Source organism: Patiria miniata, unplaced genomic scaffold (genome assembly GCF_015706575.1).
Source record: "Patiria miniata isolate m_02_andy unplaced genomic scaffold, ASM1570657v1 HiC_scaffold_1, whole genome shotgun sequence".
In the NCBI taxonomy this organism is placed as follows: Eukaryota; Metazoa; Echinodermata; class Asteroidea; order Valvatida; family Asterinidae; genus Patiria; species Patiria miniata.
Window position 1 is genome coordinate 4,982,441 of NW_024037047.1, and position 72,089 is coordinate 5,054,529.

Sequence of the window (72,089 nt, forward strand, 5' to 3'; positions counted from 1 at the left end):
TCCTGCAATACCTGTGCAGAACAACAAAAATCGGGAACAATAAAGTAAACTATCAGCATGTACATTAAACAGAGGCTGTGTTGAGGAATTGAACACAATCTTGCTATCATTTTGTAAACATGGCTCGTGTCCTATTCCTAAACATCAGTGCTCAATTGCTAAAAGCTGTCCATCAATGCTGTAAACATGTTTATTGTTGAAACACGCTTACAAACTGAGAGCAAGAAAGTGTTTCGAAAACATAATGTTATTACTAAAAAAACGTCCCTGTGTTTTAAAGTTCATGTCGTATCTAAGCACATGCTCAATTCAGCCTTCATCATTTCCACATAAAACATACTAACTTGAGAGTGAAACAAATGCTTAATCAGTGACGTACACATATGAGATCCTCAGTGTGAAGGCGACCATAAGCACGTTCTCCTTGTACACTATTGTTTAAAGATGCGTTCTCCGAACCACTTACACGTTTTACATGGAAACAAAAAGAAATTACTTTTTTTTCAATTGCTATTTTTCGAGCAGTGCAAAGGTATTTCTTTAATGAAACTTCCAAAAAAAAAATTAAAAATCCACCGACCATTAAATTTTTGAAATATGTCTTCACAATACTATTTGTGTCTACCACACAATCATAAGGAGGGGCAACAGTACCAGCTAGGGGGCACACCATAGGAAAAATTCCACAAGTGTGGTAGATTTTTACGCTCATACATTTTTGCCAACTCCCCCCCCCCCCCCTTAGCAACGGGCCCGCAGGCAATAATTTGGGTCTACTAATAAGGGTTTCCTCGTGTACAAAATATGAAAAAACTTTTCGGAGGGTTGTAGATGCTTAAGGTAAAACTAAAAAAACGTACAAATTGAAAACTTTGTTTGAAAAGCACCGGAGCACCATCTTTAAATCGAGCTAACGGGATCGGCTGGCTGGTTCGAATCTGATGTACATAGCATCTGGTACCGCATAAACTATTCATAAGGTGGAATTTTTGTGTCGGGGTAATGTAAATCAAATTAGGTTTTACCCTTCAGTTTATGCGGTACCTGCTGCTATGTACATCAGATTCGAACCAGCCAACCGATCCCGTTATCTCGGAGGTTGAGTGGTAAGTCGTCTGCACTAGAAAGTAGGAGGTAGTGGGATCGAGTCCCACCCGAGTGATTTTCCCCAACTTTCACTCGGGAGGTAACACACCGAGTGTGCAGTGTTTATACGTCGGAGAAAGTGCAAAACCTAGTTTGGTTTACATTACCCAGACGCAAAAATACCACCTTATGAAAAGCTTACCTTGACCAATAAAGAGTAAGTTGACCTTTCCAATTAGTTTTCATACCTGGAACTTGTGATGCTAAGTCAACACGGCCCATATCTTTCAGAGCGTCTCTCAGCTTTTCAGGAGCGTCTGCGGGGTTGTCCTGCTTTTTCCACCAGGCATCCAGCATTTGGAAGATTTGTTCATGTAAGTTTCCCCTGTTGTCTTCTTCGAATGGGTGGAGTTGTCCTTCCTTGAATCCCAATCTTCGGGCCAGCTTCTTCCAGCCTCGTCCAAGCTCGTCTGACAATTTTGAGAAGCAATCGCTTCTCGACTGCTCTTCGTCTGGAGTACAAAACCATATAAACAGTTTACATCAATCATCTCAGCCAGGCTCTGGGGGCTCCAAGCGAAAATGAGCTACTCTTCACTCAGGGATGAGGTTACAGAAGATCAGAAGCCCATCGTACTGACTAATAAACCATTTATGATGCTTTCAGCTAATTCATGCAAATGCTCCTAAATCAAAGTACACTCTGTCATTTCCAAGGTCGCCGTTTCTGCAGTTTTTTTTAAACATGTTGTAATGTGACATTTGCAAAGGGATGAAGCCGAAATTGGGGAGGAATTTCCCTCTCCATTTTGAAAGGTGGATTTTGAATAAACACTCAATTTAACTGATTAGACAGGTTCATGCCCCGATATAGTTACCTAATGATCCACCGCCTAACAAGCCGCCAACGCGAAGTTTGATGTTCTGGTCTTGCTGTATCCCATGGTCGCGAATGGAGAGTAGGTCACAAAGCTGCAAAGCAATTTTGATAATATTTCAAATTTGACTCCTGGCGAAAAACTGTTGCACACTGCTTCATTTGACTGACATAACATTTGCAAATCGTAACAGTACCATACAAGAGGACCAGACGGTCTTGCGGAATACCTTGCAAGAAATTTACCATTTTTTTTTACAAACTCCTTTCCCGAGAAAAAAAAACTCCATAAAGATCAACGATGCTTTCATCGCGCCTTCCACCAACATTTTACAAACTTAAGGAATGCAGTTAGAAAAAAAAGGAAACCAATAATTTCCCACTTGAACAAACAAAGCTGTTTTGGCTGTTTGAAATGACTGTTACTAGTGTTAATTCATGTTCAACACATAACACTATCACACATTACACCAAATCGGACCTTAGTTTACTAGATATAGGTCGCACAATAATGTCTCTTTAATGTGACGTCACATGACTTGTGATGACGTAATCATGATGGCACTTTAATTTTCATATCTAGCACATTCGTCACAAAGCTCTGAAAAAGGACAGAGAAATAACAGGATTTTTTTAAAAAGGAAAACAATAGCTGTTTCTGCGTCTGCCAAAACAGCCATTCACAATTGATTTGGTATGTATACGCTCAGATGATATTATTTAAAACAAAAATTAATGGATTAATTTTCTTTGATGGTTATTAAATATGGTAATGTAAAAAGCAGCACCTGAAAGTTTCTCCCGATGTAAAGATGTTGATTTTCAGGCTTGATGCCACTCTCACTTTCAACCAGTGCCTTTAAGTCACAAACGGATGTCCCCGGATCCAGTTGCAGGCAAAGTGTCTTTGGTAAGAGGAGACCTCGGACAAAAACCTGCAATTTCTGTCTGACTTCAACGGGACTGCAAGTTGGAAATACAATAAAATCTCCTGAATGAGATGGACAACAAAACTCTGACAATCGTTTTTTTTTGTCAATTTACCTAACCTTTGTTAGGTTTCTATTAGGCCTGTATACACTCTTTTCTTCCACCATTTGTATACAAGGAAAATATGTCAGATACTCACATCTGATTCCAAAGGTCGCTTACTAATACATGTAGTTGATTGGGATGGGGGAAATAACGATCAATTCTTAAGAATTCTGACAAATAGTCATATTCGCTATACAGTATTATGAGTTTGCATTTGGTCAATTGAAATTTCCAGAGTAATTTCCCCGGTCATACCTTTTCACTTCAGAGTTCCTGGTTGTTTCTTCTGTTGTCGCAGTTTTGCTGTGCTCAAGATGATTTATTGAAGCCCCTATCGATGACAGGACCGGTGCTCCTGCTTCAACAAGATGGAGTCTGGGCGAGGCTTTGACTGGAAAGGCGGCCATGAATGCCGACTTACGACTTGGCTTAACCCTTTTCTTTGTGCTGACGAGTTTGCCGAGTGAGTGGTTGTACTCCTCGGCTATGATCCTAGGTTTACCTCGCCGAACTAATCTTTCTTGCTGCATCTTTGTGATTTAAGTCGGACGTCAGCCAAAGAGGATCACCGTATCTAGAATGACAATTAAATAGAAGTATTAAATGTGTCCTCTGTACGTGATGGCCCGAGGATCAGAAAATGGAGGATATGAACTATGATCGCAGTTTAAGAAATACGAAGAACACAACCGATTGCGTGCGGTGGCCAACATCGAAGCCTGCACTCTTCTATTCGAGAGCACAATTTCTAAAGAAAGCTTTTAATACTCCTCTTTTTCAATTATTATTGACTAACCTGAGTGATTTGTAAGTTTGTCATTCAGTGCAATACACGGAGGTAGATCCGAGGGTCTGAGTATTCCCAAATAGGAGGAAATAATAAGGGAGAAGGGTACACCAATATAAGGGAAACGTAAGGGACAAAGGTAAACCTATATCTAATGTTAAAGGGTCCATGCAATATATTTTGATGCAATCCGCATTGAAATGCAGTTTGTGTATGTCCCATATTACCTTTTTTTATTTTGAATTGTTTTTTTTGCCATTTTAAAGGTTATTTTAAGTTTTTTTTTTGTTTTTATACTGGCTGATTGTTACCCCTGCATGTTTTGATTACCTGACTAATGAAGTTAAAGACTTTATATCCCGAGTCGGTAATTGGCTACAACATTGACCGAATATCCCATTCCCCGAGGGGTCAAAATGTATTTTCTGGAGTGAGCAGTTTCGAACCATCGTGCACATTAATTTTTCTGAAAACAATAATTTGGCATACTATATTTTCTAATTTATTATTATTATACCACTGAGCTTAAAGTTCTAATGAAAATCTCACCACGAAATAAGAGAGAACGTACACTGATCAAGAAAAAGATATATAGTATGAAGGCAATAAACACTTTGCACAGACCACCCTGAGAGTGGACAATGTTTGGTTTTGAATTCACTGGCAACAACACTACAACATGTCTACCCACGCTTATCAAAGAGGACATGCCCTCAGCGAGGGGGCTAACATATTTCCAAGTGAAAGAAAGAGTGTCAAGTCTAGCTAATCCAAAGTTTGGCCACACTACTCCAGTCCGTCCTCTTACAAAAAAACCCAGAGAAATCAAAGAATCCACAAAGCTTTTTGTTAAAATTGTAAAACCTTGTTCCATTTTCTTGTAACGTATGACCATAGAAAAACGCCAGTTGAATATATATCTTCATTTTATATTGCACTAATAAGTGGCTTGTTCAACACATTGTTTTGCTTGGTTTTCGTGTTTGTTGTTTTGTTGAGTAAGTCAAAAGGCAGAGAAACCACGCTGTCAAAATATATGGTTTCAATGTTCGTCGATTATCGCATTTTTTCCCGGGGACTGGAAAGTGTAGGGATATTGACATTGATTGCATTATAAAGAGATACAAAGAACACAATCGTTTGCGTGCGACGACCAACATCGAGGTTTGTTCTGTTTAAGAGAATATTTCTACAGCGGAACTTTACAATTTTTTTCTCAATATTATTGACTGCCCACGATGGGTGATTTGGAAGGTTCTGTATTCATTGTTGAAGGATTAAATGAGATTTGCTTACTGAATGGTTTGGGGAACACCCAGAGCCTGAACACACGCAGGCACACGGCATCACATGCACAGGCCCCTCCTCCGACGCGCTCGGTGGAGTGATTTCATTCGTTGCCCGACAAAAGTTTTCACAATTTGATTATCAATAGCATTTTGCCCTTATATGAGCTTGAAATCGGGCAACAAGTTGCAAAGAAACGGCGTTTGGAAACATGCCAAATGGGACACAGCATGCGGCGGGACAATGGAGCCTGAAAGCTCACCCATTGCGAGGCGCTTCTAGAACCCTCAAGAATATTTACGTGCAAACAATTATGTAATGTTCAATTGCTAGCATCTCAATTTGTGAAAACAGAAAAATCGCCTAACGTGGAAGATAAATATCGTCCAAAAAAATTGACCTCTCACTTTCAAAAATCTAAAATACATGTGGACTGGTGGAACTTGATAGGCCGTTACTCGTACCAATGAACATTTTTGGAGAAAAATGGTTTTGTTGAGTGAATTAGAAAGCATAGAGGATTAAGAACAGTACGACTGATGTATCGACAGGGTACGACATATTTATGTTGAGTACCGACAGGGTACGACATAATATGTCGACAGGGTATGACATATCAAACATAATTATGACATAATGTCGACAGGTGCCGGTACGGCATATATGTCGCGCGTACGATCTTAAATGTCGAGTCGACAGGGTACGATATATGTCGCATACGACTTTGTCGTATATAAGTACGACTTAATATCTCGTGTGTACAATATATGAATTTTAACTCGTACGTTCGACTTGTTTGTCGATTATGTCCTACGTACGACATATCTTGTGAATACGACTTGTATCTCGTACGTACGACATATTTTTGTAACTCTTATGTATGACTTGTATGTCATACGACATATAGGTAAGATTTATATGTTTTACTTACGACTTAAATGTCGTACGTATGTCGTAGGTATGACATACAATTCGTAAGTACGTGAGCGTTAAAATACATGTACTGTGTCGCACGTATTATGTTGCACATGGTACGAATTGAGGGAGAGATTTTATTCACCAAGTCCCTATGACAGTGTCGTCAGTATATATCCATCCAAAAGTCAATAGCTCGTTTCTTACAGTTCATACGGCTGCGACATAGATCGAGTTACCTGCATTCGATAAAATGTGTACGATTTGACCTGGGTCCGAGTTGACCTGTTCCCTACATTCGCTACGGTCAGAATGTCACGGGCAGGTACGGGTACGCGGGTAGCGGCGTGATGTACGCTGTTGCACTGGGCAATAAACGTCGGCGAATATGAACTGTCTTGAACTGTTCATTTCGCAATACATTGGAATTAGTATCATTATTTTGAACAAGTGTTCGTTCATATAGCGGCATATTTCATTTGTTTGGAATAAAACTGGAGAAATGGTTTAAAATGGGATTGAAATACCTGGGCATTTATTTTTGAGTGACCATACGTGGTGTTTACGGTAATATGCGGGCTGCATGGAAATGTATATCGCGTATCAAAGTTTACGGGCTTTGATTGGCTATCGTGTAATACTGCGCATCAAACATTCTCGGCCAAGTTCGGCCAAAAATATAAAGAAACACATAAGGAATTCGCCACGGTTGCGTCAAGGCTATCCTCCGCCTGGACTTACTGTACCCACATTCTGGAATTTGTATTCCTGTGGAGACATTTCTTTGTTCTCGTGTAGTAAAGTTTTCGTGTTTGCAATTAAAGTTTCAAAATGCTCTTATTTTAACCAGAATTAATTTCCTGGGCTGAAATTTGGACTAAATATCCCTTTTCAAAAACTCTTCCATTTGCGACGGATCAACCTACCTTGGAAATTCCTAGTTTTTGAGTAAAATCCATATATGTTTTTCGTGAAATTCTTGTGGAGACGTATTAATCTATAGAAATGTTCTTGCGGAGACGTATACAATCTTTGGTTTCCTATTGTGTGCATGTCTCCTTAAGGTAGTAAATTCCAGCACGGCTATTCGCGGAAGTGTGTGTGGGGTGTACGTACATGCACACAAAGCACACGCAAGGGTCGTTGAGGCTTAAGCCCCTGACACACCTTTGCGTATCCTAATTCCTTATGAGTTCCTTATCAACAATGTTTAATACGCAGCCGTACGCTCAATTAACGTCGAAATGTTTTGATCACTTTGACTTATGAGCGACGCACATCTAGCGAACAAGTAACGAATTCAGCGCATTCATTGCGTATGGGATGCGTATGAGTTGCGTATGCAGTGCACATGATTATTTTGCGGGCTGCGAATAGGTCAGTATGCAGTGCGCATGCCGAGCGTATTCCGGACGCACCCGACTTATGCCGACCGCATGCTTGACGCACTTCTGAGCGTATTCCCGCCGCATTTCCGCCGCTCGCCGTTCAGCGTACGTTGCATCTGCGCTGCAAGTACGCTGTGTATACGTCCAATACAGACGGCTTATATGCTGACGGGGTGCGTCACGAACACATAGCGTACTGGTAACGCACTCGACCGATGCGGGACCGATGCGCTGCGTATTTATAACTTATGACCATGCGTAACATTGTACGCAGCGTTGTTTTGTGCATGCCCAAAACTATCCTGCGTACTGGGTCGTACCATGCGTATATCTGCGTACATAAAACCTACACAAAACGATAGAGACGCATATGAGGTGAGTATTGTCAGACGACTGCGTATGAAGAAAATGTCAATGCGCAACTCATAAGGAATTAGGATACGCAGAAGTGTGACAGGGCCCTAATGGCCCTAAGGGCCCTGTCACAATTCTGCGTATCCTAATTCCTTATGAATTGCACATTGACATTTTTTTTCATACGCAATCGTACGCACAATACGCACCTCATATGCATGCTCTATCGTTTTGTGTAGGTTTTATGTACGCAGATATACGCATGGTACGACCCAGTAGGCCTACGCAGGATAGTTTTGGGCATGCACAAAACTACGCTGCGTACGCTGTTACGCAGGTCATAAGTTATAATTACGCAGCGCATCGGTCCCGCATCGGTTGAGTGCGTTACGAGTACGCTATGTGTTCGTGACGCACCCCGTCAGCATATAAGCCGTCTGTATTGGACGTATACATAGCGTACTTGCAGCGCAGATGCAATGTGCGCTGAACGGCGAGTGGCGGAAATGCGGCGGGAATACGCTCAGAAGTGCGTCAAGCATGCGGTCGGCATAAGTCGGGTGCGTCCGGAATACGCTCGGCATGCGCACTGCATACTGACCTATTCGCGGCCCGAAAAATAATGTTGTGCACTGCATACGCAACTCATACGCAATGGATGCGCTGAATTCGTTACTTGTACGCTAGATGTGAGTCGCACATAAATTAAAGTGATCAAAACATTTCGACGTTAATTGAGCGTACGGCTGCGTATTAAACATTTTTGATAAGGAACTCATAAGGAATTAGGATACGCAAAGGTGTGACAGGGGCCTTACGGATGTGTCGCGGCGCACGCTGTGTGCGGTAGCAGTAACAAGCTCGTATGGGAACAAGCTGATAGCCTTAGTCAAGGCTAAAGCCGGGTTGTTAATGAAGATATTGTATACTACAGTTGTTGACAGTTGTTGAAACAAGTATTCTGTGTCATTTTCTTTGTTGTTTCAAACATTCAGAATACACAATATACTGCTTTTATTTTGGAAGAAACAGGTTTTAGGGTCATCGCGTTTAAATGGTGATATTCTCTGAACGGATTGAGCAATATCAGTATTTTTATCATCTAAAAGAAGATTATGAAATTGTCTTTACAGTCATTATTATTTTCGTTGCTATATATTTGGTGCCTCTCTAAGAAATGAAGTATACAAACATATTGTACATGACTGTTCAAGTTTCAATTTGACTATTTAAGGGGATGGGATTTTTAACGTGTTTGCCTAAATAATCGTTCTGTTATTTTAAATGAGTTCAATAATGTTAAATTTATTGAAAGCGGTAACTCAGCCCTCAATAAATAAACATGTTGAAAAACATTTGGAATTACAAAACAACATACTATTTCGACCTATTATTTATTTTACTGTCGGTTCCTTTTATCATTGCATTATACTGAGCATACCAAAAACAACTTCTGAATGCAACTTAAAATAACTTAGAAGTCAGTGACTTAAGACTTCACAGATTGCCAGAGTCAGTGCATTAAAAGATGAAAAATCCAACTTGATTGACATGGCATAATATTTCCACACCGTAATCTAAACACCGTGTTTCTGCAACACTGAAACAAATAATTCAGGTTGAAATCTTTCGCAAACAACATTTATAATTTTTTGCTAGATTTCTCTCTCGTAAATAAGTGATTTTTAAGTGATTTTTTTGATAAGTGATTTTTTTTTCACATCGGGATCAACGGCACTGGCCCTCAACCAAATTGACCAAGTTAACTCGCAGTGACGTCATGTGGCGGAAAGTGTTTAGTTGTGACGTCATACCATAGCACTAGCGCTTAATCACTTGTGTGCAGTGACCGGTTGGCCGACCAGCGTTGGAAAAAACTGGCTTTTTTCAAATACTGGCCCCAATTGACCATCGCACTTGTTTGTAATCGATTACACACCTATGAACGGGTACAAGCCAGCTAAACTGGTTGCCTGGCCTTACAATTCCCCGATGTATGTAAACTGCTCTGTTTCTTCTTATATGGAGTCAGGGAACCAGACTACTGGAAAATGATTTTTTTCTTGGTTTTTATAGCATTTTCGAACCCAAAACCTCAAAAAAGTCAGTGTAACTATATTTGCTATATATTTCCAACCCCCCAATTCCATCCATTTCTAAAAATTACAGCAAAAGCAAATGATGTATATTCCCTTTAATGCTGTGTGCGTTGTTGCATAGGCGAGCAACGGGCTATCTCCTGTAATTAAAGAAAGACCCTGTCAATAAAACAACCCGCCGAATCACATGCTAATTAATGTACCTGATTGTTGTTGAATAAATTACGATTATTGTTGTTTGAGATTACCGACAAGTCTGCTTCCGGTGTTTATGTTTACAGGTTTATTGCGCAATTAATTAACAGAGATAAATAATCAACACTCATTCATAATTGGGCGGTAGATTTCCACCAAAACGGACCTGCACCCTTAGCCTTAAAGGTCGCTCTGAGAGATATCTCGTCTAGGGAAGAGCCTTGGTTTGGGAGGATTGTTTTCACCCCACTAGGAGTCAGACTTATTCAGCCATTTTACGCCATTTGAAGTTATTTAAAGTGTATTAATCATTTCCGACGTAAAGCTATATGTATTTTAGTCTACATTGAAACGCAAACTAGAGTTATATAGACCTAATCCAAGTAAGGTAACTTAGTAAGTACTCTTATTCTCTTATCTACAATGAATGTTGGGCAAACCTCTGAAATCGTGTTGTTGACAAAAACAAATTGGTCTCAATTGTAGCTGGGTGTGCAGAGTGGATCAGGGCAACGGGCTAGAAGTTTTACAAGGAAAAAGGGACGCTGATAGAAGCAAAAACGGGACAAATAGCAGGGGAAAATATCAACAAAATGAATTATTGGGACAGACATTCTATTCTGCACTTGACAAACAAAATCGTGCAGGTTCTGCGTTTCCAGACGAGACATGAGAAAAGCAGCCTCCCCTGAACATTTGTTCTGAACGTTCTCAAAAATATTTGCAATCATCTTTCTTTGTAAATATACAGCGATTGTACCACATATCAATACGAAACTAACATCTTCGAAATTCAGGAGGTGGTAAAATACAAAGATATTTTTCGAATCGCTTGGCCGTGAAAAATCGGCAGCCCTTGTTACATTCCAGAACTGCAGCTATAATGTTTGACTTCATGTTTCTCTCAGATTTTCGATAAATGCCGTATATCACCGAGAAAGTATGTTACTCTTATAGTTTCATACTGCTACTTACTAAGTGTAAGACCATAATACAGGAGTAAAAAAAACCAAAAAAATAAATGTTGGGACCATTGTTTTAGTGAAATTCTGCATGAAGCACTTTCAAATATAGGATATAAAACCCATTTCATAAACTTTCTTTAAGTACAAGAATAATTTAGATCACATACGTACGTTTCAAGTTACATAATTTTAAACACAACCACCGTTTTAAGGTTCTGTTCACGAATTACAAAAAAGTTCAGTATTCTTTCAGCAAAACGAAAACAAATCACATAGGGAATGTGTGTGAATTGTTCTCGTTTTGCTAAAGGAATGCACACCTTTTTTTTGGTTCCGTGGACAGAACTTTAAAACGGGTGGTTGTGTTTAAAATTCCGTAACTTGAAAAGTACATAAGTGATTTGAAAGATTTTTGTACTGAAAAGAAAGCTCATGAATTGGGCTTTTATGTCCTAGATTTTAAAAATGCTTCAATTCATCATAGAACTTCAATAAAACAATAGTCCCGACATTTGGGTTTCGGATTTTTTTTTACTCACCCTGCACATTAATGGTATTCAAGATACTTGAAGGAAATTAATGTATTATTGTCTTACACTTAGTAAGAGGAAGTATGAACTATGAAACTATGAGTCACATATACTCAACCAAAAAAAAAAGAAAGTCCCCCCTTCCAATACTTTTTTGTTTAACTCAAAAACTACTAAGCACCTCTCACTAAAATGAGGACTAATCAGTACAGACATTCCTTAGCAATCCAGCCATACTCTTTTTTTTTGGCCATAAACAGTGATAATGTGTACGAATTTATGCAATTTATTACAAATGATACCGAAAACAGTTGCACTTTTGTATACGTGCAAGTTGTGGTTTACACTCACCTTGCAGGTGCACAAAAGTGCAACTTTTTTTCGGTACTATTTGTCATAAATAGCATAATTTTGTACCCATTATCACCGTTTTGGACCAAACAAAGAGTACGGTTGGATTGCTAAGGGATTTCGACACTGATCAGTTGTGATTTAAGCAAGATGTAACCAGTAGTTTTTGAGTCAGACAAAAAAATAGGGGGGGGCTTTCTTTTTTGGTTGAGTGTACTTTATTGATGGTATATGGCATTATTTTGAAGTTTGATGCGTCACGTACCTTGTATTTGCGCGTTGTCAGCCCTCCTCAACGAGTCCAGAATCCTTTAGAAGTTGGTCCCAATCAACGTTGAATTTATCCTGAAACAACTTTTAACGTATGTGTCTCTCCTTTCCTTTGAAATTTGGAACACCGGTGGGTCTTGCAGATCCTACGCATTCATGGCCAGCTTCCCCGGGCGAGAGAATCTCCAATGTGATTTGCTAAATGGTTCTACGAGCTCAAATCTATTTTTCGAAAAGACACAAATGCCTGATTTCATTCGCTGTCTGATGGGTGTTTACATATATTTGAATATCAATAGCAGTTTTCCCTAATAAGGACATGAAATTGGGCCACAAGTTGCAAATATACGTTTCTTGGAGCCTTGCCAAACATGAACTGCGCATGCGTCGGGGCTCTGCTACCTTGCCCGTTTGGTAGAAGCTGCACACAAAACTGAACCTTTGAAACTTGGTTCATTTGCCACATGCTTCAAACTACCGCGTAGACTGATCTGTTAACCCCTACCCCATAAATTCCGTCCAATCGCCGTGATTCGTGTTCGACCGAAGTCCAACCCCTATCCGTGCGCTTGTAGATGATGCATTTGGCTGGAAGATTAGGTGTTTGTTCGAGTTTACGTGACACGGTGGGACTTGGGGGGGGGGGGCTCATTTCATAATTATTTTCAATAGCTACTATTTTAGAACTTTTGACAAGATTGTGACCGACTGGTCCAAAGTATCAAACTTGGCAGACATTTTTGTATAGTCGTGGAAAAGATTTTTTGGAAGGGGTGACGAGTGAAATTTAAGGAAGGGTATCTTATTTTGCATAAATCTTAGGTAGCCGTCGTGAAATACATTTGTTTCCACATATTTATGTACATACTGTGATTTTATATTTTGAAATATAATTCGGACATTTACTTACATATTATTACTTTAATAACAATTTCTAAAGCGTATAAGCATAGAGGTGACTGGATAATATGAGGACATTATGGAAGATCCAAATGTCTAGCAGTATACCCTGAAGTTGCGCCTACTCACCTTTTCCACAGACATCATTAAGTAGTCCTGCTAAACCTTAATATTGATCAGCTTCAAATTAACCAAGGTGTTTATGCACAGTTACCCCAAAACGATTATGTGGAAAGTCATTTAAAATGAAAGCATCATGATATTTATGCCGCCCCACCCCCCCCCCCGACTGAGCATCCTGTATAACGTCTGATATATCAAAGCATGCAGATTTTTTTCGATCTTGCGCCTCAGCAAATCGGAGTCTACTTTACTTAATCGTGACGTCGTTTCATTCCCAAATCAGGACTAACGTTCGATCGGTCAATTTGAATGCAGTGTTTTGTAATACAACAACAGCCGGGCGCGTATCGCGTAACATAATACAGAGCACGTGACCACAGCCTTCGTTGCAGCCTTTCTAGGGTATTTTTGTATCCATGTCTTTGACGCGACAACGGTGAAAGACCGAAGATCCGACGTGGAAAGCGCCCGCTGATTGGTCAAAATCTAGAGGTCAAAATGCGGTTGTCTTACATAGGCAATCAGCGAATCTGCTCAAATGTGATAGACCATGGACTCCGCCAAGGTCAGTTACATGGACTACCCCCCCCCCTATCGCCAAAAAAAATAGAGTGCCCGTAAATTGGACTAACATTAGGCGAATGGTTGCGAATTGCCAAACTTACAAGCCGCCGTTCTGTTACAAACTTGTTCACATTAGCTTATTGAATAATATTATTGTGTAGATTTTGCTTATGCGCTCGTAATACAAGAATACGTAGTTCTGGCTCTTGAATACGATCGAATACAATTAATGGATTCCATAATAAAGCCATAGTATCCGATATTGATTCTTGGTTGCCTTATGTGAAATTAAACGTCAATATTGACTAACTGATACCAGGGCGAACTTTGGTATATTTTAGTGTTTGTCCTAGACGTAGATCAACAATATTTATCTTGATAGTGGTTTGTATTGCAAGGTACGTCTGTACCAACCTGGGACATGCGATTCACAGAGAAAACAAGGTACTTATGTCCAGATTGTTTGTGAACTTTGATCCCTATGAATAGGGTGCGGTATCGGGTGATTTGCAATGTCAAAGTCACATGGCTGTCTGCACGTTGACGATACTATCTAGGTGAAGCGGGGAGGTTGTGTTTTTCCCTCAAGATCGTTCGCATGCAGGCAAAATGAATTTTCACCAAATCTTTGGTTTTGTGTGATTTGGATGACCACATCATGTTTAATATGAAATGTGATTGAGTATGTTGAGTTTGTATTGAGTATGTGTGCCAAAATGTGTTTTCTTCTTACATAAACAATTGACCTATCGCCGTTTTCGAGTAAGCCACGCACCTTAGCCAACTCTATGGAATTGTGTACGTTAAGTTTTGTTTGTCTCAGACTTTTCGAGTTCCTCATCGATTTGTATATCATGTAATTGGACAGTATTTCACAGGCTGCGTTGACGCGATTCTATCACTATAAGTCATTTAATGTTGGTAACAAGTTAATGAGCCAAACAATGCACTTTAAAAAAAAAGTAAGGATTACGCATGCGCAAAATACTAATTGCAGCACATTATTAGTGTAATAATTACATTTATTGTATTTTAAGATCTCAGAGACAACTACAATCACTAATACTCCTCAGACTTGAAGTAAAATTTGATACTTCAACTCTCTGCTGAATATTCTGCGACATAGAGATATCCAGAGATACAGAGAGGGAATCAGAGCAAACTGAAGGCGCTGTTCAGTGGCGAGCGGACGTAAAACGAAATAAATTATGTAGTAGTTTGTCCAAATGGCGTAGAGTAACGAACAAACTAAGAAGTCTGCTTTGCGATGAAGCGGAAGGTTTCAATGCCAGGCTAAAAAGAGACGCGTCACAACAGACCATGGTCAGACATTCGCTCGAACCCCCCCCCCCCCCCCCCCCAGCCCTGCAAACAGGACGCTGGGATGGGCTGGTGAATTTACGCTCTGATTAATTTTGCGTGACCTGTGACCTGCAAGTCATCACGGCCACGGCACTGCAAGGTTTAATACGGCCGTTAAGACTGATCATGGCTCTTTTATTCCCATTCATCAATGATTTTTGTCGTTGAAAAGCGTAATAATGTAGGAAAATCCATAAAACTTATCTGTTTTGTATAGTTTTGATTCCCGTCACTTGCTCAGGCTTCGTTTCGAATTCACGAAGGGCCAAATTGCATATTATGCGAAATAATGAATTTGTCCACATGGTCCGAGCGCAATGAAAAAGAAATCACATCCGGTATGGAATGTGAACATTTCTATGCGAAAGTTCTCGGATAGCATTTGCGCGCATTGGCTAACTGCGATCTTAAAGAGGTTGTGGAATGCTCGAAGACTTTCCCGTCATTTTTCGGGTATATGTAGCCTAAGGTGTGATGAAATAAAAACGACTATTGTTTCTGTCATGAAATGAGTACAAAAGGTACTTTTGAGAGCTGTTTCTCAGGTCCTGTTTCGACACGAACGTGCAATCTGTGTAAAATAACGTCGTTGGGGGCAGCAAACAAAACAAAGTAAATCGTGACGTAATAAACAGGACTCCCGATGCAGCGTAGTTCCAGCGAAGCTTTTTGCAAATCACCCTGCGCAACGACATGACTTTGTTTACAACTACACTGATCCATAAATTCAACCGTAGTTGTCAATAGCTTTTACCCCCAAAATTCCAATTGGCAAGTTGCGAATTTAATAGGAAGATATCTCCATTGACTTTTTTGGCAGTTTCTATTGATTATTCAGTGTTTTGATAGTTACACAGCATTTAATTTATACATCGGGGTAAGAAACGTCTGTTACATGTATCGTCCGATCGTTCACATCACCGTGACACACTGTAAAGCTGGCTGTAAATTCACGGGTCTACTTGTGCCGCTGGCCCGGCAGCGGGAACCGTAGATTATTTTGGCACCGTTAAACGGCGTTTGAATTTCAAAGTAATTCGTTGTTGATACATGTACGGGTAGCGAACGCACTAGTCAAAGGCAAACCCTATATGCCTATAATTGTGTCAGTCGCTGGCTGTTATCACACCACATTTTGCTTGCAATAAATCCCCCGTAGTGCCATGCAGTTTGTCCGACAAGGTACCGTGCGAAACACGAGATCGGATTTCAGCCAAATTAACGGATAGAACGCTGATCATGCACTGTACATTTGTACGGCAAGAGTCTTCTTTTCTCAAGAGATAATTTTGAATTGCTACACTACTGCACAGGAAAACAATGGTGCCGTACCTGACACCCGATCGCAACAGTATATAAGGCAACCGTGTGATGAGCCATATTCTCCGGCCGGCCCCGGCCCTGGCGCGGCCGCTCCAGCCCGGCCCCTTTCTCAGAACGGGGCCGCGGACGATATCCGTTGCAAAATGAAGTACAACATAAACGGGAAAAAAGATCGACAATTCACTTTCAAAGAAATCTTGACAGTGCGAGTGGCAACATTTTGAATTAGGCAGGTCATTTCTTAACTACATGAAACCAATGGATTGTGCACATAGTGCATGAAAGGTAAACCGGACGTGTATACTTTTAGAAATAGAATGTTCTGAGAGTGTTCTTGTTTTCGTTTGTCTAATGTAGTAGTACATGCTTTTAGGTCTTCTGAGATCTAATATAGAACTGTACTGACTGATCAAATTTCAGATATGGGGGATGTGCATGTGATGGTGATATGATCCATTGCATAGACTGGGCTTTGTTCGGGAAATACACAGCGTTACGGTTGTTTTGGGTTAGCTCAAAGTAGGCAAATAAACAAATGGCCCCAGTATGATGGGCTCAACACACTTTTGTCTTTAAATTTCAATAAGTGTAAAATCTTGCAGATGTTCTTGTTCTTGCAGCCAATTTTTACTATCCTACTTTACAGGCCACCATTGTCAACAATTGATTTATTACTCGTTATCATAACACCATTCCATCATGAATGTGGATTTAAAAAGTATACCTGATTCATGCATAGGTAAAGACTTGCAGGGGATCAATTGACTGCACTTAGAACACACTCGGGTTTTTTTCTGGATAAAGTGTATTAAAAAGTAACATTAATTGTGGTTTTCATCGTGAGAGAATTGGGAAATGAAAAATGTTTAAGTGATTAGCAAATTTTCAACTACCAAACGAAACAAATATAATCAGATGTAATCAAACCCCGTTCGAAGCATCACGGAAAAATTAAGTTGATATTTAATGTCAGATTTTCAGGATGGAAACTATCAATGGATAATGGAACCCGCCTGGAAGATTTTTCAAATAGTTTAGTTAGGCAGAGCGGAAAAGTTGCAATGCAGGCCGACAAGCCCAAGTAGCAAAACAGAACAGAGACTCTCTCCATGCACTCTTTTGGCAGATTACCAACAGCGTTCTTTAACCGCAACAAGTAATATATTCCTCATCTCTTCCATGGACATGAAGTCATTACTGCTCCACTAAACACAGCTAACCGTTTCGCAAGTGTTTGAGTGAGAAACTTCGCTTTCTTCCCGCTCTCATCTATATACAGATGCAGAACCTGGATGTTGAACAAAATGATATTCCGATAGCTTTTTCCACGGACTGCGTCTATTTGAAATTCCCGGCCTGGTGCTTGTTTCCCTCCAACCTATGAATTGTCCTGTTTCTAGAGGAATGTTAATTCATACCTTTAGTTTTCCTGAGTACTTATGTTTATATCTCTTGCAGCCCAGTTACAGGAGTGGATTTTAGCGAAAATGCATTAAAAAAGAAGATAAGGGGAAACGAATATATGTGCATTTTAAAGTTATTCGAAGAAATTGACTGGAGTTTGGTCCGAGCCGGCGACCTTCGGATACCGTCCGTGTGCTCTACAAATTGAGCTGTCCGGTCCTTTGATGGAGGTGCCTCAATTAATCCATGTCTTTGTTCGAAGGGCATGAGTGATAACCACAACCAGTGGGCCTATAAGCTAGAGATCACACTTAAGTCCGATGCTTAGTGCGTAAGGTCACGGGTTCAAACCCACTCCATTCAATCTCTTTGTTCAATTTTAAAAATGGTCGCTCGGGCCACTTTTTGATGTTGTTTTCCCTTTTTTGTACGTCAAACCGTTTAAGGATCCGGCCATTCCACACCTAATTTTAATGCCCTCATTTTTCTGATATTCAGTACCAAGGCGACAGAATATAGCCATGGATGAGGTGCAACAGATTTTCACTAGCCGCCGTTTGTGGACTTTTTGTAGTTTTTATCATAATTTGTCACCTTTCTGCAAGATTTGCTTAGGACATTTTTGGCTGTTGTTGCTGGATTGAATACGTAAGGTTATATTAACGGATTTCACAAGACCTTAAATGTGTCCGTCAACGGTTCTTCGTTGATTTCACGAAACTAAACATCCATACTTTTTGTAATGATACTTGACTGCAGAATTGTTGAGTTTGTCTTGGTTAATTTATAAAGTGTTGATGTACATCAACAAGATTTATCTTGATAATGCTTATATTGCAATGCTATTATAAGTACGTCTGTTCTAACCTGGCTCACCTTCCTTGCGATTCACTGAGAAGTAAGTGCACATTTCGGGTTGTTTTGTCTTTATGCACTTAAACCATAGTTATGCGTTGTGTGTGGTAACATGTGATTGACAATTTCTCCAGAGGACTATCTTGGTAAAGTTGTGAAGTTGTCTCAATTTTCAAAAGAGTAAAAAGGGCAATTATTGATTTAGACTGAAGACTATCTGGGAAAAGGGGTAAGGCTGTATGAAAAGAATTTAAAAGGCAAATATTGACTCAAACTCCCGCGACCAAAAAGATCGACGGGATGTTAAATATACCAGTGCTGAAATAGTGCAGTTTAACTTTAACCCCCTATGTGTGTTGTATCAGGTGATTGACAATGTCAAAGTCACATGGCTTTATGAACTGGCGATAAGACTATCTGGGAAAAGGGGTGAGGCTGTATGAAAAGCGTTTAAAAAGGCAAATATTGATTCAGACTCCCGTCACCGAAAAGACCGACAGGGGTGTTAAATATACCAGTGTTGAAAAAAGTGCAGTTTCACGAGTCTCTGGTTGTTTGTAAGAGTCATGTCAAATATAATGGTTTCAATAAAGTCAAGCATAAAACATAATTTGGGTAATACTCTCGTCTGTTTTTGAGCATTTTTCATGTTGGTAATTATAGTGCCCTCAAGGCGCGAGGAGTTTACCTCCATCCAGTGGCGTAGCCAGGAATTTTTTAGGGGTGGGGGTCGCGGGGGGGGGGGGTTGGAATATTTCATGGGGGCGTCATGTAGGGGCGTCAATCGCTTCTCAAATGTGGGGGAACATACCTTGATCAGAACTGATCCGAGCGCGAAGCGCGAAGCCCTTAAGTCGTGGGGGTTCGGGGCCCGCTTAAGGGCTTAAGGGCCCCGAAAAAAAAGTGATTCTAGATGTTCTGTGGTGTGATTTGAAGCAATTTCTTACCACTTTCCTCCATGCTTTAACTAATGTTTTCTTAGCAAAAGATAATTATTTGAACATCGTTTTCGAGGTTGGAGTCATTGAATCAGCCATCGGTATTCTGAGCTATAGGTGTGGGGTTCGGGGCCCGCTTAAGGGCCCCGAAAAAATTGGATTCTCGATGCTCTGTGGTGCGATCTGAGGCAATTTCTTACCACTTTAACCAATAATTATCTTAGCACAAAAGATAATAATTTAAACATAATTTTCGAAGTTTTCTCAGCTAAAGGCATAAGAAAATGTTTTGAACATTGTTTTCGAGCTTGGAGTCATTGAATCAGCTGCCAGAATTCTGAGCTATGGGCGTGGGGTTAGAAACTCAAAATCTCAGTGTGGGGGGGGGGGGGGGGGGGGGGGGGGGGACTGGGGGGGGGGGGGGGGGCTGTCGCCCCCCCCCCCCCCCCCCCCCCCCCATTTTCTAATTTAGATGACAGAATAATGAACGGCTACTGACGGGATGTATAAAGAGTAGCAGTTGTAACATGAATGAAAACAAAACAGGAAGAAATAACTTGAGGTGTTATTTTATTTGTTTATTCATTTTGTTTTTAAATTAACCCCAGTTTTGTTCCTCCGTGGAATACGTTACAGTCATGCACTGTAGCATATCACACATGTAAAGTCAAGTACCTACGTACGTATGCACATCTGGACTTGACGGACCGCATTGTAAAGAACCCTTGCATCTGTTTTACAATTATCTATGTAGGCTACCTTGCAAAGAGATTCTAACTATCTTCAGTTTTTCACTAATTGTTCACATTCTTTTTGAATGGATAACGAAACGCACCTTGTCGATTTTACAATTTGTGTTCTTAGGCAGAGCGGAGGAGTTGCAACGTAGACCGAAAAGCCCAAGTAGCAAAAAGGAGCCGAGGATTTCTCCAAACACTCGTGACGTGTTAGTCTTAGTCCCAGTCTGGATTTGTAGTTTTGTTTCCTCAATGCAACCGACCCCTAGCAGACACGATCTAGCCACCGCGGCGGTATACAAGATAAATCAAATGCAATCTTTGGAATATTGGCAGGAATTTCCTGGGTTAAGTTACACAATTCTCAATGCTGGATTTGGATTTCGCTCCCCTAATGGCAAGCGTAATCAAGCCGCCGCAGCGGTAGAGGGCGCTGTCAACATGATGAAGCTGTCCCAGGAATTTCCTGGGTCCGTCTCGAATATAGAGATCAGTGGTTCAGCGCCAATAATATTATTTCCAGCACTCAATTTCACTCATCGTGCTGACAGCGTCCTCTACCGTCGTGATTTTCTTACCTCGCTTGCCAGGATGAGGAGAATAATCTACAAATCCAGTCTTTGAAAATAATGCTATGTCTAGTTTTCTACAATTGCCCAATAATTTTTGAAAATTACTTTGTCTTATAAACGTGTTATGAATTTTAAGATGCTGTTGCGTTTTTATTTGCCATGCTCTTGCCTCGACCAACATCGCATTGCCAGACTTTTTAAGAAGAAAAAAATGCTTGATTTGCAAGATTTTGTAATGTCTCCAGCTTAACGAACGCAGCAGGACCATACCACATTAGGGCGTTTTCTGAATTTGAAGCTGCATGTTCATTCATCAGAAAAAAGTTTTGGACGACAAAACAATGTCTTAAAGCACTAGCAGAAAATCTATTTCATTGTCTGAAGGGAAGAGGGGGAGGTGGACCTATATTAAAAAAAAAAAAAAAAAAAAAAAAAAATTCTTCAGCCTTGTCTACAAGCAGGTACGGTAGGGCTATAAAATATCCCTTTGGCAGAGATGGGGTTCTTAAAGAGGGCGCTATGGGTTGTTGGACTGGCATTGGTTAACCCCCTTCCCCACCCTGACAGGTACGATCGAGGGTGGATCTAGTTTTCAGGAAACGCATAGAGACGGGGGGTGTTGATTTATTTGAGTGAAGGTGTGTCCCTGATAAATGAGTCCTGGTCATTCCCTCTCCCCCATTGTAAGGCATTTTGAGAAAAATATAGGAACTTTAAGTCACATTGTATTATGTGGTGCCCCATTTTACTAGTATCATGTTTTTCTACAGCGGATGAAGGGGGGGGGGACATCCGCTACTGCGTAAGAGTGTTTAATATTTACATAAATGAACATAAATCCAAACGATAATTAACTTTCTGAATTAATAACGTCCATCACTATAAATTGCACATTCTGGTCGATTGTTTCAGTTCCTTTGTGCGTTGATTGCAACACCTCATCCCCCGGCCTCCCCTCCCATTTTTGTAGATTCTTGGACATAAAGTCTTAAGCCATCGCCTTCGGAAAACATTGGTTTGTTTGCAGGTGATGTGATATTTCTTTCAGAAAGTTCGGAAGAGGCAGTGATGCGGACGCGACGGGAAGGGAATATACGGAACTATAACATTCTGTGAAGCCTTGCACCAGCTAAATATCCTTTTTTTAACTAACAGAAATCTTAATTAATTTCAATAAAAATCTATCCGTCATATGATCCTCTTGCTAAATCGTTTTATTCAGAAATGTTTCAATAAAACGGCAGTTGTACTTAATACGGTAATGTATGGCATCAGTCACATTGAATAATGACAGAAATCTTGTTGCTAGATTGGTTTACACAATTTTACTGCCTTTGCGCACAACAAGCTATAATAGGCTTCTTTTATATAATGGGTGTTCCTTAAGTTGTTTCTTTAAAATACAAATCTAAAAATTCGTCGCAATTCTGATTGAAATTCGTCAAAACACCTCTTTTTCTTAATTTGTTTACTGGGCCTTTATAAAATCGTCAAACTACGAGATATTGTTTTGACAAACATTTTTATCGTAATTGGTTTTCCGTCTTTAGAAATAAAATAACCAGATGACACAATAATACCCTGATTTGTTCTCGCCACTCAAACTTCAAGGTAGATATTAAATGCACAAACTTAAAAACGAAGGTAACTTTCAGCACGACGATACGTATCCCCTATGTAATCCGACCTCAGATTAATTTCCTTGAGAGTCACTTTTACCCTAAAGGGGCCGGGTTATTTTGACCATCTCTCAGCCGGGGGGGGGGATTCCGCCCCCCCCCTCCTAAGATCTCGGCCATCGAGTGACGAAACTTTTTGAAACTCGGCACATGCATAGAGCAACTGTTCCTAAACATACCCAATAATTTTCATGACTATAGGTCAAAGGGTTTTGGAATTATGGCTAATTAATTATTCATTTGTACGAATGGCAATTCTGCTCTGTGTACACGACGTATACGCGAAAATTCAGTTTTCACGGCGCTTAGCGCCGGAAGATTTTTCGCTACGCGGCAACCCGTGGTCCGATTTTTATGTTTTTAATTTCAAAAGATGCGCACAGCTCAATGCTAAAAAGTCATAACAGCTCGGGTCGCGAAAACATTTTTTTAGAGGCTATAACGGAAAATGTTGAGGGGGCGGGGGTTTGGCCTTTACAGGGTGAGTAAAAAAAAGAAGGAAACTCAAACGGTCGGACGATTTTTGAATGAAGTTCTGTATATGGCACTTTCAAAATGTAGGATATGAAAGCCGAACTCATGAGCTATCTTTTAGTAAAAGAATGATTAAATCATTCATGCACTTGTCAAATTACGGAATTTTTTAACACAAACACCGTTTGAATGTTCTGTCCACGGATCGAGTATTCTTTCAGCAAAAACTTTGTGAATTGTTTTCCTTTTTGGCTGAAAGAACATTCATCTTTTTTGTGTAATCCGTGGACAGAACTTTAAAACGGTGTTTGTGTTCAAAATTTCGTGACCGATAATATGCTTTCTCAACTATTGTTTACTTATTACAAATTTTGTTAGCCATATTCGAGGGTGATCCATATTCGAATTGTATGTATATATTTTGGTACAAAAGGATTGTACAAAAACATAAATTACATATTTTTTTCAATCCTGAATGTTATGGTTTAAGCAAGTGCAAAATACAAAATTTCGCAACAGTTTACGAGATGCTCACTTTTCTACCTGAAAATGGCGTCGTAGCAGTACTCTCATTCGCTGAATATTATAATATAGGGAACTAATGAAAATCCAATTTTTCATTTGATAACAGCCACAAGTAATGACAGTCTTGCATACTTACAACAATATCTGTTTATTTGCAAATGAGTATAACAACTGACTTTTTGTTAATTCTTAAATCGGATAGGTGTTTTATCTGTTCTAAACATGCAGGTGTCAAAGTTTAAAATCCATTTTCTACAAACAAGTATTTTCTTCCTTAGATTTAAACGGCGTTTTTATACATAGATAACACAAAAAACAATATCGGAATTAACAAACGATTTGGCTCTAGAATGTTGGCATTTTCAACATGACTTTAATTAATGTTATTGATTGTATTATTTCAGGTGACACGTAGGTACAATCAAATTCAGCAAATAAGAGCCCTTTATACATTTGGTCTCATATATGATTTTTTTTGTTTTGTTTTAACAACTTTATACAATACAAATTATTAACATGTAAACACATCTTACGCATGAACAGAAGGAATGTACATCTCTATTTCCACTGTCCATTATCTTGTATACTTTCAATAATTTTCAATACACTTTTTGCCATTGTAAGCAGGGAAGTCAGTAATTGGATATATTCTTTCCTTTCTGATGGGGATAACATTAACGCAAAGGCTTGAGTCCAAGTCTTTGGAAAGCTTTCGGTCACAAATTTTCCAAAGAAATATCCCGAAATTTTGAAAGCAATAGATACCAAGAAAGGCAGCATTAAGGGTACTCGGTACATTGCGAATTGGCTGGGTTATTTTAACCCAAGAAAGGGTGAAAACTGCAACTACCCAAAACTAGGTTTTTCTATAACCAATTGTGACGTGCCATATCGTACATGAGGAATAAACCCCACCATTGACTGTTCATGTTACGTACATCCTGTTAAAGCGCCAATCATTGGCTTTCCATTGATACCTAATTTCTGAAGCATAAAATATTTTTGAACTTAAATTATGCCAAAGATATGCCACAGGAACTTCAACAGTGTCCCACCTAAATTCTCCAACCTCATATTGAAAAGAAAAAAACGGTATTGAAAAAAATAAATGTGTCGAATTCGCGCCGCCCACGGCAGTTGAAAACTTTCTTCAGTTTCCAACTTTTGGGAGTATTGTTTTTCAACAAAAATGCAGAGTGTGAATCTTGGATACCGTGACTACTCAAAAATTAGAAGAAAACATATTGGTTTTGACATGGTTTGTCTAGTTCATACGACTTCAGGCAATGATTACTCAAAACATGGTTTTTGGAACATTCCCCATTTGCCCCAGTAGGTTTCAATTCTTCACCGACACCACGAAGTGACCTTAACCCCCGCGAAGTGGAAAATGTATGTTTCGAGATACAAGCGATTTAAGTTGGTGATGTTTTGAAACGGTGATCTGAACATTGTATGATTTTTATAGCAAACAAATAATATTAATGAGTTATCAACTAATCAACCTTAAGGTCACTTTGTAAAAACTCTAAAATCAGAATACGTGCTGTTCGAGTTTTCACGAAGTGACGCTAACCATGTGTATTAGCTTTTGGGTTAGCGCTACTTCGTGATTACCTCCAGATGTGAGTCGCGCGTATCACGTGACATTTGTGTTACTTTGTGAAAACGCAAAACCCGTTTTTGACGCGTAGTGTGCAGGCAAGGGCGGATCCAGGGGGGGGGGGGGGGCAAAGGGGGCCATCCCCCCAAAAAAAAATTAAATAAAAGTACGAAACCAATTTTTTTCTGGATCTGCCTTGGTGTGCAGGTAGTTTACATGCAAAAGAATGGTAAAGTACACTTCGTGAAAACGCATTTTCCGGTTTTGACCTATTAAGTTGCAAACGTTCATTAATGTTAATTGATGTTTTGACAAAACTAATTAACTATGTGTTTAGTTACTTCTTGAGGTGATAGATTATGTGTAAATAATCACAAATCAGGAAAAAAAATCGAAATCGTAAAATATTGATGTTTGGATGTTAGTGTCACTTCGTGGTGACGGTGACGAATCGTTTGGGCTAGAATTTGTATTAAATTCAACCGAAAGTTGTAGTTATACAAGACCAAATTAAATTTAGTCTTGTGTGACAACAAGTTTTGGTTAAATTCAGCAAAAATTATAACCCAAATATTTGGTTATAGAACAACTTTAGTTTGGGTAGTTGCAGTTCTTACTATTTTTTGGGCAAAATTAATCCAGGGAATCAGACAAACACAGATTTCAAATATGAGAACCCATGGCAATTTTAGTGCCAAGAAAGGAAACGTACTGGTTGTTTCATTTTAGTTGTTAGAAATGAGGACAGAAATGTCATATTTTAGGCTTTGTATGGTGGAGTATTAGTATCGTTTTGGTTTGTGGTAACAACATGTGGTAATAACTACGGTACTGCCCAGTAGATATTTAGTTCTGAAAAGATCTCGTCCTGCTTATTATCAACTTTCACTAAGTAGTTTTAGTTCTAATAAGAACAATCCTGCCTTAAGTTCTAAAAGAACTTGTCTTTGGTCTCAACGCTTCGACTAGCCTGCTCTAGTCATCGTCATGAGACTGAGGAGAGCTGGAGATGCTGGTCCTTAAGCAGGTTGTGTTAGGATTGGAAGTGCTTGTGTTGGTAGATTCTGATTGGTTGTCTGTTGGGCATTGTGTTGGAGTGGCATGCCACGGAGTTGTGTCCTCGCTCAGGTGTATCATTTGGCTGTGAGCCATGAGTGTTGCAACGTGGTATTAGTGAATGCCATATGTTGCTTATGAAATATAGTCTTCTTTGTAATAAAATCTATACGTTCAATGATCGATGACCCCTTAGGGGAACACCAACTCCAACGAAGGAACAAAAGCCAATGCCTCAAATGCGTTACTTTGAAAACTGTTGTCATTTAAATGGAATTCAACCACATGACCGAGAGATGACATTAAACGGAACACAGCCCCGATATCACTGTTTTGTAGACCACACTCAGATAAATCCAGTGTGCGAAGAGAGGGAAGAGGGTGGATGTTGACTTGCGACAAACCGTGGAAATCGTTGCCTTTCAGAACAACACTCTTTGTGTTGCCTGCTGATGAAAGAAGAGAGAAAAGTGGCTCAATGTCAGTGTTTGTCAGACCACATTTATAGAGATATAGTTCAGACAGGAAGGGCACAGCATTCACCTCGATAGGCTGCAAACCGTGTAGATTATTACCAGTCAAAGCAACCTTCATTATGTTGCCTGCTGCTGAAAGGAGAACAAAAAGCGGTTCAATATCGCTTGCTGTCAGATTGCATTCCTGAAGTTGTAGTTCAGTCAGGGAGGGAACAGCTGTGATCTTTGAAGGCTGCAAACCGTGTAAATTGTTTGCTATCAGAATACACTTCTTTACGCTGCCTACCGCTGAAAGGAGAGAAAACAATGGATCAATGTCAGTGTTTGTCAGACCACACTGATGGAGTTGTAGATTAGAAAGGGAGAGAACAGCTGTTACATGGATATGCTGCAAACCGTGTAGATTGTTCCCTCTCAGAAATAGTTTCTTTATGCTGCCTGCTGATGAAACAAGCGAGAAAAGTGACTCAATGTCACTTTGTGTCAGACAACATTCATAGATATGTAGTGAAGACAGCGAGGGAACAGCAGTTACCTTAATGGGCTGCAAGCCGTGAAGATTGTTTTCTGTCAAAGTGACTGACTTTATGCTGCCTGCTGCTGAAAGGAGAATAAATAGTGACTCAATGTCACTTTTTGTCAGATAACATTCATGTAGTTGAAGTTCTGTCAGGGAGGAAACAGCTGTGATTTTTGAAGGCTTCAAACCGTGTAGGTTGTTTGCTAGCAAAACGCATTTCTTTATGCTACCAGCTGATGTAAGTAGAAAAAAAAATGGATCAATGTCAGAGTTTGCCAGACCACACCGATCGAGTTGTAGCACAGATAGCGAAGGAACAGCAGTTACCTTAATGGATTGCAAACCCTGTAGATTGCTTCCTGTCAGAACAATTGTCTTTATGCTGCCTGCTGATGAAATGAGAAAACACAGTGGCTCAATGTCACTTTTTGTAAGATAACATTCATGTAGTTGTAGTTCAGTCAGAGAGGGAACAGCTGTGACCTTTGAAGGTTGCAAACCATGTAAATTGTTTGCTATCAGAATACATTTCTTTACGCTGCCTACCGCTGAAAGGAGAGAAAAGAACTGTTCAATGTCAGTGTTTGTCATACCACACTGTTCGACTTGTAGCACAGACAGGGAGGGAACAGCTGTTACATTCATAAGCCGTAAACGGTGTAGATTGTTTCCTCTCAGAAAAAGTGTCTTTATGCTGCCTGCCGCTGCCACGAGAGAGAAAAGTGACTTAATGTCTTTGTGTGTAAGACCACACTCATAGAGATGTAGTGAAGACAGAGAGGGAACAGCAGTTACCTCAATGGGCTGCAAACCGTGTATATTGTTTCCTGACAAAGTAACTGTCTTAATGCTTCCAGCTGCTGAAAGGAGAATAAAAAGAGGATCAATATCACTTTTTGTCAGATTACATTCGTATAGTTGTATTGCTCTAAGGGAGGGAACAGCTGCGATCTTTGCAACCTGCAAACCGTGTAAATTGTTTGCTAACAGAATGCATTCTTTTATGCTGCCTACTGCTGTGAGGAGAGAGAAAAATGGATCAATGTCAGTGCTTGTCAGACCACACTGTTCAACTTGTAGCACAGACAGGGAGGGAATAGCTGTTACATGCATAGGCCGCATACCTTGAAGATTGTTTCCTCTCAGAAAAAGTGTATTTACGTGGCCTGCTGATGAAATCAGAGAGAAAAGTGGCTCAATGTCACTGTGTGTCAGACCAGACTCATAGAGATGAAGTGAGGACAGAGAAGGAACGGCAGTTACCCCAATAGGCTGCAAACCGTGTAGATTGTTTTTTGTCAAAGTAACTGACTTTATGTTGCCTGCTGCTGAAAGCAGAATAAAAAGTGGTTCAATGTCACTTTTTGTCAGATTACATTCATTGAGTTGAAGTGCAGTCAGGAAGGGAACAGCTGTGATCTCTGCAGGCTGCAAACCATGTAAATTGTTTGCTACCAGAATACATTTCTTTATGCTGCCTACTTCTGTAAGGAGAGAGAAAAATGGATCAATGTCAGTGTTTGTCAGACCACACTGTTCAACTTGTAGCACAGATAGGGAGAGAACAGCTGTTACATGCATATGCTGCAAACCGTGTAGATTGTTTCCAATCAGAAAAAGTTTATTTATGCTGCCTGCCGCTGACAGAAGAAAGAAAAGTGGCTCGATGTCTTTGTGTGTCAGGCCACACTCATAGAGATGTAGTGAAGACAGAGAAGGAACAGCAGTTACCTTTGTAGGCTGCAAACCGTGTAGATTGTTTTCTGTCAAAGCAACCGTCCTTATGCTGCCTGCTGCTGAAAGGAGCACAAAAAGCGGCGCTATATCACTTTCAGTAAGATTACATTCATGTAGTTGTAGTTCAGTCAGGGAGGGAACAGCTGTGTTTTTTTCTGTCTGCAAACCGTGTAAATTGTTTGCTGTCAGAATACATTTCTTTATGCTGCCTGCTGCTTTTAGTAGAGACAAAATTGGATCAATATCAGTGTTTGTCAGACCGCACTTTTCGAGGTGTATTTCCGACAGGGAGGAAACAGCTGATACATTTATAGGCCGCAAACCGTGTATACTGTTTTCGCTCAGAAAAAGTGTCTTTATGCTGCCTGCCGCTGACAGGAGAGAGAAGAGTGCCTCAATGTCAGTATTTGTTAGACCACACTGATGGAGTCGTATTGTAGTCAGGGAGGGAACAGCTTTTGCATTCACAGGCCGCAAACCTTGCAGATTGTCTCTGCTCAGAAAAAGTGTCTTTATGCTGCCTGAAGCTGACAGGAGCGAAAAAAGGGACTCGATGTCACTTTTTGCCAGACCACACTGATCGAGTTCTAGTGCGGACAGAGAAGGAACATCAGTTATATTATCAGACTTCAAGCCGTGTAGATTGTTCCCTTTCAGAAAAAGTCCTTTTATGCTGCCTGCCGCTGACAAGAGAAAAAAGAGCGACTTAATATCACTTTTTGTAAGATTACATTCATGAAGATGTAGTTCAGTCAGAGAGGAAACAGCTGTGAACTTTGCAGGCTGCAAACCATGTAAATTGTTTGCCATCAGAATACATTTCTTCACGCTGCCTACTGCTGAAAGGAGAGAAAACAATGCGTTAATGTCAGTTTTTGTCAGACCACACTGACCAAGATGTAGCACAGAAAGAGAGGGAACAGCTGCTACGTTTATTGGCTGCAAATCGTGTAAATTGTTCCCTCTCAGAACAAGTGTCTCTATGCTGCCTGCTGCTGACAGAAGAGAGAAGAGTGGCTCGATGTCATTGTGTGTCAGACCACACTCATAGAGATGTAGTGAAGACAGCGAAGGAACAGCAGTTACCTCAATAGGCTGCAAACCGTGTAGATCGGTTTCTGTCAAAACAACTGTATTTATGTTGCCTGCTGCTGAAAGGAGAATAAATAATGGTTCGATGTCACTCTTTGTCAGACCACTGTCGAAAACAACAAATTGTTGCAGGCATGGAAGTACTTCAATGTTTTGTTTAGACACTGTATCAAGCGAAATGGTGCCACTTGTTCCTAATAACATTATTTGTGTGTTGTTTTTTGATAACACCTCAAACAATTTTACAAGGTTCCAATCACAGTAACGTATATGTAAGGTCTTTAAGTATCTTAGCGTTTCTGTCGAGTTATCCACAAAGCTATCCCAGCTGATTCTTGTGAGTTCAAGTATCAGCGACGGCTTACATTGTATGTGTGTCATTATATTTTCTAACAGTATGAAATCAGCCAAACCTAAACATGCAGCACTAACTATTTCTATGTCTACGTTGTGCAGAGTTTTATGTTTGGACCCGACTTCAAAGAAATAATGCGTAGCCACGAGAAGTTCACCTCGGAGTTCATATGGAAAGTCAACCTTTCCAGTCTCAACAAAGCATTTCACAAGTGATTCTGACTGAGCCTCAAATAGGAGTAACATCAGAATTTTATGCAAGGACTTGTTCATTTTATTTCCCCTCAGGAGTTCTTCAATGCACCTTAAGATCTTCTCGGCGACGTTCTTGTCCAGCCCACAGCAGAATATCAGAACGTATTCCAATGTTTCCACATCACCGTGCAATATACGAGACAAGTATTGGTCAAAGGTGCTTTCGTCAGTCCTTGACAAATCTACTAGAAATGCCGCCGCACAGTATTCCTGGAAAGTCTTGTGCAGGAACGAAAAGTAAGAAACTGTCTCCAGACGTCGAAATATTTTTCTTTTTGACAACAAGCCAACATCAGAACCTTTCTTAAAAATATGTAGGTCCTTTGAATCGATCTTATCCTCACTGAAATGAAGCATCTCCCCATTTGGATCTAACAGACCCTCAAGAGCTATCATACCAAGTTTTGATACATCTGTTTGGGTGTCAGAAACTTGCTTCTCTGTCTCTTTACTGGTCTTATGCTGATAAAGCAGATGCATGTTATCCTGAAAAAGGCTAGTTATTTGATCAGGCAATTTCTCTTCATGTGCCCATGTGTGGCACATCAGCCACAAAAATAGAGGTATCTCTGCTAAACTACGAAGCGTTTCGGATCCGTTCACCCTTGCTAGAAAAAGGTTTTGATCATCTGTTTTAAAATTTGTCAAGTATTTCCTCACGTATTTTGCCCTGTATTCCTCGTCAAAACCGACAATGTTAATTTTGGTGAAGTGTTCATGCATACTCAACAGCTGTTCATTTGCCGTCTTCTGTCGGCTCGTAACTATAACCTTGCACGACTTGAGTGTTTTAAACGAAACTACATCGTTCAAGCCGATTCCGTTTTTGCACTGTGCAACTTTTAATCTTTGAAAAGAAATCTCATCAGCGCCATCCAAAAGAATTAATACGCGCTCTGGGTTTTCAATGATGTATTTTTCTAGGCCTTCAAATCTCTCCCTTAGTTTCCTGTCTGTAATTATTTGAGAGAAAATGGCGTCTATGATGTCAAATGTCTCACCCATTTGATTGACCTCGACCACAAAGACAAGCTCGTACCTACCTAGGACTGATGTGCGCTCAGGTTGTTGTTGTTTTTCAGTTTGATCCCCCCTTTTTAGATCAGCCCAATCGTATGCAATCTTTTTAAGAAGTGTTGTTTTCCCCAAACCCGCTTCAGCTATGACTAATAATCGATTTCCTTTGAGCTTAAGCATGTCTTCATAGGAGTCAAGGGGAATTTTTTGGACTGGAATCCCTTTGTCCATATAAGCTTGTGATCTAAGGGGATCGGAAGTACCTCTTTTCGAAGCTTTGGAGTGCATCGATTTGCTGCCTGTTTCTAACTGCATCTTTGTCTGTGATGTGGAGGCGGGAGTGGGAATGTTGGTCTCGTGCAGTAGCAGTGGCTTGACGTAGATGTCATCCATCTCTCTGGACATGTGTCTCTCTTTAGGATGTGTCGTCACTTTCATCGTCTCCCGGTAATGCGCTGCCAATTCTCTTGCACACAGTTTTACCTCGAAAGAAGTTTCTGCAACGTCTGTATAGTGAAACAACATCAATATGGGAAACAGCTATGTAATTAGCTATCGCAGATGAATAAAAACGTCCCTACATTTAAAAGGACAACTCCAAATTCTTGTCGATTTTAAACCGTGCCAAAGGCAACCACCACAATCTGTTCAGACCATCTGTTCAGACCATAAGCAGACATCATATACAACCGGCATGCTAACTTGAGTGCTTAAATGTTTAAATAGGGAAGTTAGAACATTGGATTCTCCATACCAATATGTGCGCCAGTGTTGGTAAAGAATTCATCGATTCGTGATATCTGTTTAGCCACTACTCGAACCGCAAGCTATGAATATACATACACTGTATGTACAAACGAAGCACGAACAACGAGTTCACGCGGCTATATGCAATAAGTTGGCGAAGAGTAAACGCGTTCGGACAGTAGCTATGTGTTTTCTTTATTTTGTAGCTGGATTTGCAGCCACGACCTCATAATCTGCAATGACAGATAAGATTTTCATTTTTGGGGTGGACGCTCAATGTGTGGCTGCAATCCAGCCAAAACGTAATAACAAAATACAAGCCATGAACAGACCAACGCTGTCTCAAGGCTTTTGTTCTTCCCCAGCTGAATTGCATATTGTGCGTATAGACGCATTACACTCAAGTGACTTCAAAACTAACACAGTGCTGTTATCTAAATCTGATAGCTGACAATTGGCTGTATATCTCAGTTGGTAGAGCACCGGAACTGTAATCCGGAGTTTGCAGGTTCAAACCCTACTCCAGTCAATTTCTTTGTTTACGTATAACATAAAATAAAAAAACAACACACTGACCTTTTCGGTTAGCTCTTATATCTGGTGTTTGCAATGCTAAGTCTACACGGCCGATTTCTTTCAGAGCGTCTCTCAGCTTCTCAGGAGCGTCTGCGGGGATGTCCTGTTTCTTCCACCATGCATCTAACATCCTGAAGCTCTGCTGTTTTACGTTTCCTTGGCGGTTTACTCTGAATGTGTCGACCTCACTGACCAAAAATCCCAAAGTGAAGGCAAGGTCCTCCCATTGTGGTCCAAGCCCGCTTGACAATTTTAAGAAGTATTTGTTTCTCGACGGTTCTTCTTCTGGAATGCAAAATCAAATAAAATCGTGAACCATCGCAGGGCGCCTTAAGGAGCTTAACACGAAAGTGGACTCCTCATCACTCAAGGGTGAGGTTAATCATGATCAGACGTCAGCGCATTGACTGATCATGCTTATGTAGCCGGGTACTTTCATACACATGCACACATTTTAAGAGAAACTAAACCCCTCTCTGTGATTTCAATAGGCGCTGTTTCTACAGATTAAAATATTGTTTAGAGAAATTTGCAAAAGGGGTGATGACGAAATTGGGGCGACATTTATATAATAAAAGTCAGTTTTGAAAAGTCCAATACGGATTTTTGAGGGCGGCCTTTTGTCCAATATAGTTACCTAATAGTCCACCGCCTAGCAAGCCGCCAGCGCGAAGCTCGATGTTCTGGTCTTGTTGTATCCCATGGTCGCGAATGGAGAGAAGGTCACAAAGCTGCAAACCAATGTTAACGAAATTCCATGTTATTTCTAGAGACAAAACTGTGGCACACAGTTTACCCATTGGACTGGCATGAAATTTCCAAATCGTAACAGTATCAGAGGACCCGAAGGTCTTACTATTTTTTGGCCAGAAATTTACCCCTGTTTTTGATACTCATGTGAGTCATGTCACAATTACATAGGATGAAGTATAACACTTAAAGGGAAAATCACTGTCTAAATTCCCCTACATTTTCATCCTGCCTTCCGTCAACAGTTTTTAAACTGAAGTAATGCAATTAAAAAAAGTTGGAGATATTTTTATTGAATTTGCATTTAACTCTTAGATAAATTTAATTTTAAAAAAGTAATAAAGATATGGTAATAATAGAAGCAGCACCTGAAAGTTTCTCCCAATGTAAAGGTGTTGATTTTCAGGCTGGATGCCACTCTCTCTTTCCACCAAGGCCTTTAAATCAGATACCGATGTCTCTGGATCCACTTGCAGGCAAAGTGTCTTTGGTAAGAGGAGACCTCGGACAAAAACCTGCAACTTCTGTCTCACATCGACGGGACTGCAAGTTGAAAATACAAAAAAAAATCTCGTGACTGCGATGAAGCTACACGACTCTGACAATTGTTTTTTTTTTAATTCAGCTCATTTTTGCTGCGTTTCTATTGTTAATTATTTTTTCTTCCGCCGGTTGTTAACAAGGAAACGAAGTCAGATATTCACCTCGAATAACAAAGGCTGCTTAGTTTTAGGCCTACGTGCAGTTGATTTGGATGGGAGAAATAAGAATCAAATCTACACTTAGGAATAGTTATAATTATAAATGGTCATAATTGCTTTATCGTATTTCGTGTATTCAAATTGGCAATGGGCTTGAGATACAGATTGAAACCTAATTGGAACTGGTCAACCAAATGAGGTTAAACACAAAGATGCAAATGCGAATTTATTAAAAACAAAATATGAAAATGAATTCAGGTAAGAATTTCTATTTGGTCTATGTTGAAAACCACTACTCCTGGTACGTCAGGAGAAAAATATCATGTATGATAGGAATGTAGTAAAAAGTTGGTCCATTTAGATTTTGAGAGCAATACCTTTTCACTCCAGCTTTACTGATTGTTTCTTCTGTTGTTGAAGTTTCGCCGTGCTCAGAATGGTTTACTGACGCATCTCTCCGTGACTGGACGGATGCTCCCTCTTCATCAGAATGGAGTCTTGGCGTGGCTTTAACAGGAAAGGCGGCCATGAATGCCGCCTTACGACTTGGCTTTACCCTCCTCTTCGTGCCGATGAGTTTGCCGAGTGAGTGGTTGTACTCCTCGGCTAAGATCCTAGCTTTACCCCGCCGACCAGGGCTGTTTTCCTGCATCTTTGTGATTGAAGTCGGGCGTCAGATGATGATGATCAACTAATCTGCAAGTAGAATAACCGCACTCACGTAGGTAATCATATTTTGAAATACTGGAATTATTAACACATTTGGCATGATCTCTGAACAATTATTCCAAAAGCATTTAGAAGAATAGACTAATAAGAAGAAATTATTTAGATCAGGAGATGAATCCACTTTCAGTTGCCAGCTGAAGGCATACATTTTCAGAGCATAGCATGCTATCTTTAGGCGATTCACATAATTAAAGATACGGATTCAATGGGGGGAACGCCAGAATGTAGTGATTTTTTTTCATTCTATTTTGTTATATTTTTTTCACCTAGTCTTGTTTGTACTGTCTAACTCATTCAGTGACTGACTAGCTGACTGACAACCTGAAAATAATGGTGCATGTAAACCCCGCCATTTTAAGACAAACATTCCATTCACACGACAATATCAGACTTGTATGACTCGTGACTCGGACTCGGACTCGAGTCCGACTCGAGTCACATTTTTAGTGACTCGGACTCGGACTCGAGTCACTTTGACATACGACTCGGACTCGGACTCGAGGCTACGGACTGGGACTTGGACTCGAACTGACTTGTGAATCGACGGAAATTACCGCACTGCACACGCACACATACATAGAAGTCTAACAAAAGATATTTGAAACACCTGAACTTTAAATGCGTAAGTTGGGCCAGTACCAGTTTTGTCTGAATTGCCTTTGTAACTGTTTTTGCAAATGAGCTCCTCCTTTTCAGAGAAAATTCCAGAGAAAAGCTGTGGGGAAAATGGAAATTTACAGGACCTGAAATGTACGTATTTCTAATACTATATCAAAGGTGACTCTGAATCTCTGAATTCCATAAAATGTACGTTTTTCCAATATAATGTTAGAGGTGACTCGTGACTCGGACTTGGACTGGAACTTTGTGACTCGTGACTCGGACTCGGACTCGACCTGGAGGATTCGGGACTCGGACTTGGACTCGAGAAATGTGACTCGGACTCGGACTTAGACTTGATGTTTCATGACTCGAATACAAGTCTGGACAATATAGGGTTGTGTTCTTATGTTGAAACAATTAAATAGTACAGACACGTTCACTTCATCAAAACTTCAATGAAAGAGTTCAATTAAATATAGATAAATATTGCACACTCTGCTTCAAAATGGTCAAATCACTAACAGAAAGTGATTTGGTTTTAGACTAGGACTATACTGATGTTTTTGCTTCACATAAAGAGGCACAAAATGGGTTTCGTGGCATTGCCGTTATTCAAACATATCTTTGGATTCACAAAAGCAATCTCAATGAAACAAACGGTATACTCAAGCTAAATCTATTACCTCGAAGATGGTGTAAACATCCGCAGTTACTTGTGAATCAGACTTCGTAAACTTTCTCAATTACTGATTGTCACTCGTGAATTAGACTGGGCACCTGATTTTGAAGTAGGCCTACTGGTTACACGGAGCTTTCTCACTGACTGACTGTCACTAAGTCTGTGAATTCCTTCCGCTGAATTTTGATCAGTTAAGGAAGCATACGGTTCATCACACATCTGACTTGCTAAACTGTCTCGTTGACTGACTGTCGCTTGTGATGGTTGTCACTTGTGAATTACTTTATTACAAAATGTCTGCGCACGCGAGTAGGGTGCTATGTTCAAGGCCATAACAATTTACCATGTGAAAGAAAAAACAGCGAATCTTATCAATAGTTTTTCATGATACTCTTACTCGCCCTCTTCAAAAATAAACGCCAAGAAAACAAAATGAACTTCTCAGCACACAAAAAAGCTTTGTTTGTTCAAAAAAAAGGAGGAAAACTTGATTTTCATTTCCTCATAAAATATGCACCTGCCCCGAATACACGTTTTTATTTCATATGATAATGCAATATATACAAAGTGGCTCAATCAATACATATTTTTGTCTGAGTTAGCTTGTTGCACGATCATTAAATTTGTACCCCAGGGACCAAACATGGAGTCCTCATTTTTGTGGTGAGTAAATAAACGAAAATAAAATGTTCGTCGATTCTCGCGCTAATTTTCCATTGGGACCTGCCTGAGGAGGATTATTGGCATTGATTTAGGGAATGAAAGTGCGATAACCTACGGAAGCGTTAAAGTCATAATTATGACTTATATTTCATAATTATGACTTATTATTAAGTCAAATTTATGACTTATATGTTATAATAATTCCTTAGTATTAAGTCGTAATTATGAGGTATCCTAAATCGTAATTACGACTTAATACTAAGTCGTAATTATAAAATATAAGTCATAATTATGACTTAATAATAAGTCATTATTATTAGTTATAAATCCTAACCATGACTTAATACTAAGTCATAAATATGATATAAAAGTCATAATTATGATTTGAAAATTACTAAATCGTAATTGCGGGATATATATATATATCATAATTATGACATAAATACTAAATTATTATTATAAGATATAAGTCATAACTATGACGTAATAATAAGTCAGAATTATGAGATAACTTATGACTGATTTTTTTTATTTTGTTTTTGTTTTTATGGCCCTTCAACACTTCCGTAATAACCAGGTCTTCACTGAGTGATAATGACCGGGTTGGGTGATGGTCGCCATTACCAGCGACCGTCACCCAACCCGATCATTATCACGCATTGAAGACCGGGTCCCCAATTTGTTCTTTCCATTATAACAGATAAATTCAACAAAATAAACCGTTAAAATGCTCCAAATGTTGTGACTTAATTTTCGGCGATATTTCAAGACTATTTGTGTTCATGTTCAGGGGCAATATTTTATGCAGTTTTACTCTCACCCTAGCCTGCCAAGGTTGGACGACCTGTGTCTTTATTGCATTACGACTGACGTCTAGGGTATACAATGCTGCTGCCATTGCGAACACAATTGCAACAACAAACATTTCATATTTTTAGGGGACGGAGAAAGTGTCATTTCGTTTACATATTTCTTGTGTCCACTGAATTACGAAGATGCTCGGCTTAGAAAAGAAAATATGTCCGTGGACAACTTGTTTACCGAAAATGCATCGCAGACACAAAGCCTAAGCAACCCATTGAAATGGGGTCCAAACATTTTTGTCATTTTCTCTCAATTTCTTTGTCCCATTTGTCTTCAGAAAAGTCTCTGAAATCGTCATAGGAATTACTTTTTAAAAATGTCCTTCCGTGCGCACGAGTTCCTAGGAAATCAGAAGGGCTCCTTTCCCCACGAGTGTCAAGAAATAACCGTGTACTTCAAGGTACCTTCAAATTTTGAGCATTTGTGATGCAATTGGGTCCGAGGTAGCACTATTTAGCCAGGCTGTACCATACCGTCAATGGGAGCGCTATTCAAATCCGACCATTTTTAACCATATATCACAGAATATTGTGCATATACCCCCTAACCAAGCTGGCTCTGTCCGTATTAGGTACAAAGGCGGACATTATTAACAGTACAAAAAATGTTGGGTGTAAGAGCGGGGAGGGGGGGTGTTTTTGCATATTGTCCCCCATGAATATCTTTGGCGGAAAAAAGTTTTTGGACAGAGCTGGAGGGGGGGGGGGGGGTTACACGGATCCGCGCATGCTTTATAAATTAAAAAAACCCGTTAAAATTACGACTTTAAAAGGGACATTTGTATTATCAATATTGTATATTATGCACACCCCCGTTTAACGAATTGAAGCTCTCCTCCCCGGTACAGCTGTTGAAATTATTATTCATCAACTGCACTGTCGCCAAAGTGCATATGCACACTGGGTCATAATGGCTTTGGAACGAATTATTCAACATTTGAAATGTATTACTTGATAACTTGTCGTGGGCCCATTTTTTTTCGTTCGATGACTCATTTTAAAGCTCATATTGTAATGCTCGAAATTTTCAATTCAACGCCACGCCCAAAAAAGCACGTGCAGGATGAGTAAAAAAGCGTAACTCAAACCCACAAATTATACATCATATTCTAAAAAATATGTAGCTCCAAAAATTTTAATGTCTGGAAAGCCAATTGTATAAGCTTCTTTTAGACGTAAGAGTTACTGAAATTGCTCAATCCGTTCAAAAAATATAAACCATTTGAACACATTGACCGTAAAACCTCTTTCGTCCAAAAATGCAAACGGATTGAGCAATATTTTTCTTTTTTCATCTTAAAGTAGATTATGAAATTTTCTTTAAGGTCATTATTATTTTGGTGCTATATGTTTGGTGCCGCTCTAAGAAATAAAGTAAACATATTGCACATGACTTGTACGTTCAAGTTTCAATTTGGGGATTTAAGGGGATGGTATTTTTTACGTGTTGGCTAAAATACTCATCTATAATTTTAAATGAGTTAAATAATGACAAATTTATTAAAAGCGATAACTCAACCTTCAATAAATAAAAATGTTGAAAAACATTAGGAATAAAAAGCAACATACTATTTGGACCTTTGGTTTATTTTCCTGTCAGTTCTGTTTATCATTACATTGTATTGAGCATACCCAAAACAACTTCTGAATGCAAATTAAAATTAATTAGAAGTCAATGACTTAAGATTACAAGATTGCCAGAGTCAGTGCATTCAAAGATGAATAAGTAAATAAGTGATTTAACAAGTCGTTTTAGTAACAACATTTTGGAGTAAATTTTTGTTAGGTCACATCGGGATCAACGGCACTGGCCTTCATCCAAACTGACCAAATTAACTCGCAGTGACGTACGAAATTATATTTTTCGAGAGCAGTATCCTGACCATGAGCTGAAACTAAGGGAGGGATTTGATGGGGTGAGCAAGCATTTGTTTTTATCGGATATCAACAATTCAGCCATTTTACGCCATTTGAAAGTGCATTAATCAATTCCGACGTAAAGCTATCGGTATTTGTTTTTAGTCTATATTGAAACGGAATCTAGAGTTATATAGGCCTAATCCAAGTATGGTTACGAGTACTCTCATTCACGTTTATCTACAATTAATGTTGGGCAAACCTCTGAAATCGTGTTGTTGAAAAAACAAATTGGTCTCAATTGTAGCCGGGTGTGCAGAGTGGTGCAGGGCTATGGGCTAGAAGTTTTAAAAAGAAAAAGTGACGCTACTAGAAGCAAAAACGGGACAAATAGCAGAAAAAAACATTGAACACGGATTAACGGGACAGACATTCTATTCTGCAATCTGCAAACAACACCGTGCAGGTTCTGCGTTTCAAAACGAGACATGAGAAAAGCAGCCTCCCCTGAACATTTGCTCTGCACGTTCTCAAAAATATTTGCAATCATCTTTCTTTGTAAATATACAGCGATTGTACCAGATATCGATACAAAACTAACATCTTTGAAATTCAGGAGGTGGTAAAATACAAAGGTATATTTCGAATCGCTCGGCCGTGCAAAATCGGCAGCCCTTGTTGCATATCCAAACTGTAGCTATGATATTTGACTTCATGATACTCTCAGATTTGGATAAATGCCCAATATCACCAAGAAAGTATATTACTCTTATAGTGTCATACTTCCACTTACTAAGTGTAAGCGCATAATACAGGGTGAGTAAAAAAACCCTTAAAATTCAAGTGAAACTTAAAAGTTTAAGTGAAATTCTGCATGCAGCACTTTCAAAATATAAGATATAAAAGCCCAATAAATAAGCTTTCTTTTAGTACAAGAATAATTTGAATCACTTACGTCCTTTTTAAGTTACATAATTTTAAACACAACCACTGTTTTAAGGTTCTGTTCACGGATTACAAAAAACTTCAGCATTCTTTCAGCAAACGAAAACAAATCATATAGGGATGTGTGTGAATTGTTTTCGTTTTGCTAAAGGAATGCACACCTTTTGTGATCCGTGGACAGAACTTTAAAACGGGTAGTTGTGTTTAAAATTTGAAAAGTACATGGGTGATTTGAAAGATTTTTGTACTGAAAAGAAAGCTCATGAATTGGGCTTTTATGTCCTAGATTTTAAAAATGCTTCATGCAGAACTTCAATAAAACAATTGTCCCGACATTTGGGTTTCGGTTTGTTTTTTTTACTCACCCTGCACAATAATGATATTCAAGATACTTGAAGAAAATTAATGTATTATGGTCTTACACTTAGTAAGAGGAAGTATGGACTATGAAATTATGAGTCACATATACTCAACCAAAAAAGAAAGTCCCCCTTCCAATACTTTTTTGTTTAACTCAAAAACTACTTAGCACCTCTTGCTCAAATAAAGACTGATCAGTACAGACATTCCTTAGCAATCCAGCCATACTCTTTATTTGGCCGAAAACAGTGATAATGTGTGCGAATTTATGCAATTTATTACAAATGTTACCAAAAACAGTTGCACTTTTGTATACGTGCAAGTTGTGGTTTACACTCACCCTGCACGTGTACAAAAGTGCCACTTTTTCGGTACTATTTGTAATAAATTGCATAATTTTGTACACATTATCACTGTTTTGGGCCAAACAAAGAGTATGGCTGGATTGCTAATTAATTTTTGTACTGATCAGTTGTAATTTGAGCAAGATGTAACCAGTAGTTTTTGAGTTAGACCAAAAAAGTATGGGGGGCTTTCTGTTTTGGTTGAGTGTACTTTCTTGGTGGTATATGGCATTATATGAAGTTTGATGCGTCACGTACCTTGTATTGGCGCGTTGTCAGCCCTCCTCAACGAGTCCCGAATCCTTCAGAGGTTGGCCCCAACAAACGTTGACTTTAAAACAAAACCTAACGTTTGTGTCTCTCCATTCTTTTGCAATTTTGGAACACCGGTGGGTTTTGCAGATCCTACGCATTCATGGCCAGCTTCCCTGGGCGAGAGAATCTCCAATGTGATTTGCTAAATGGTTCTACGAGCTCTAATATATTTTTTCGACAAGACCCAAATGCCCGAACATGACACAGGTCCCTCCCCGACGCGCTCGATAAAGCGGTTTCATTCGCTGTCTGATGGGTGTTTTCATATATTTGAATATCAACAGCAGTTTTCCCTAATAAGGGCATGAAATTGGGCCATAAGTTGCAAATATACGTTTCTTGGAGCCTTGCCAAACATGAACTGCGCATGCGTTGGGGCTCTGCTACTTTGCCTGGGGGTGGAAGCTGCATGAACACAAACGAGAACCTTTGAAACTCTGCTCATTTGCCACATACTAACTTCAAACTACAGTGTAGACTGATCCATTATGCCCTGCCCCATAAATTCTGCCCAATCACCGTGCTGTGATTCGTGTTCGACAGAAGTCCAACCCCCATCCGTGTGCATGTGGATGACGCATGTGGCTGAACGATTAGGTGTTTGTTGAGTATACGTGTCACTTGTGGGGGGGAGAGGGGCTCCTATCATATTTTCAATGGGGAGCGCTGATAAAACCCTAGAATCATGCACACTACATTGACTAATATTGTACAGATGCCCCTTTCTCACGGCTATTTATTTAGGGCGAGAACAGTTGCATGTGACGCCACCTTCTAATATTTTGCTACTGCCATTTTTGTGATGATTTTTTTTTTTTTTTGGGGGGGGGGACTAGACAAAAGTTCGGGGGAGGGGGCTACAGCTCTCCCTTCCCCCAAGAACCGCGTCTCCCATATTCAATTGGCTTAGATAGAACTTTAGACAAGATCGTGACCGACTGGTCAAAAGCATCAAACTTGGCAGACATATTTTTATAGTCCTAGAAAAGATAATTTGAAGGGGTGACACCTGAAATTGAAGGAAGGGCACCTTATTTGCATTAATCTTAAGTAGCCGTCGTGTAATATATAGATTCGCATATTTGTCTACAATTCGTGATTTTATGTTTTAAAGCATAATTTGGGCATTCTACTTGCCTATTATTAAGTTACAAACATTTTCAAAGCTTATAAGAATAGAAGTGACAGGATAATTAACAGGATATTATGAACAATGTAAAGCGGCTAGGCTGAAGTTAAAAATAATAATAATAATAATAATTGTGCTTAGGCCTATATAGCGCTTTCCATCGTATGAACAATCTCAAAGTGCTTTACATTTATTACCCCGTTCATCAGGCCATGGGACCACACCGCACCCGATATCAGCGGGGTCCTCTACTCTCTTAGGTACCCATTCATACTCCTGGGTGGAGAGAGGCAATTGTAGTTGAGTGTCTTACCTAAGGACACAAACACGAACCCACCATCGTGCGTTAGTCAAACACCGTAACCACTGGACCATAGCGTTCTACACTGGACCATTGCGTGCATTTACGTTTTCCCCAGATATCATTAAGCAGTCCTGCCAAAAAAAATCAGTATTGATCAGCTTCAAATTCACAGAGCTGATTTTAATATGAACTGGCACAGTTACCTGAATAAAATTATGTGGAAAATCATGTAAACAATGATGACATTTGTGCCGCCCCACCTCCCCCATAAAAAAATATAGAAGAAGCTAGAGTGTCCATAAATTAGACTAAAATTTGGCGAATGGTTACCTAACTTACAAGCTGCCGTTCTTTTACACACTTGTTCACATTAGCTAATTGAATTAATATCATTGAGTAGATTTTGTTTATGCGTTCGTAAATCAAGAACATGTAGCTCTGGCTCTTGTTGTTAGATTGAATGCGATCGAATACAACATCTGGATTCCAAAATAAGGCCATATGAAGTATCTGATGTTGATTCTTGGTTGCCTTATGTGAAATTAAACGTCAATATTGACTAACTGATACCAGGGCAAACTTCAATATGTTGGTGATTGCGTTGGCTAATTATTAATGCGTTGACGCAGATCAACAATAATTATCTCTATTTACGGTTTGTATTGCAAGGTACGTCTGTACCAACCTGGCACATGCGATTCACGGAGAAAACAAGGTACTTATGTCCATATTTGATTTTAGTTTCGTTTCGCTTATGCACTTTTATAACCCTTCTGAATAGGGTGTGGTATCAGGTGATTTGCAAAGTCAAAGTCGCATGGCTGTCTGCACCGTTGAGAAGATTACTCGAAAAAGCGGTGAGGTTTTTTTTTCCCCTCAAGATCGTTTGCATGTAGGCAAAGTGAATGTTTACCAAATCCTTGGTTTTGTGTGGTTTGAATAACCACAGAATTTTTAATATAAAATGTGGATCAATTGAGTATGTTGAGTTTGTATTTGGTATGCTGGCCAAATGTTGTATTCTTTGTGTATAAACAATTAATTGGGGTTTTAAGTTAATGAACCAAAATGCACTTTAAGAAAAGTAAGAATTAGCCATGCGAAAATACATATCGCAGCACAGTAATAGTGTAACATTTACATTAATTGTAATTTGAGATATCAGAGACAACTACAGTCACTAAAACTCCTCAGACTTGAAGTACCATTGGATGCTCTAACACTCTGCTGAATATTCTGCCACTTAAGGTATCCAAGGATATGCAGGGAGGGAATCAGAACAAACTGAAGGGAACGAAAGAAATTCCGAAGCAGTTTGTCCAAATGGCGCAGAGTAACGAACAAATTAAGAACTCTGCTTTACGATAAAGCGGAAGTTCCCAATGGCAGGCTAAAAGGAGATGCGTCACATAGACCATGGTCAGACCCTCCCGGGAACCACTTGCGAGATTTCTACTGACATCAAACCTACCCAATGATAGCGCTGAACAGCTTGAGGATGGTGAGATAGATACGGAAGTGTACTTAGGACATGACCAAAAAAAATCCCGGCCCTCTATTTCGCCCGGGCGGATTACTAATTCGCCCGGGCGGATTATTATTTCGCCCGGGCGGATTACTTATTCGCCCGGGCGAATTACTATTTCGCCCGGGCGGATTACTATTTCGCCCGGGTGGATTACTAATTCGTCCGGGCGAATTACTATTTTGCCCTGGCGAATTAGTAGTCTGCCCGGGCGAAATAGTAATTCGCCTGGGCGAAATGCAAATCCGCCCGGGCGAAATACTTATCAGCCCAGGCGAAATAGTAATCCGCCCTGGCGAAATATGTATCCGCCCGGGCGAAATAGTAGTCCGCCCAGGCGAAATAGTAATCCGCCCGGGCGAGGTAATGAGCCTAAAAAAAAATATTTTCGGTCATGTCCTAAATACGCTTTAGTAGGATTCACCTACAATAAATTTCTCGGGGTGTACGGTACTAGTCTATAATCCAAGACTTAGTAAGCTTGTCGATAATAAGTCGGTATTTACTTTTCGGATAAATGCAAATGATATATGCCTTTTACAAACGATATTGGTAATATACGAGACATTTCGATGTACGGTACTTTATCACGGATAATTATGAGGGGGGAAAAAAGACATTTGGAGAGAACCAAGTGTGAGTGAAATAAACAGAAATAAGTTTTGATGTATTTCATGTTTCCCCTTAAATGCTGTTTGTGTCATTACTGACTCCTTTGCGGCTGGTTTTGTATGACAAAACAAAACTGTAGAAAGGACCAAGTGTGGGTTAAATAAACGGAAACAAGTTTTGATGTGTTTGATGTTTCCCCTTAAATTCTGTTTGTGTCATTACTGACCTATTTGAGACTGGTTTTGTATGAGAAAACAAAACTGTAGAAAAGACCAAGGGTGGGTTAAGTGAATGTTTACCAAATCCTTGGTTTGGTGTGGTTTGGATAACCACAGAATTTTTAATATGAAATGTGGATGTATTGAGTATGTTGAGTTTGTATTTGGTATGCTGGCCAAATGTTGTATTCTTCGTGCATTAACAATTAATTGGGGTTTTAAGTTAATGAACCAAAATGCACTTTAAGAAAAGTAAGGATTAGCCATGCGAAAATACATATCGCAGCACATTAATAGTGTAACATTTACATTAATTGTAATTTGAGATATCAGAGACAACTACAGTCACTAAAACTCCTCAGACTTGAAGTACCATTGGATGCTCTAACTCTCTGCTGAATATTCTGCCACTTAAGATATCCAAGGATATACAGGGAGGAAATCAGAACCAACTGAAGGGAACGAAAAAAAATTCCGAAGCAGTTTGTCCAAATGGCGCAGAGTAACGAACAAATTAAGAACTCTGCTTTACGATAAAGCGGAAGTTCCCAATGGCAGGCTAAAAGGAGATGCGTCACATAGACCATGGTCAGACCCTCCCGGGAACCACTTGCCAGATTTCTACTGACATCAAACCTACCCGATGATAGCGCTGAACAGCTTGAGGATGGTGAGATAGAACATATCGCCATGATGAGAAAAATCTATGAGCTGGTACTCGCGGTGAGAAGAGAATGTGCAGCTGCGTCAGCTACTTCCATCAAATCCAGATCCACCAGAAGTAATGTCAGCACTGGTTCACGATGCATCCAATTCACTTTGCATGTGCTTAGCAACCTGCCATGATTTATTTCGCCAAATCTCTCGCCTGAGAACGAATACAGCCCTGCAACTACACGGACACTAACTCAATTCAGTTCAATAAAACATTTATTTCTATTCTGTGGAAACACATCCTAAAAGCCGAAGCTTGTGGTTGATGTGCCCAACAATACAAGACAAAACAAGAAAAACAACACTAATTACATAATTTGAAATAATAACAGTATTATTGTTAAATATTGAATGATATATGCAAAATCGAATATAGTTGCGCTCATTTACCTTATGCCAAGATACCACCAAAAACTTGTGCTAAACCTAAGCAGCGATCAGTTTCCAAATATACTGGCACAGCTTCCCATATAAAATTGTGTTGAAAATCATCATGGACGTCGCCAAGATTTTTTTCTAGAGGGAGCAAAACTTATTTCCCCCCCCCCCAAAAAAATTGTATTTCTTGTATTTCTCAACATATTCTCGATTCATCTGTTTGGGGTAGAGACATTTTCCCCCCTTCCCAACCCATTCAATTTACACCACTATGACTTGGAGCCTCTTTTTCTTTTCTTTTATCTCTTTTTTTCTCTTCCTTTTTTTTTTTTTTTTTGCTTTTCCAGGGCGGGGGGGGGGGGGAGGGGGAACGCCCCCTTGCCACCCCCCCGCGACGCCTATGAAAATCATATTAATAATGAAAACATTATGATGTTTAGCTCCCCCCAGAAAATAAAGTAAATTGGACTTACCTCGGGCGAACGGTTTTCTAACGTGGGGTCTTGAAAAATTTAGGGAATTTACCAAATTTTCCAGTAAAGAAATGACATTGAAACAATATAAACAACAATAATCTCTTATTCTGGGAGTTTTTGGCCGACGACATATTCTCACAAGCTGCTGTTTATTTACAAACTGTTCACATTAATTCGGTGAATAATACAAGTGTTGTTGGATTTAATACCTTAAGATAACATTCATCGATTACATGAGGCCATAAATTATCCAACATTGATTCTTGTTTGCCTTGTGTGAAATTAATGGTTAATATTGACTAACTCCAGACCTGGACAAACTCCAACATTTCGGTGTTTCCCTGGTTATTTATTAAACGGTTGACGCACAACCACAATTATCTTGATAATGGGTTTTATTGCAAAACATGTAGTACCAACTTGGCTTATGCACTGGCTCATGCAATTCACAGAGAAAGCAGGGTCCTTAATGTCCAAATTTTAAATTTCAGTTTCGACTCGTTTATGCACTTTTACCCCTGTGAATAGGGTGTGGTAACAAGGTCAAAGTCACTTGGCTGTCTGCACCGTTGACGAGACTATCTCGGTATTAAAGCTGCGGTGAGGCTGTTTTTTTTCCATGATCGTTTGCATTCAGGCAAAATGAACTTTTACCAAATCTTAGGATATTGTGTGGTCTGGATATTACCGCATAATTTTTAACATAAAGTGTGGATGTATTGATCATGATTATGTTGAGTTTGTATTGAGTTTGTTGGCTAAAGTGTGTATTCTTCACGCAAAAACAATTATTAGGGGCTTCATGTTTATGAGCAAAGAAAATGCAATTAAGGCAAAGTAAGGATTACGCATGCACAAAATACTTATCGTAGCACATTATGAGCGCAATATTTATAGTGATTGTAGTTTAAGATCTCAGAGACAACTACTGTATTACTCCGACTTAGAGTACAGTTCGATGCTTCATCTCTCTGCTGAATATTAACTGGGACCTAAGGAAGATATCGGGAGGGAATCAGAGCAAACTGAGTAGGGGAGGTGTTCAGTGGAAATTCCGAAACAGCTTGTCCAAAAGTCGCAGAGTAGCGAACAAATTAAAGAACTCTGATTTGTGATGAAGAGTAAATTTCCATTGTCAGGCTAGAAAGAGACGAGTCACAACAGGCCACGGACAGACAGCCCCAAGAAGCACTTGTGAGATTTATACTGACACATTGAACCTATACCCGATGATAGCGCTGCACATCGTGAGGATGGTGAGGTAGAACATGCCACCATGATTTGAAAAATGCATGAGCGGATATCTGTGTTGAGCGGAGATAGTGCAGCTTTGTCAGCTATATCCATCAAATCGAGCTCCACCTGAAGTAAATGTCAGCACTGGTGCACAATGCATCCAACTCAATTGCATGTGATAAGGAACCTGCCATGATTGATTTTGTCATCTCTCCAGTGAACGAACTCAGCCGTACAACTCCGGACACTCACCAAACTCATCACAGAGAGCGTCAAATCATGACATGAAATCACAGACAGAAGACCCTACTAACACTCTAACTATGAAAAAAATAATGAAAACATTGGAAATGAACAGATTACCTCCGCCTAAACCGATCAACGTCTATGTTGATCCCATGATGTACATCACAAGGCCATGCCCTTGGCATTGAGCATCATGGTTTGCAAGTTTCCCCAGCTGAGCATTTCGTTTACTTGAAGAATTATCTCAAAGGCGACTACGTAGACTTTTTACGAGGCTTTCTCCCTCGTCATCAACGATACATCCTCGTACAAGGAAGCAAAATGGGTTCATGACAAATGAAACGGTATCCATTCACATTGTCTAATCCATTTGAGACAAGCTGGATTCATTGCCGACTGTTGCCCCAAATGACAATCATAAGGACTCAGAGCATGAAGAAAAACGGTAATCTCAAGAATCTAATGACGAAAGAGAAAACAGAAAAAGCCTGCTTAAACACCAGATGTGGTTGATTGTGAGGAGGATATGGGAGGATGGGGCCGGATGACAATATGGCAACATTCCTCAAATTGCCCGGCTGCGGAAATTCGGAAAGCGAGGGCGGGAAGGGGGGTGGGGGACCTGGACACCAAGTGACACTGGGGGTGCTATTAAATGAAATACAAGCTTAAGTGCACGTTTCTTCACCTTAAATTAAAAAAGGTGCTTTGAAAGCTTTTCATACGGTACTGTTTGTTTTAGATTTTTGAAACTATGTTAATGTGCTCCGGTAGAAAGTTACAAAATTACCTCAAAATCTACAATTGTTACCACAAAAATCTAGGGCGGGAATGAACCAATGGCCCACCCTCGTCAAAGTGTGGGTGGGGGTATATCCTCCCCATCCCCTCGGCACTGACGACCGAGCTAATCAGACACAACGTTGAGTCCGCAAAGACTGCGATGTGACTGATAGGTTTCAAGGCCAACCTCTTCCTCTCAACATTAACCAGGGGTACGTTTTGGCGGTCATAACCAAGAAATGGTTATGTTGTTTCTCTTTGGCTAATGGTTTGGGGGTTTGAGTATTGCATTACCGTGAGTAATTCTCGTCCACCATAAAATTCCCGCAGAAATTCACTGACAAGAAACAACCGAACCAATTCTTGGTTATGACCGCCAAAACGCACCCCAGCAAGGACGAGAGAGTCTTAGTCAAACAGCCGAGCTTGGTGCTCACTTGCTGGTGCTCACAACAGCTAGAACAAAATTCCTCTTAAGCAACCTACTCCAGGTTGCAAACAGATATCATATCCCATTGCTGACATTGCAAGTTCATGTACCTGCATATTTTTTTTCGAGACTGCAGGTCCACCGGCTTCCATGTGAGATGGTTTGAGTCATACCGCAAATAATCATTAGCTTGCCGAGTTAACGTACGTGGATGTCTAGAGTTGTCCTAGATAAGGGAACATAATTATTGGCACTATTGCAGGCGAAATGTTTGAGTTCCCGATCTAGATGTTTAGAGTTGTCCTTGATTAGAGGGCCAAATTGACACTAGCTTGCGGAAATTTGATTTTTTTTGGGGGGGGGGACAAACTGTCACTGTAAGTCATGGATGTCTAGAGTTGTCTGCGATTTCGGCGACACATACTCACTATTCAGCGGAGTTTATATTTCAAAATCTGGAATAATATTGATTTACTGATACATGTAGGAATATAACTACATTATAATAAAATACGTATTTGTTTCCTCATTATGCTGATAGCCTACCAGGGCTAACTCCAATATTTTGACGTTTGCTGTGGTTAATTATTAAACTGTTCACGCACATCATTAAGAATTATCTGACGTCAGTACCAACCTGGCTCATGGGAGTCACATGTAAGGTTAACTCCACCGATCAATTTCAGTTTGTTTAGCTGCTGCACTTTAACCTCCATTGGGTGCGGTATCAGGTGATGTGCTATGTCCAATTCGAATGACTTTAAGGACTGATTATAAGAATATCTCGGTAAAGTGGTTAGGCTGGGGTTGTTTTTCTCAAGACTTTTGGAATTCAGGCAAGATTAAGGATTAGAAGACTATCTCGGTAAAGTAGTTAGGCTGTTGTTTTTCTCGAGGCCTTTGGAATTCGATGGGAACTTGGGATTGTTTTTCAATTGTTCACTTTTTTTTCTTCTTATTTTATTTGTATTAGGTGGGGAGGGATTTCGCCGCCTGATATGCACACATAGGTATTTCTTTTTGTTTCCCGTCATCGATCTTTTTTAACACTACTAACTTTTTATGCAACAGCTCCCTTTGTTTTTGTTTACGTTTTCTAATCGAGGTCGTCCTCGATTTTCTCCTGTCCTCAATTACTCGATGATGCTGCACATGTGTGTCCTCGATTTACACCATGCATAAACCTGCACACACACATTTCTTGATAGTATTGGGGCGATATATTTTGCAAAGGACTGATGTGTTCAAATGCATATTTCTGTTTTACTTTTTACATTGACATGACTCTCTCTCAAGTATTTGACATATTGAAGGGAGTTATATGGGACATTTCTTATCTCTGTCGCACGTAGTTTTCCGGTAAACGACAACAAGTTGAAGTGTGTATGCATGTTTTGTGTTGTTTTTATAGAAGTAGAACAATAGGATTCTCTTTGGTTTCATGTAACGTTTTCGCTGAGTATACATGCATTTTGGTCTACAAAGTTTATAAACATTTAATACTTAAAGTACGAAATACCAAAATCGATTGTGATTTGTCTCTGTGCACTATGAATTGTGTATAACGTTTATTACATTAATTAGTAAAACATGTTCAGAATGCTGTCCGCAGTTACTTTGTATAAAAAAAAAACAGCCAAAAAATTTTTGGTAATCCGCCCTGGCGAAATATTTATCCGCCCGGGCGAAATAGTTATCCGCCCGGGCGAAATAGTAATCCGCCCGGGCGAGGAAGTGGGCCTAAAAAAAATATTTTCGGTCATGTCCTAAATACGCTTCAGTAGGATTCACCTACAATGAATTTCACGGGGTGTACGGTATTAGTCTATAATCCAAGACTTAGTAAGCTTGTCGATAATAAGTCGGTATTTACTTTTCGGATAAATGCAAATGATATATGCCTTTTACAAACGATATTGGTAATATACGAGACATTTCGATGTACGGTACTTTATCACGGATAATTATGACGGGGGAAAAAAGACATTTGGAGAGAACCAAGTGTGAGTGAAATAAACAGAAATAAGTTTTGATGTGTTTGATGTTTCCCCTTAAATTCTGTTTGTGTCATTACTGACTCCTTTGCGGCTGGTTTTGTATGAGAAAACAAAACTGTAGAAAGGACCAAGTGTGGGTTAAATAAACGGAAATAAGTTTTGATGTGTTTGATGTTTCCCCTTAAATTCTGTTTGTGTCATTACTGACTCCTTTGCGGCTGGTTTTGTATGAGAAAACAAAACTGTAGAAAGGACCAAGTGTGGGTTAAATAAACGGAAATAAGTTTTGATGTGTTTGATGTTTCCCCTTAAATTCTGTTTGTGTCATTACTGACCTCTTTGCGGCTGGCTTTGTATGAGAAACAAAACTGTAGAAAGGACCAAGTGTGGGTTAAATAAACGGAAACAAGTTTTGATGTGTTTGATGTTTCCCCTTAAATTCTGTTTGTGTCATTACTGACCTATTTGAGACTGGTTTTGTATGAGAAAACAAAACTGTAGAAAAGACCAAGGGTGGGTTATAAGTGAATGTTTACCAAATCCTTGGTTTGGTGTGGTTTGGATAACCACAGAATTTTTAATATGAAATGTGGATGTCTTGAGTATGTTGAGTTTGTATTTGGTATGCTGGCCAAATGTTGTATTCTTCTTGCATAAACAATTAATTGGGGTTTTAAGTTAATGAACCAACAAAATGCACTTTAAGAAAAGTAAGGATTAGCCATGCGAAAATACATATCGCAGCACATTAATAGTGTAACATTTACATTAATTGTAATTTGAGATATCAGAGACAACTACAGTCACTAAAACTCCTCAGACTTGAAGTACCATTGGATGCTCTAACACTCTGCTGAATATTCTGCCACTTAAGATATCCAGGGATATACAGGGAGGAAATCAGAACCAACTGAAGGGAACGAAAGAAATTCAGAAGCAGTTTGTCCAAATGGCGCAGAGTAACGAACAAATTAAGAACTCTGCTTTGCGATAAAGCGGAAGTTCCCAATGGCAGGCTAAAAAGTGATGTGTCACATAGACCATGGTCAGACCCTCCCGGGAACCACTTGCCAGATTTCTACTGACATCAAACCTACCCGATGATAGCGCTGAACAGCTTGAGGATGGTGAGATAGAACATATCGCCATGATGAGAAAAATCTATGAGCTGGTACTCGCGGTGAGAAGAGAATGTGCAGCTGCGTCAGCTACTTCCATCAAATCCAGATCCACCAGAAGTAATGTCAGCACTGGTTCACGATGCATCCAATTCACTTTGCATGTGCTTAGCAACCTGCCATGATTTATTTCGCCAAATCTCTCGCCTGAGAACGAATACAGCCCTGCAACTACACGGACACTAACTCAATTCAGTTCAATAAAACATTTATTTCTATTCTGTGGAAACAAATCCTAAAAGCCGAAGCTTGTGGTTGATGTGCCCAACAATACAAGACAAAACAAGAAAAACAACACTAATTACATAATTTGAAATAATAACAGTATTATTGTTAAATATTGAATGATATATGCAAAATCGAATATAGTTGCGCTCATTTACCTTATGCCAAGATACCACCAAAAACTTGTGCTAAACCTAAGCAGCGATCAGTTTCCAAATATACTGGCACAGCTTCCCATATAAAATTGTGTTGAAAATCATCATGGACGTCGCCAAGATTTTTTTCTAGAGGGAGCAAAACTTATTTCCCCCCCCCCCCAAAAAAAAAATTGTATTTCTTGTATTTCTCAACATATTCTCGATTCATCTGTTTGGGGTAGAGACATTTTCCCCCCTTCCCAACCCATTCAATTTACACCACTATGACTTGGAGCCTCTTTTTCTTTTCTTTTATCTCTTTTTTTCTCTTCCTTTTTTTTTTTTTTTTTGCTTTTCCAGGGCGGGGGGGGGGGGGGAGGGGGAACGCCCCCTTGCCACCCCCCCGCGACGCCTATGAAAATCATATTAATAATGAAAACATTATGATGTTTAGCTCCCCCCAGAAAATAAAGTAAATTGGACTTACCTCGGGCGAACGGTTTTCTAACGTGGGGTCTTGAAAAATTTAGGGAATTTACCAAATTTTCCAGTAAAGAAATGACATTGAAACAATATAAACAACAATAATCTCTTATTCTGGGAGTTTTTGGCCGACGACATATTCTCACAAGCTGCTGTTTATTTACAAACTGTTCACATTAATTCGGTGAATAATACAAGTGTTGTTGGATTTAATACCTTAAGATAACATTCATCGATTACATGAGGCCATAAATTATCCAACATTGATTCTTGTTTGCCTTGTGTGAAATTAATGGTTAATATTGACTAACTCCAGACCTGGACAAACTCCAACATTTCGGTGTTTCCCTGGTTATTTATTAAACGGTTGACGCACAACCACAATTATCTTGATAATGGGTTTTATTGCAAAACATGTAGTACCAACTTGGCTTATGCACTGGCTCATGCAATTCACAGAGAAAGCAGGGTCCTTAATGTCCAAATTTTAAATTTCAGTTTCGACTCGTTTATGCACTTTTACCCCTGTGAATAGGGTGTGGTAACAAGGTCAAAGTCACTTGGCTGTCTGCACCGTTGACGAGACTATCTCGGTATTAAAGCTGCGGTGAGGCTGTTTTTTTTCCATGATCGTTTGCATTCAGGCAAAATGAACTTTTACCAAATCTTAGGATATTGTGTGGTCTGGATATTACCGCATAATTTTTAACATAAAGTGTGGATGTATTGATCATGATTATGTTGAGTTTGTATTGAGTTTGTTGGCTAAAGTGTGTATTCTTCACGCAAAAACAATTATTAGGGGCTTCATGTTTATGAGCAAAGAAAATGCAATTAAGGCAAAGTAAGGATTACGCATGCACAAAATACTTATCGTAGCACATTATGAGCGCAATATTTATAGTGATTGTAGTTTAAGATCTCAGAGACAACTACTGTATTACTCCGACTTAGAGTACAGTTCGATGCTTCATCTCTCTGCTGAATATTAACTGGGACCTAAGGAAGATATCGGGAGGGAATCAGAGCAAACTGAGTAGGGGAGGTGTTCAGTGGAAATTCCGAAACAGCTTGTCCAAAAGTCGCAGAGTAGCGAACAAATTAAAGAACTCTGATTTGTGATGAAGAGTAAATTTCCATTGTCAGGCTAGAAAGAGACGAGTCACAACAGGCCACGGACAGACAGCCCCAAGAAGCACTTGTGAGATTTATACTGACACATTGAACCTATACCCGATGATAGCGCTGCACATCGTGAGGATGGTGAGGTAGAACATGCCACCATGATTTGAAAAATGCATGAGCGGATATCTGTGTTGAGCGGAGATAGTGCAGCTTTGTCAGCTATATCCATCAAATCGAGCTCCACCTGAAGTAAATGTCAGCACTGGTGCACAATGCATCCAACTCAATTGCATGTGATAAGGAACCTGCCATGATTGATTTTGTCATCTCTCCAGTGAACGAACTCAGCCGTACAACTCCGGACACTCACCAAACTCATCACAGAGAGCGTCAAATCATGACATGAAATCACAGACAGAAGACCCTACTAACACTCTAACTATGAAAAAAATAATGAAAACATTGGAAATGAACAGATTACCTCCGCCTAAACCGATCAACGTCTATGTTGATCCCATGATGTACATCACAAGGCCATGCCCTTGGCATTGAGCATCATGGTTTGCAAGTTTCCCCAGCTGAGCATTTCGTTTACTTGAAGAATTATCTCAAAGGCGACTACGTAGACTTTTTACGAGGCTTTCTCCCTCGTCATCAACGATACATCCTCGTACAAGGAAGCAAAATGGGTTCATGACAAATGAAACGGTATCCATTCACATTGTCTAATCCATTTGAGACAAGCTGGATTCATTGCCGACTGTTGCCCCAAATGACAATCATAAGGACTCAGAGCATGAAGAAAAACGGTAATCTCAAGAATCTAATGACGAAAGAGAAAACAGAAAAAGCCTGCTTAAACACCAGATGTGGTTGATTGTGAGGAGGATATGGGAGGATGGGGCCGGATGACAATATGGCAACATTCCTCAAATTGCCCGGCTGCGGAAATTCGGAAAGCGAGGGCGGGAAGGGGGGTGGGGGACCTGGACACCAAGTGACACTGGGGGTGCTATTAAATGAAATACAAGCTTAAGTGCACGTTTCTTCACCTTAAATTAAAAAAGGTGCTTTGAAAGCTTTTCATACGGTACTGTTTGTTTTAGATTTTTGAAACTATGTTAATGTGCTCCGGTAGAAAGTTACAAAATTACCTCAAAATCTACAATTGTTACCACAAAAATCTAGGGCGGGAATGAACCAATGGCCCACCCTCGTCAAAGTGTGGGTGGGGGTATATCCTCCCCATCCCCTCGGCACTGACGACCGAGCTAATCAGACACAACGTTGAGTCCGCAAAGACTGCGATGTGACTGATAGGTTTCAAGGCCAACCTCTTCCTCTCAACATTAACCAGGGGTACGTTTTGGCGGTCATAACCAAGAAATGGTTATGTTGTTTCTCTTTGGCTAATGGTTTGGGGGTTTGAGTATTGCATTACCGTGAGTAATTCTCGTCCACCATAAAATTCCCGCAGAAATTCACTGACAAGAAACAACCGAACCAATTCTTGGTTATGACCGCCAAAACGCACCCCAGCAAGGACGAGAGAGTCTTAGTCAAACAGCCGAGCTTGGTGCTCACTTGCTGGTGCTCACAACAGCTAGAACAAAATTCCTCTTAAGCAACCTACTCCAGGTTGCAAACAGATATCATATCCCATTGCTGACATTGCAAGTTCATGTACCTGCATATTTTTTTTCGAGACTGCAGGTCCACCGGCTTCCATGTGAGATGGTTTGAGTCATACCGCAAATAATCATTAGCTTGCCGAGTTAACGTACGTGGATGTCTAGAGTTGTCCTAGATAAGGGAACATAATTATTGGCACTATTGCAGGCGAAATGTTTGAGTTCCCGATCTAGATGTTTAGAGTTGTCCTTGATTAGAGGGCCAAATTGACACTAGCTTGCGGAAATTTGATTTTTTTTGGGGGGGGGACAAACTGTCACTGTAAGTCATGGATGTCTAGAGTTGTCTGCGATTTCGGCGACACATACTCACTATTCAGCGGAGTTTATATTTCAAAATCTGGAATAATATTGATTTACTGATACATGTAGGAATATAACTACATTATAATAAAATACGTATTTGTTTCCTCATTATGCTGATAGCCTACCAGGGCTAACTCCAATATTTTGACGTTTGCTGTGGTTAATTATTAAACTGTTCACGCACATCATTAAGAATTATCTGACGTCAGTACCAACCTGGCTCATGGGAGTCACATGTAAGGTTAACTCCACCGATCAATTTCAGTTTGTTTAGCTGCTGCACTTTAACCTCCATTGGGTGCGGTATCAGGTGATGTGCTATGTCCAATTCGAATGACTTTAAGGACTGATTATAAGAATATCTCGGTAAAGTGGTTAGGCTGGGGTTGTTTTTCTCAAGACTTTTGGAATTCAGGCAAGATTAAGGATTAGAAGACTATCTCGGTAAAGTAGTTAGGCTGTTGTTTTTCTCGAGGCCTTTGGAATTCGATGGGAACTTGGGATTGTTTTTCAATTGTTCACTTTTTTTTCTTCTTATTTTATTTGTATTAGGTGGGGAGGGATTTCGCCGCCTGATATGCACACATAGGTATTTCTTTTTGTTTCCCGTCATCGATCTTTTTTAACACTACTAACTTTTTATGCAACAGCTCCCTTTGTTTTTGTTTACGTTTTCTAATCGAGGTCGTCCTCGATTTTCTCCTGTCCTCAATTACTCGATGATGCTGCACATGTGTGTCCTCGATTTACACCATGCATAAACCTGCACACACACATTTCTTGATAGTATTGGGGCGATATATTTTGCAAAGGACTGATGTGTTCAAATGCATATTTCTGTTTTACTTTTTACATTGACATGACTCTCTCTCAAGTATTTGACATATTGAAGGGAGTTATATGGGACATTTCTTATCTCTGTCGCACGTAGTTTTCCGGTAAACGACAACAAGTTGAAGTGTGTATGCATGTTTTGTGTTGTTTTTATAGAAGTAGAACAATAGGATTCTCTTTGGTTTCATGTAACGTTTTCGCTGAGTATACATGCATTTTGGTCTACAAAGTTTATAAACATTTAATACTTAAAGTACGAAATACCAAAATCGATTGTGATTTGTCTCTGTGCACTATGAATTGTGTATAACGTTTATTACATTAATTAGTAAAACATGTTCAGAATGCTGTCCGCAGTTACTTTGTATAAAAAAAAAACAGCCAAAAAATTTTTGCAGAGGAGTAGAACAGAAAAAAAAACAAATGTTCATTCATCATGACTCAGCCCTTTTTAATGAACATTTTAATCAATCTTTAGGTTGGGCAAAGTTTTTTTGATTTGGTTTTTCCATGTGGTAGGTCTTAGATATTGCCAAAACATCCTTTTAGTCTATTTAGAACTTTAAATTCAAACTTGTTTTAAATTCACTACACCCTACTAGTCAGTGGTGGTCAAATCAGATCCTTTACACACTCTCGTAAAACTGAACAAAATAGTTGGGTTATAATTAAGTTAAAACCCAACTTTTATGTACAGTTATGTTTGCTTCCTGCAACTTTAAAAGTAGCCTACCGAGAAAGATTTCCTCACGCACTATGTTGAAAACAGCTCGTAACAATTAATATTTGGTATGCCAAATGATGTCCCCCTCCCCTGATTTTTGTTTTCATGATGTTGCTGTCTCTGAAGCCAAAATGCTGGAATACAGGTACTGCAGGCCTTAGCCATTCTTTACCGGGTATGGTACACCGAGATAAAAAGCAATATATGGCACTTCACCTCATTCCACAGCCAAGCTGATCTGCATCCTGCCGTCATTTTGCTGAAGTTGATGGCAGAAGGATGAACAGCTTTATGTGTAAAACGCGGCAGTTGTAACAAAATAGAAACAAATGCTTTAGGTTTTCATTAACTTATTTATTATTTAACCCCATTAAATGGGGGGGGGGGGGGGGGTTATACCCCCATCCCCGGGATTTACGTCCCTGCTCTTTGCGAATGTATAACGAAATCCACCTTGTCGGTTTTATTATAATTTGTGTGGTAAGCCAGAGTCGAGGAGTTGCAACGCAGGCCGACAAGCCAAAGTAGCAAAACGGAGAACATGGATCTCAGTCTCAAAAACACTCGTGACGTGTTAGACTTGGTCCAAAACTGAACTTGTATTCTTGTTTCCCGAATGCAACCGATCCCTGGCACGATCAAGCCATAACGGCGGTAGTGGTCGTTATAAAACGAATCGAATTTGGGAAAATTAGCAGGAATTTCGTGGATTAAGTTACAACATTCCGAATGCTCGAGTTAGATGTTGCTCCCCCAAATTTGTCTTAATCTTCTGTCTAGTTTATCTATTTTTAATGATAAATCATCTGGCCAACGTTCAATGCAATGAATTACTAATTGTTTCAGATAGTTTGTCCAGCAAGACTATCGTTTCCGAGCAAAAAGTGAGGAAAATGGTCTGTTTGGACTGGGACTGCATCCTATCGCCAACTTTTTCTCCGTGTTGACACAAGACACTTTTGAGGGAGAGAAAAACAATATTTTGTCTTAGACTTCTGTCTTGTTAATCTATTTTTTATGATAAATCATCTGGCCGCCGTTCAATTCAAAGCATTTTTTAAGTTTTGAGATAGCTTGTCCAGCAGGACCATCGTTTTCGAGCAGAAAGTGAAGAATTTTTTTTTTTTGGACTGGGACTGCATCCTATCGCCAACCTTTTCTCCGTGTTGACACAAGGCACTGTTGAGGGAGGTACAAACAATATTTTGTCTCAATCTTCTGTCTTGTTTTTCAATTGTCCATGATAAACGATCTGGCCACCGTTCAATTCGATGCATTTCTTAAGTTTTGAGATAGTTTGTCCAGGAGGACTATCGTTTCCGAGCAAAAAGTGAGGACAATGGTCTGTTTGGACTGGGATGCATCCCATCGCCAAGTTGTTCTCCGTGTTAACACAAGGCACTGTTGATAGAGGGAAAAACAATATTTTGTCTAAATCTTCTGTCTAGTTTGTCTATTTTTCATGATAAACCATCTGGCCAGCGTTCAATTCAATGCAGTAGTTATTTTTTTGAGATAGTTTGTCGACCAGGACTATCGTTTCCAAGCAGAAAGTGAAGAAAATTGTCTCTTTGGACTGGGACTGCATCCTATTGCCAACCTTTTCTCCATGTTGACACAAGGCACTGTTGAGGGAGGTACAAACAATATTTTGTCTCAATCTTCTCTCTAGTTTGTCTATTTTTCATGATAAATCATCTGGCCACAGTTCAGTTCAATGCATTGCTTAATTTTTGAGATAGTTTGTCGACCAGGACTATCGCTTTCTTGCATAAAATGAGGAAAATTGTCTGTTTGGACTAGGACTGCATCCTATCGCTAAGTGTTTTCCCGTGTTGACACAAGGCACTATTGAGGGAGAGAAAAACAATATTTTGTCCCGATCTTCTGTCTACTTTGTCTATTTTTCATGATAAATCATCTGGCCACCGTTCAATTCAATGCACTACTTAATTTTTGAGATAATTTGTCGAGCAGGACTATCATTTCCGAGCAAAAAGTGAGGAAAATGGTCTGAGATGGGATTCTTAAAGAGGGCGCTATTGCCTATTTGATGGACCCTATATAGGGGTGTTGGACTGGCATTTGTTACCCCCACCCTGACACGTGCGATCGAGGGCGGATCTAACTTTCAGGAAACACATAGAGACGGGAGGGGGTGTTGATATTGGAGTTAAGGTGTGTCCCTGCTATTTGGGTCCTGGTCATTCCTCCTCCCCCTTTGAGAATAATGTAGGAACTTTAAGTCACATTTTATTATTTGTTGCCCCGTTTTACTTCTATCATAATTTTCCTACAGTGGAGTAACGAGGGCGGGGGGGGGGGATCCGTTTCTGCGTAAAAGTGTTTCTTATTTACATAAACGGAAATAAATCTGAATTAATAACGGTTCATCACTCTAAATTACACATTTTTGGTACATCGCTTCAGTCCCTTTGTGCACTGATTACAACACCTCAACCCCCATCCCCCCCTTTGTAGATTCTTTGACATTAAACCTTAAGCCATCGCCGTTGGAAAATATTGGTTTGTTTCCAGGTGATGTGATATTTCTTTCAAAGAATTTGGGAGGGACAGTAATGTGGACGGGGAGGGGATATATGGAAGAATAACATTATGTAAAGCCTTGCACATGCTAAATAGACACTTTTTTAAATAACAGAAATCTTTAAAAATTTCAATAATTTTCAATCCATCCAATGATCCTCTTCCTAAATCGTTTTTATTCAAAAATGTTTTAATGAAACAGCAGTTGTACTTAATACTGTAATGTGTGGCATCAGTCACAAAACATTGACAAAAACCTTCTTCCAAGATTGGTTTACACAATTACACTGCCTTTGAGCACAACAGCTTTAACAGGTTTCTCTTATAATGGGTGTTCACCTTAAGTTGTTTTCTCTAAAAATACAAATCTAAAAATTCGTCGCAACTCAAGTTTAAATTCGTCCAAACACGTCCTTGATGAATTTCCAAAATCTGCAACTAATTTGGCCCCACTGTCATTTTCAATTATTTAGTGGAACTTTATAAAATCGACAAACTACCGGAAATTGTTGGACAACCTTTTTATCGTAATTGGTTTTCCGTCTTAAAAAAATATAACAACAGATGACACGATAATACCCTGATTTGTTCCAGCCACTCAAAGTTCAAGGTAGATATTAAATACATCAACTTGAAAGTAACTTTCAGCAAGACGGCAACCCCTATGTAATCTGACCTCAGATTATTTGTGTGGGGTGTCACTTTAACATTTTTGGCCCATATATTGGCTGATAATACCCTTTCTCAACTATTTTTTGTTATTCAAAATAACATAGTGAGCCAAATTCGTGGGAATGGAACGTGAATGTAAGGAATCTGTTTTAGTACAAAAAGGATGTACTTAAACACAAAATCTAAACTACATTTTGTTTTCAATTTTGAATGTTTGCGTTGAAATAAGTGTCAGATACAAAACTTTGCTTCCGTTTACTTTTCTAACTGAAAATGGCGTCAGCTGACGAGGCAGTACTCCCATTCGCTCAAAAAAATATATGGCCACAACACATGGCAGTCTTGAATATCAACAAAAATTCTTGATTTGATTTGCAATATATATATATATATATATATATATATATATATATATATATATATATATCATGCAATAAATCAGAATACGAGTTAAACAAACTTTGGCATATCTCTCTTCTGAACAGACTGTTTCGTACCATAAGGCACTCATCAGCAGAATGACGAAAAATAGAATACAAGTAGCATCTTACCTTATTTCGAATCAAGCGCGCGCACGCGTTACGCGCGTTACGTCATTGAAGTTAGTACGCGTTTACGTCACTGAAGTAAGAACACATCTGTCTCGATGCCTGCACTTGGAGACGATTTCGCTTCTCTTATTCAGTGTACCTAGATCTGGCCTACATATGATTATGTACTTCTCTGCTATACACAAATTGCATCTCTTGTTTACGTTAGAGTATGGCAGTGCTTTCAGAACAATGTCCCATTTGATTTCATAGTCTTTCCCTTCGTCCTTTAAGTCCCATATATGTTTACTTAGCTCTGTTTGCGCCCTCTTGCTCTCGGATCTGAATGACTGCTTGTGGTTCGCCAGTCTCGCCTTGAAGGTTGTGGACGTCAGCCCGACGTATGCCTCCTTCCTGCCTTCGCTCGTGACGGTGGCCTGGTACACTATGTTCTTGCTGAGGCACTCCCCGCTCAGCGGGCATTCGGCATTGCGGGGGCAACTACATGTTCTACCACCGGCGTCGTCCTCTTGTTTTACCTTCCGTTTGTTGATTGACTGGATCGTTGCCTTCATGTTCGGCATGCAGCTGTACGATAACTTTACTGTGTTCCGGTTGAGCACTTTGTGAAGCTTATGTTCCTTGGGAAAGCATTTGTCTATTATCTGAAGGAATTTCTTTCCAATGTTGGTACGTACGTTCTTGTTGTATGGCGGGTTGTACCATGTCACCTCCCTTTTTCTAGTCCTTTTCCTGGTGTTATTGTCCTTTTCCTGGTAAAGTCATAAGCGCGACGGGATTCAACCTGTGGAAAAGCACGGACGCCGTACTGGACTGGTATAAGAAAATCCCAAACAAGCAAGAATCGGGCTTCATAAATTTCGACATTGTGGAGTTCTACCCCTCGATAACGGAAAAGCTTCTCCTGAAGGCCCTAGGGTTCGCGGAAAACTACGAGAGCATTAGCAGCAAGGAGAAAGATATCATCATCCACGCGAAACAGACAGTGGTATTCAACGACCAGGTACCTTGGAAAAAGCGTAATGCAGACAGCAAATTCGATGTCACGATGGGCAGTTTCGACGGCGCGGAGTCATGCGAGCTGGTCGTAGCATATCTGCTGTCGATCCTGAAACCAAAGTACGGAAATAGAGTGGGACTATACAGGGACGACGGTCTGGCAGTATTCAAAGAGACCCCCAAGAAAATAGAAATCATCAAGAAGGAAATATGCCAAGTATTCCGGGAAAATGACTTAAAGGTAACGATCGAAGCCAACAAGGCAACAGTAAACTTCCTTGACATCACATTAGACCTGCGAACGGGAGGGTACAAGCCATACATGAAACCAGGTAATGTACCTCTCTATGTACATGTCCAGTCAAACCATCCACCCGCCGTCATCAAACAAATACCAGAGGGAATCAACAAGCGACTCTCCAGCATCTCGTCGAGCAAGGAGGCATTCGAGAAAGCTGCCCCGGCCTACCAGGAGGCTCTGCAAAAAAGCGGGCACAAGTATCGGTTGACATACACACCGGGCAATAACACCAGGAAAAGGACTAGAAAAAGGGAGGTGACATGGTACAACCCGCCATACAACAAGAACGTACGTACCAACATTGGAAAGAAATTCCTTCAGATAATAGACAAATGCTTTCCCAAGGAACATAAGCTTCACAAAGTGCTCAACCGGAACACAGTAAAGTTATCGTACAGCTGCATGCCGAACATGAAGGCAACGATCCAGTCAATCAACAAACGGAAGGTAAAACAAGAGGACGACGCCGGTGGTAGAACATGTAGTTGCCCCCGCAATGCCGAATGCCCGCTGAGCGGGGAGTGCCTCAGCAAGAACATAGTGTACCAGGCCACCGTCACGAGCGAAGGCAGGAAGGAGGCATACGTCGGGCTGACGTCCACAACCTTCAAGGCGAGACTGGCGAACCACAAGCAGTCATTCAGATCCGAGAGCAAGAGGGCGCAAACAGAGCTAAGTAAACATATATGGGACTTAAAGGACGAAGGGAAAGACTATGAAATCAAATGGGACATTGTTCTGAAAGCACTGCCATACTCTAACGTAAACAAGAGATGCAATTTGTGTATAGCAGAGAAGTACATAATCATATGTAGGCCAGATCTAGGTACACTGAATAAGAGAAGCGAAATCGTCTCCAAGTGCAGGCATCGAGACAGATGTGTTCTTACTTCAGTGACGTAAACGCGTACTAACTTCAATGACGTAACGCGCGTAACGCGTGCGCGCGCTTGATTCGAAATAAGGTAAGATGCTACTTGTATTCTATTTTTCGTCATTCTGCTGATGAGTGCCTTATGGTACGAAACAGTCTGTTCAGAAGAGAGATATGCCAAAGTTTGTTTAACTCGTATTCTGATTTATTGCATGATTATAGCTCTACAGAGATGTATCGAGCACTGTGAATTGTGATAGAAGACGATTTCATTGGATATATATATATATATATATATATATATATATATATACATGTATGTATTTTCCTGCTCTTGACATGCAAGTGTCAAAGTTTGAAATGCATTTCCCACAATGCAGCATTTTATTCTTTAGATTGAAACAGCTTTTCAATACAAACACTTATTAGAATGAACACCTTTGACATGATTTAGCCTTAAAACGTTTGCAATTTATCACAAAAGGACATAAAGGCGTATTACAGAATGAATTATTTCAGGTGCTACTTGCACATTATGTAGAACAACATTCAGCAAATAATAATCCCCCTTTGAAAAAAAAGCTCCTAGGTAATTTTCTTTACAACTTTACACAAAACAAATTATTGTAACACCTGAAGCATGAACAAAGGGAAGGTCTCCTTGAAAGCGCTACTCTTTATACATCTTTAATTCCACTGTCTGTTTAAATGTTAAGGCGTTCGACACTTTTCCATGTATTTAAAATTTAGCATTGTTCCGCCTAGAATTTCCAATTTCGTGGTAAACCACATTGACGCCCTCGTATGGTACGCTCTCACTGATGTCAAATGTTGGTGTTATTTAAAATCATTGACAGTTACATGCGTCTGCACATGCGTATTACAGAGGAACATGTACATGCCATAAGATGTGACGTCAGCTGCAAGGGGAGAACAGTCGTAACATTGATATGTGTTTTTTTTCTCCAGTTTATTATTTTTCTAATTACTTTTAAACAGTTTAGTGACTGGTTATTGAACCATGGACCGAGTTCGTGAATTGGGAAAAAATTGACAAATTCCTGACGGAGTCCGCACACAAATCCAGTTGGAGAAACAACTTGAGAGCGTTTTTTCATATCTTGATTGACCTAAGACACATTTGAAATGCAACTGGCAGTGGTGTTTGACAACTACAATTTGAAATTTAATACGAGAGGGCGCTATCAAGACCAACCAATATCGCCCACGAATTTGTCAGTAGGCCAACTTCTAATTGTTGTGTAATGCGCGGGCACCTGTTTGGCCTAATACATGCAGAGCGCATTAAAAAAGAAATTATAGCAGTTCCAAAAAAAACACCTCTGAAATTTCTTCCAGTAATGTGCAAGACGTTTGAGCAACTTCACTGGTTAGGTCTTTTGTAGGATTTTTTCTACTATTATACTGTTAGAATTTAACAGTTCAATCATACTGAGCATGTTTTTTTTTTTTTAGAACAGAACGTTCCAAAAACGATTACTTTTGCTTAGCCTATAAAAGCACGACGCAAAGCCTTTTTAACACGGCTGCTTCATCGGCATGCAAAGTGTTGCGGCTTTAAAAGACTGACGCCAAATGACCAAGAGATGACAGTAAAGGGACGATTGGCTTGATATCACTGTTTTGCAGACCACTCAGATAAATCAAGTGTGCGAAAGGGAGGGAAAAGGATCGATGTTGACTTGTGACAAACTGTGGAAATTGTTTCCATTGAGGGTAACTATCGTTATGCTGCCTGCTGCTGACAGGAGAGAAAAGAGTGGTTCAATGTCAGTGTTTGTCAGACCACACTCATTGAGCTGCAGTTCAGACAGGGATGGAACAACAGTTACATTGGCAGGCTGCACATCGTGTAGACTTTTTTTATGCCTGTTGCTGCCACGAGAGAGAAGAGTGACTCAATGTCATACTATGTCAAACCACACTCATTGAAATGTTGTTGAGACAGAGATCAGCAAAACAAAGTGTCTCTATGCTGCCTGCTGCTGACACAAGAGAGAAGAGTGACTCAGTGTCACTGTTTGTCAGATCGCAAACATAGAGATGAAGTTCAGACAGAGATGGAACTGCTGCTACATCCACAGGCAGCAAACCGTGTACTAGATTGTTTCCTTTCAGAACAAGTGTCTTGATACTGCCTGCTGCTGGCAGGAGAGAGAGAAGAGTGACTCAATGTCAGTGCTTGTCAGCTCACATTCATGGAGATGTAGTTCAGATAGGGAGGGAACAGCAGTTACAGTAATAGGCTGCAAACCGTGTAGATTGCTTCCTGTCAAAGCAACTGTCTTTATACTGCCTGCTGCTGACAGAAGAACAAAAAGTTGCTCAATATCAAATTTTGAAAGATTACATTCTTGGAGATGTAGTTCAGACAGTGAGGGAACAGCTGCAACATTTTCAGGCCGCAAACCGTGTAAATTGTTTGCTATCAGAATACACGTCTTTATGCTGCCTACTGCTGTAAGAAGAGAAAAAATGATCAATGTTAGTGTTTGTCAGACCACACTGATCGAGCTCGAGCACAGTCAGGGATGGAATAGCAATTACATTCATAGGCTGCCTACCGTGTAGATTGCTTCCTGTCAAAGCAAATTTCTCTATGCTCCCTGCTGCTGACAGGAGGACAAAAAGTGGCTCAATATCACATTTTGTCAGATTACAATTTTTGAGTTGTAGTTCAGGCAGGGAGGGTACTACTGTGATCTTTTCAGGCTGCAAACCGTGTAGATTGCTTCCGCGCAGAGAAAGTGTCTTGATGCTGCCTACTGCTGACAGGAGATTGAAGAGTGACTCAATGTCACTGTTTGTCAGACCACACTCCTAGAGATGTAGTCCGGAAAGACATGGAACTACTGTATTAATAGGCCGCAAACCGTGTAGATTGTTCCCTTTCAAAACAACTGTCTTCAAGCTGCCTGCTGCTGAAATGAGAATAAAAAGTGGCTCAATATTACGTTGTGATAGATTACATTCTGTGAGTTGTAGTGCAGACAGGGAGGGAACAGCTGTGATCCTTTCTGGCTGCAAACCGTGTAGATTGTTTCCTGTCAAAGCAACTTTCTTTATACTGCCTGCTGCTGAAAGGAGAGAGAAGAGAGGCTCAATGTCACTGTTCGTCAGACCACACTCATTAAGATGTAGTTCAGACAGGGAGGGAACAGCAGTGATCTTTTCAGGCTGCAAACTGTAGATTGTTTCCTATCAGAAAAAGTGTCTCTATGCTTCCTGCTGCTGACAGGAGAGAGAAGAGTGACTCAATGTCAGTGTTTGTCAGACCACATTGATTGAGTTCTAGTACAGACAAAAATGGAACAGCAGTTACATTTATAGGCTGCAAATCGTGTAGATTGTTCCCTTTCAAAGCAACTGTCTGTATGCTGCCTACTGCCGAAAGGAGTAGTACAAGTGGCCTAATATCACGGTTTGTCAGATTGCATTCCTGTAAGTCGTTTCCACTCAGAAATAGTGTCTCTATGCTGCCTGCTACTGACACAAGAGAGAATAGTGGCTCAATGTCACCGTTTGTCAGACCGCAATCATAGAGATGGAGTTCAGACAGAGACGGAACTGCTGTTACATTCATAGGCTGCAAACAGTGTAGATTGATTCCTCCCAGCAAACGTGTCTTGATATTGCCTGCTGCTGACACGAGAGAGAAGAGCGACTCAATGTCATTGTTTGTCAGACCACACTGATCGAGATGTATTGCAGACAGAGATGGAACAGCAGTTTTAATAGGCTGCAAACCGTGTATATTGTTACCTTGCATAGCAAATGTCTTTATGCTGCCTGCTACTGACAGGAGAATAAAAAGCTGCTCAATATCACGTTTTGACGGATTACATTCTGTGAGTTGTAGTGCAGGCAGGGAGGGAACAGCTGTGATCGTTTCAGGCTGCAAACCGTGTACATTGTTTCCTCTCAGTAATATTGTCTTTATGCTGTCTGCTGCTGACAGGAAGCAGAATAGTGGCTCGATATCACTGTTTGTCAGACCACACCCATAGAGATGCAGTTCAGACAGAGATGGAACTGCTGTTACATTCATAGGCTGCAAACTGTTTAGATTATTTCCTGTCAAAACAACTTTCTTTATGCTGCCTGCTGCTGACAAGAGAATAAAAAGTGGCTCAATACCACTTTTTTTCAGACCACAGTCAAAAAGTATAAGTTCTCTCAGGCATGGAACTGCTTTGACGTTTTGTTTAGACACTGTATCGAGCAAAATGTTGCCAGTTGTTCTTAATGCATCTATGTGTGTGTTATTTAATAACACTTGAAAAAGTTTGACAAGAGAGGTTCCTGCAATGCCTGTGCAATAAAGCAACATTGGAGTACAGCCATGTATCGCAGATGCATAAAGACGTCCGTATCGTTTGAAATTACGGTTTAAATTTCTTGTCGATTCTAAGCCATACTAAAGACATTAACCTTCGTACATGTAATCTTCACCGACCGTTAGCAGTCAGCATAGCAAAACGCATGCTAACGTCAGGGCAAAAATGCTTGAATCTGTGAAGTTAAACAAAATTGGACCCTTTACATGTGGTCAAGAATTTGTCGATCCGTGATATCTGGCCACTTTCACCAGCTGTAACCTCCCCAGATTACAGAAATACTAATAAGCTCAGTTTCAAACTCATGCTTGGATTGCTGTCACAAGGTTTAATTCACAATTCACAGTGGTGTCTCAAGTAGCAAGTAATGTGTACAGTAGGATGTGGCAAACAATCAGGTTGCAAGTAATAGTAAGCAAGTAGCAAGCAAGCAAGCAAGGTTCAACTATAAGAATACAGAAAAAAGCCCAAAAACTAATTTTGAGTCAAAGTGCTCTATAAATCTATCAATGGTAAGTATAAATAACAAACAATTTTCATCCAACAATGTCTTTCAATCTTACTAAAGGGCTCTTACCACAATATAACTAGGTCTTTTGTGTTAAAGCAATGGTATGTACTTCTATTTTATATTGAAGATTTAGAGTGTCATAAGGCAACTAACTTTTTTACCCCCAACAAAGTCCCAAAGTTGAACACGGCGCGTGATAAAGCCATACATGAAGCATTAAAGACCGTAAATATTTCGGGGATTATTGACAGGGCGTGTCCAAACACTAATTATATGACTGCTTGACAGTAGGGTTTTCCCGATTGTTTAACTGTAAGACAACACTAACAAAGAAAAATACAACTGCAGAAAGTGTATACATGATAACATTATTGCTTTATTGACGGCATTTCTCATTGAAACACTCGTGTGTTTTTGAATTTGTTTTTAAATGTATTCTTTATAATTAAATCATCAGTGATCTTAATGTAACGTTGACTAGTCTTTAATCGTCACTGTCTTCCTCGTTAACGTCATCTTCATCTTGATGGATCAGGAAGTACATACCATTGCTTTAACACAAAAGACCTAGTTATATATATATCCTTGATTTTGTAAACAAGTCCGGCACGGTGGTACAACTAGGGTTCGGTGCATTCCTGTACAGACAACGGTAAAGGGGTATTAAGGCTTGATATCATGTTTAGTCAGTCAACTTTATTGACTTCTTTCACGTACAGATATATGAAGCTCCCACACATACCGTGCGCTGCCAATTAAGTCCCATTGTCCGAGGGAGTCTGCGTTCACTACTGTTGCGTAACTCCTGGCAAGCGATATTTAGAACGCTCAATAATCCATCCCCCACTGTACATACAGATAGGTTAAGTCAGTGCAAGATAATCGATATAATGAACACGTCTTGAAAGAATTACGTCTTTATGGATTAGGGAAACAGCTCGATCTGATCGGACGGTGTAAATATACAATGTGTAGGATGCACATACTGTACACACCGTACCGACTGAGCCGACGCTGAGAGTTTGTATTTTCTACGACCACCGCACACAGATACATAGATGGTTCTGATGGTAATGTGCAAGAATATTGTGCAAATGGTATTGCACCTGGATAACATTCACAATATGCCAAGGCAAATATCGGTGCAGAAGCACGGAATTATTTATTTGCTCCATGATCGGTGCGGTCATCGAGGGGTGATCGACCATCGGTCTCCGTATAGAACGCATGATTCATTAGCTCTCTGATCTATTATTAACACAATTCCTCCATGGTTAAAACAATCATCGGACTTTACCGTGCAAGTACGATGTTCACCGGTGAGTGTTTGTTTACTACAAATACATAAATTAATTTTTTCAAACTTTTTTTAAAACTCGACCATCCGACAGTTTCGTTGACTTTTTTCACGTATGATACGCAGAGGTTAAAAATAATTAGTAACTCTGACAACATCTCTAAACTATGCCTCACACCACGGCCTACGGTGGCCCCTTTCGAAAAATATCGATCTGTTCCGGCTAACCTCCACGGAGTGATCAATAATTACTTCCGGCCACTTACAGTCCCATTGTCGGACAGAATACCCACTCACCACACGAGAGCGCGCCTACGTCAACAGTCTATTGTCCGAGAGGATTAACTACTGCGGCCACAGGTGACCGTGTTCGGATTGCGTAAACCGCATGAAATACACGTGTAGATACGTATAACTACATGTACAATGTATACTGTATTGTTAGGGCTAAGGTCAAAATGTACTTATAAATTTTATATTTTCCCCCCATACATATATGCAATCTTTCCCATAGAGTAGGTCAAACTGTACCCAATTCCTTACCCTCACCTATTCCTTATTCATCCCATCCATTCATTAGGGGTCAAACTGTGCCAGAATTTCCTAACCCCATTCATTCATATTTATATCTGTATCTACATATTTACATATTTATGTGACCTTTACATATTTCTATGCCTAAGGTCAAAGTGTGCCAGGAAGTCTACCTCCACTACTTACATGTACATACACATGTACATGTGGTCATGCATGTCCAAGGAGCTGACCACACCCAATCAAACAGTGCCCTCAGGCAACAAAAATGCCAGAGCTTTTATGCATAATTATGCAAATAAGGAAAGTCTGCTAGACTTGTTTACAAGTGTCAAATTCTGTCTGTTACACCAGCCGTATACGATAATGCATTGCACCGTAACATAGCTTGAACATCAACCTCACTTGGCTACAATATACCAAATCAGTTGGGGAAGAGCGAATGCCTTGGGACAACGGGTCGCATGCACTGGCTTATTTCCTTTTTTGACACTGGATTTGCAGCCACAACGTTGCATGACAGATACAATTATGATTCCGAACTTGGTCATGGACGCTTATACTATTTAGGGCTGGATAGTGTGGCCACAACCCAGCGAAACATAACATAACATAAAGACCAACGCGACACAAGGCTTTCCTTCTTCTCCAGCTGAAATGCATAGACGCATTACTTTTAATTGACGTCAAAAGTAACACATTGATGATATCTAAAACTGACGACCTGACAAAGGGCTTGATGTAACAGTAGTTAAAGCACCGGAATGGTAATCCGGATGTCGCAGGTTCAAACCCCGCGCCAGTCAATTTCTTTGTTCACCTTTAAAATAATATAAAAAAGTACATTAGCTGTTTCG

General features: G+C 39.9%; 2 protein-coding genes across 2 annotated transcripts; both read right to left on the reverse strand.

Annotated features, from left to right (window-relative positions):
- Positions 1–1,919: 1,919 nt before the first annotated feature.
- LOC119725042 lies at positions 1,920–3,420 on the reverse strand. Its single transcript, XM_038196757.1, has 3 exons — positions 3,254–3,420; positions 2,752–2,926; positions 1,920–2,058 (listed from the first exon to the last, which is right to left on the reverse strand). Exons 1-3 carry the CDS (start codon positions 3,403–3,405, stop codon positions 1,945–1,947), a joined length of 441 nt encoding a protein of 146 aa, XP_038052685.1. The 5' UTR covers positions 3,406–3,420; the 3' UTR covers positions 1,920–1,944.
- A 23,592-nt stretch (positions 3,421–27,012) lies between these two features.
- Positions 27,013–35,171, reverse strand: LOC119730077. Its single transcript, XM_038202892.1, has 7 exons — positions 34,857–35,171; positions 34,147–34,321; positions 33,666–33,759; positions 33,029–33,313; positions 31,969–32,211; positions 28,046–28,110; positions 27,013–27,018 (listed from the first exon to the last, which is right to left on the reverse strand). The coding sequence occupies exons 1-7, from the start codon at positions 35,129–35,131 to the stop codon at positions 27,013–27,015; spliced, it is 1,143 nt and encodes a 380-aa protein (XP_038058820.1). The 5' UTR covers positions 35,132–35,171.
- Positions 35,172–72,089: the final 36,918 nt, after the last annotated feature.

What these genes read in the sequence shown, in the direction of transcription:
- LOC119725042 (XM_038196757.1), bottom strand. Translation starts at nt 3,405, where the DNA reads ATGGCCGCCTTTCCAGTCAAAGCCTCGCCCAGACTCCATCTTGTTGAA. An exon ending in AGGAACTCTGAAGTGAAAAG is followed by an intron (nt 2,927 to 3,253) that starts GTATGACCGGGG and finishes TCCAACTTGCAG; the next exon opens with TCCCGTTGAAGTCAGACAGA. An exon ending in ACATCGGGAGAAACTTTCAG is followed by an intron (nt 2,059 to 2,751) that starts GTGCTGCTTTTT and finishes ATTGCTTTGCAG; the next exon opens with CTTTGTGACCTACTCTCCAT.
- LOC119730077 (XM_038202892.1), bottom strand. Translation starts at nt 35,131, where the DNA reads ATGCAGGAAAACAGCCCTGGTCGGCGGGGTAAAGCTAGGATCTTAGCC. An exon ending in AGTAAAGCTGGAGTGAAAAG is followed by an intron (nt 34,322 to 34,856) that starts GTATTGCTCTCA and finishes TTCAACTTGCAG; the next exon opens with TCCCGTCGATGTGAGACAGA. An exon ending in TATAAGAGCTAACCGAAAAG is followed by an intron (nt 32,212 to 33,028) that starts GTCAGTGTGTTG and finishes TTCACTATACAG; the next exon opens with ACGTTGCAGAAACTTCTTTC.